The 72089-nt window shown below is 34.6% G+C and overlaps 3 protein-coding genes across 3 annotated transcripts; 2 read left to right on the forward strand and 1 right to left on the reverse strand.

The window, feature by feature from the left end:
• Window positions 1-34310: 34310 nt before the first annotated feature.
• Window positions 34311-35005, reverse strand: LOC131658510 (agamous-like MADS-box protein AGL80). Its single transcript, XM_058927796.1, has 2 exons — window positions 34927-35005; window positions 34311-34846 (listed from the first exon to the last, which is right to left on the reverse strand). Exons 1-2 carry the CDS (start codon window positions 35003-35005, stop codon window positions 34311-34313), a joined length of 615 nt encoding a protein of 204 aa, XP_058783779.1.
• Window positions 35006-51809: 16804 nt separating this feature from the next.
• LOC131656311 (secreted RxLR effector protein 161-like) lies at window positions 51810-52478 on the forward strand. The gene has a single exon (XM_058926051.1). It carries the CDS (start codon window positions 51822-51824, stop codon window positions 52476-52478), a length of 657 nt encoding a protein of 218 aa, XP_058782034.1. The 5' UTR covers window positions 51810-51821.
• A 356-nt stretch (window positions 52479-52834) lies between these two features.
• LOC131658511 (uncharacterized) lies at window positions 52835-54664 on the forward strand. The gene is made up of 2 exons (XM_058927797.1): window positions 52835-53515; window positions 53777-54664. Exons 1-2 carry the CDS (start codon window positions 52835-52837, stop codon window positions 54662-54664), a joined length of 1569 nt encoding a protein of 522 aa, XP_058783780.1.
• Window positions 54665-72089: the final 17425 nt, after the last annotated feature.

Genomic DNA, 72089 nt, shown 5'->3' on the forward strand with positions numbered 1-72089 from the left:
GATCAATGAGAAAAGGAAGAACTTAAGCTGCAAAATGCCTTTTGTTATGAACATAATTTGGGGGCTAAGAGAAATATAAAGAAACTACACTAAAAGAAGTTAACAAACCTAAAAATAACTTTTCCATTCATTTCATTGATGATCTATTATATTTACAAGGCACCTATTTATAACATTGCAATCCATTAATTAATCACTATCTAGATCCTTTTAAATAGTGACTCATCACTATTAATCTTAATGTGCTTATGGAACTTGAGCCTAAATCATTCATTACATTCCACCGATCTTGAAAAACCACCTTATCCTCAAGGTGTAATAAAAAAAAATAGTAAAAATGATATGTTCGAATGATAGTTGTATCAAAGCTTTAAACTACTAGATACCTGTTTTTCCCCAATGATGTAGATTATTAGTCCGAAAAGACGAAAAAGTTTAAAGCCCAATAGCACAATTTTGTACCTCTCAAACCCTAAAATAACTATTCTTTTCCTCTGTCCCATGGCAGAAACACTATCACTTTCACATTTGTGTTGCTTGTAAGACTTATGGAATCTTTCGGGTCAAAGAAGTCTTCAATGTATGTATCTCTTTCCAAGTTCAATGCAGGCCCATTATCTTTGAGTAAAACATTTGTAAGACTATAATTATCAAGTTCACCGTGTCCATTCAACAACTCACCTCCATTGCCTTTAACAAATTTACCACCAAACAAACCAAAAACATCACTACTCACAAGGGGTAACAAGGACTTAAACTCATCATTGGTACTATCCACCACCCAAAGACAAACCAAGTTTTTAAAAGACAAAACCAAATTCAAATTTTCTATCTCATAAATTTCACTACGGAAAATATTCATACACCCAAGAATTAATTCAACTAGTAATTTCACCTCTTTTATTTAGGGGTGGCAAAATAGATGGATTGAGTGGTTAATAGATGAACCAAACCAATCTATTACCAATCCACTAAACTCTCTTAATAAAAATCAAATTCAATTCATCCATTAAAAAAATAAAATCCATCCGATCCATCCATTAACATATTTCTAATGGATAGATATCTATCCATCCAAAAAATAATAAAATTTTTTTTTTTAAATTTCATAAAAAAAAAATTTAAATATTCTAAAATATTTATAAAATTTCATAAAAAATTTAAATATTCTATAATTTTTTTTGTTCTTTCAAAAAAACTTAAATTTTCGTTTTTAAAAAAAAAAACTCGATTTTTCGTTCTCCGAAAAAAACTCGAATTTTTTTGTTTTTCTGGAAAAAAACTCAACTTTTTTCGTTTTTTTGTAAAAAAAAAACCTCGACTTTTTGGTTTTTCCAAAAAAACTCTATATTTCATTTTTCCTAAAAAATATTCGATTTTTCTTGTTTTCGGAAAAAAAACCCGATTTTTTTTGTTCTTAAGAAAAAACTCGATTTTTGTTTTTCGAAAAACTTCGATTTTTTGTTTTTTCAAAAAACCTCTATTTTTTTTGTTTTTTGAAAAAACTTGATTTTTTTTGTTTCTCCAAAAAAACTTGATATTTCATTTTTTCGAAAAAACTCGATTTTCTCGTTTTTTTGAAAAAACTCGATTTTTTCGTTTTTCCAAAAAAACTCGATATTTTATTTTTCTGAAAAAAGCTTGATTTTTCGTTTTTCCGAAAAAAAGACGACTTTTTCATTTTGTTTGGAAAAAACTCGATTTTTGTTTTTTTCAAATAACCTCAAAATTTTTTTTTTCGAAAAACCTCGATTTTTTCGTTTTTCCAAATAAACTCTATATTTAGTTTTTTTTGGAAAAACTCGACTTTTTTGTTTTTGATAATTTTTTTGTAAAAAACTTGATTTTTTGTTATTTCAAAAAAAATCGATTTTTTAGTTTTCCGAAAAAACCCGATTTTTTCGTTTTCTGAAAAAACACAATTTTTTTCGTTTTTTCAAAATAACTCGATTTTGAAAAAATCAATTCAGCAACACACACTCTCGCATCGTGCAATTGAAAAATCAATTCAGTAACACAAACACTCCTGCGCCATGCAATTGAAAAATCAATTCTGTTACACAAACACTCCCCCGTTGGCAATTGAAAAATCAATTCATTAACACTAACTAGGAAGATTTTCCATCAACAAAAGCTTACTGCACCCGCCTTAAAACTCTTTCAGATCAACTTGCAAACATGGATGACTAGAACTCGAGGAAATCACCATATGCAGCGCGCAACCCGCGAAACACACTCATCCTCTATTTCGGCCGCCGTATTAGATAAAGGGCCTTCGACCGAACCTACAATCAAATCAAACAACAATATTCTAATATGAAATAGTCTCCCTTTTGTCCCTTCTCAGTGACAAACATGAGAACAATAAAAAACATTGCATATATTTGGAAGGCGTAAAGAATGAAAGGCAAAGAAAATCTTTTGTTTTATTATATGAAAGGTAACATAGACCAGCCTAAACATAACCTATCTATTTCAAGAGAAAGTAGTCTAAAATACTACCCTATTTTTAACATAGAACATAGACTCTGAACCCTAATCTTCATCTTCACTTTCACCTTTCTCTTCCCCTTTCTCTTACCTTTCACCTTCCCCTTTCTCTGCCTCTTACCATGCCTCTTTCTCTGTCACTGTCACTTTTTCCAAAGCATTTTCTATGCCACCAATCTTTATTAATAAGCTTCCATAGGAAGCGTCCACCGTCTCCTTCAGCTTTTCAAAGTGATTTTCAGAGTTTGCATGCAGACTCTCATTCAGAGTTAAAGAGACTTTCCGACAAACTCGCATGAAAAGTGGCATGCAGAGTTTGAGCTAAAGCGACAATATCTAAGGCTGGAGCAGCGTGAACAGGAGCGTTGGCGCGGCCAAAACTTTTTTCGTTTTTCCACAAAAACTCGATTTTTTTGTTTTTCAGAAAAAACTCGACTTTTTGGTTTTTTCGAAAAATCTCAATTTTTTCCGTTTTTTCGGAAAAAACTCGATTTTTGTTTTTTCGAAAAACCTTGATTTTTTTCAAAAATAACTCAATTTTTTCGAAAATCCTAATTTTTTTGTTTTTTTGAAAAACTCGATTTTTCCAAAAAAATTCAATATTTCATTTTTCCAAAAAAAAACTCGATTTTTTTTCGTTTTTTTGAAAAAAAATTTCAGAAAAAACTCGATTTTTCGTTGTTTCGAAAAAGCTCAATTTTTTCGTTTTTAAAAAACCCTCGCTTTTTTTGCTTTTTCAAAAAAACTTGATTTTTTCTGTTTTTTCAAAAATAACTCAAATTTTGTTATTACAAAAAACCCAATTTTTTCGAAAAAAACTCGATATTCCTTTTTTTTTGAAGAAACTCGATTTTTCCCCAAAAAAAACTCAATTTTTTGTATTTTCAAATTTTATTATTTTTTTAAAAATTAATTTAATGGATTTAATGTATAAAATAAAAATAATCTATTGGATTATCAAAATGTGTTGGATGGATTGGATCTATCCATATATATAAATGAATGGATTTAATCCTTCCATTAAATTATTTTTTATGTGGTGGATGAATTTTTTGGTGGATGGATTGAATGAATTTTAGCTTAATGGATTCAATTGCCACCCCTAGCCAAGACCAAAAACAACATTGGGATTGTCCAAATTAATATCCACGAAAAGCTCATTAGCTTCTTGAGTCAGCAATGCCATAACATCTTCCTTTGGTCCCACGATCAAAACACTTAGGTTAGGGTTAGCACGCAACAACCCATTAAACTTTCTCTGAAACAAGAAAAATTAAATAAGCATTAAACGCCTCCATCGTTAAGCACATCAGATTTAAATTAAAATAAAAAAGGATTAAAAAGAAAGAAAAGTAAGTTAACTTACACGAATTTGATCTTCATCGGTGTTGAGAGGAAGCTTGACCAGATCATCCGCTAGAATCAATATCCACCTTCTCCCGTACCAGTAAACGCCTTTGTTGATGTTATGACACATGGCGGGTGTAAGAACCATGATGGGTTTCTTGCTTGAAGTTTTCTTTCTGCGATGATGATGATGATGATGAGTGCCCTATTTCTAGAGAGGTTTCTCTTAAATGAGCTTCCGTTTGAAAGTAACATTTTGGGCTGCATATAAGACTGTTTCTCTTTACACCATCTTTTTAAAATTAGACGTTTTGAAATTTTGTGAGGTTATCAGAAATTTTTCTTAAATTTCCATTATTTATGGTGACATACGAGATATTATCGGAAATTTCAATTTTCTAATAAAAAGATTGAAATTACCGAAATTTTGAGTATTAACCAAAAAAATTTCCACCCTTACGTGTTCTTCCCCACCACCATGAAATGTCTCAAATCCCCCTAGTATCTCAAATACTCCTGATGTTTAAAATGCTCTTCTCCCGGACACATCTTTTTACACACACATCTCAGTGAAATAGTTTAGAAACCCTTGTTCTGATTAGATTTTGTCTGGTCTCTGTATGCATTAAAAGTTAATCCGAAGATGCATTTCTGAAACCCCTTTTAGTTCATAATTCGGTGAGCAATTTTTTTAATTATAAGATTGTGTAAGGATAAGCTTTTATTTGGAAAACAAATTTTTAAAGTGAAAAATAATTGTATTAATAAAAATGGTAAAAGTAGTTGAAGGAATATCTCTTGTTTCATAAGCGGATTTTATTTTAATACAAGAAGAGCTTCTAGATGAAAAATACTTGGTTGTAAAAACTAAATATATTTTACTATAATCAGAAGATTTAAATCAAAGGTTCAAATTATAATTTTTTTTTTTGTAAATCATATTTGATTCTCTACTTTAGTTTAAGATTTGTAGTCAATTGAGTGTCGCTTATAGCAATCATGGATGTTGTTGTATTTATCACCTATCAGATGGAGGCTATATTTGTTATCCTTATTGACATATTTGCATAAATTTTTTTCTCCTCCGGGTTTACCTGTAGATTTTAGTTAAAATTCTGTAGAAAATTTGGTTTTTTCGGCTGTTTTGTGTTTCCAGCTAAAATCTTTGTGATAATATTTTCGGCAGGAAGATATGCAGGTAAGTCCATAGGGAAATTATCCGGAGAAAAATTATTTTTAATTAAATAAATAAATAAATTAGTTTCTAAATTGAGACAATATTTTTCCTATGCAATAATTATATTTACATATAATGGCTCACTTCAACTAGATATGGATTGCTTCTACTAATACTAAACAAGATAAATAAATATAAGCACCAGTTATGTATGAATGATTTTCTTCAACAAACTAATGATGTGCCAGAAATTAACATGTAATGGATGAGCATTAGTATAAATAGGCACCAATTCTAATTATGATAAGTAAGCTATGGTTAAATTATATATAAACAATAATCAGGTGATCTTAAGTGCAATTTTTTTCAATAAGCAATTGAAATAAGAAATCGCACTAGGGGTGCAACCCTTACAACAAAAAAACTCTACATAAAGTTAAAACAACCCAAAGGAAATTTGTACCAATCATAAAAATTAGAAAGGAACTTAGGATAACTACTATCTAACCATCTCCAAGACAAGAATATTACATTGGAGCACACCACGTCGAAACTATAAGAGACATTCTAAAAAATGATAGCGTTTCTCATAAGCCATAAACTCCAAGTAGCTATCCAAATAGTGTTAATCTTTAATGAAGGAATAATACAACTTAAAGTTTTCTTCTTGGTAAGATTGAGTATTATACCCAATAATTCATTGTGAGGACAAGCATAAACACCACTTCCAAATGGCATAGAAGTAATGGGTTTTGTAGCAGCCTGGAAAAATGATTTACAAAATCTATCAATGTATTGTATCTTTGTAATTTTATATCAACACATGAATAAGAATAAAACAAAACTATGGTAAATAGTTTTTGATCGTACCTGATCAGATGGATCCTCGTGATGTGCAACAATTTGGATGCTTGAAGACTGGGGGGTGTACCTGCAAGGTACTCTGATACCAAAGTAAGAAGAGAGAGCAACAAAGTGCAAGTACAAGGTAAAGAGAGTGAAAGTGCATACCTGACCCTCTAGTGAAAGAGGGTATTTATATCCCTCAGCGCTGGGCTAAGGTCTCGCTATTGGACTGGATATCCAGGCCCAATTTGGAAACTGCCTGGATTCCAAGCGAGAATATCGGAGACCAATACGTGGTCTCCATCTTGGGTCAACCACTCCGAAGTTTAAGAGAGACACGGTATTTCAGGGAGTACGTGACTCCGCATTATTCGGAGGGTCGGATGTTAAGAAACCCTACGAGGAGCAGGGTCCTCGGCATAAGGGGTGCTTGTAGAGAGCATGCCCTACAGAGATAATTTAGTTGAGATGGGTAGGCGTACCTGGTCAGTATTGGCCCAGCGTCGCCGTTCCTTCGAGCATCTGGAGCACGTACGCGGGCCATCATCTTCCGGCACATGTTGTGGAAGAGGATCGTCCTCTTTCAAGGGCTGAAAGGGTTCTGGGCCTTTCACCTTTATAGGGCCAAAAGCATGTTGGGTTAGATGTTGGCCCAACCCAGAACAGGAGCCCCCCAAGTCATAGTTTCCGGGCAGGGGGCTGTGACTTTTTATATGCTCGACGTAGCCCTCATCGGCTCCCGTTCGCCCGTCGTGCTCAGCTATAAGTAGAAGTCTCCGCGTTAGAAGAGGAATGGTCGCGCGTGCCATGATCTTGCTGACATGGCAGTCAATAAATAGAGCAATGATGGCATAGGGAGTAGGATAATAATGACGGAGGGGCCTAGGGGGAGCGTGTCAGCCGACGCGACATTTCGTATTCCGGGGAGTCTCCCTATAAAAAGGATTCAAAACCCTCATTTGGGGTTTTACGCTCTCATTTTTGAATTCATATTCTTTCATCTTTTCTGCGTTGTTGCTTCTCTAAGCCCTTGAAGGTGTTGTCCATATTATTTCGCGAAGAATAATGCTACCTACTCGTTAAAGATGACTTCATCAGGTATGTCACTGCGAATTTCTCTTCTGGTAGGACTTTAAGGTTTTGTGAGTCCGGGGAAAGGTGTCCCCAGCTCCTTCATCCTTTGTTTGTTTGTTTGTACGACTGTTTCTTTTAGAGAGACTGTGAGGTATTCTCCTTTCCTCGAGCCACTTATGTGTGGCTCGGGAAATTCATCATTTTCTTGGTTTTTTCCCAAGATCTTGCCCAGGAATTTCATGTTTTGGCCCGGTGGATTTACGAGTTTCCTTGGGCCCTTCATGCTTTGCTCGGGAGACTCATATCTTTCCCGTAAGATCTCGGGAAAGCATATTCGTCGCTTGGCGTAATTGTTTTTGTTAAGGGTTCGGTTGGGGGTACCCGTCGCCTTCCGCTCTACCCTTTCACTTGTCTTGCGGTGGAAGGGTGAATTTGATACAACGTCAAATTCACTTATTTCCTTCTGCATGCAGGTGAATCGGGTTCTGAGGATGAGGTCATGCACTCGTCTGGCTCCGAGGAGGGAGGTACCCCGCGTTCGTCTGCCTTCGGGGAGGAAGGTATCCCGGTGTTCAACTCTGTATGCGATTCTGATATGGACTGGGTTGGTGAAGAGCCGAGGGAGGTAGTTTCGCGATATATGTACTCCTTGACCGGGGCTTTCCGAATGATCGAGGATAGGGGTCCTAGTGATCCGCGAAACTTTAGCGTTAGCTGCCCATCCTCCGATGACTGGATATGCTCGAGGTTCAGTGGGGACTGCTTCGCCATGTACGACTACGTTTTCAAGGAGGTCGGCTTCTGATTGCCTTTATCCAGCTTTCAAATTGCCTTGCTCGCTAATCTCAACTTGGCACATTCCCAACTTCATCCAAATGCCTTCGCTTTTATGCGGGCATTTCAGATCGTCTATGACTATTTGAGGGTCGGTGCTACGGTGGCTTTGTTTTGCCGTTGCTTTCGGGTCCAGCGGCATGCGGTCGAAGAACGTTATGGCTGGGTCTCCTTTAAGAATGATGATCGTAGACTCTTCAAGATGTTTGTTGATTCTGTCAAAGATTTCAAAGATAGGTATTTCGTAATTCTCCCGGAGAGCGAGAGGGCATATTGTTCGTTGATCAGAATGGTGACTGTGCGTGACGAAGAGGGTCGCCCAGTTTATGACGAGGTCGGGAAGGTTAAAACAAAATTGTGCGGTTTGTTTCCATTCCGTTGGTGGAGGGTGCATTTCATCGTCCCCCCGAATCACTATGCTTGGGAAGATGAGGATTTGGATGAGCAAGACACGACAACTTACTCGGCCTTGTGCAAATATCTGGATGGTTTCTAGTTGTCCCAATGGGTGACGAGGGATGGAGAACCGATTCTTGACGAGCGGGGTGAGACGGTTTGGGAGGCTCGTGCAATAAATACTAAAGCCCTCCTTTTGTACAAGACGCCCGAGGAGGCGAGGGCTTTGCTAGGTGTTGCACCCCAATTTTTGACCTCTGAGATCCCATCATTTTTCTAAGTATCATGATCATTATCATTATCATTTATCATCATGCATATTTTTATTTACTAACAAAAAAATAAAAAGAAAAAAAAGGGAGAAACAAGAGGAGAGCACAACAACAAACACCAAAGCCATAGCATAAGTTTTATATTTTCCAAAAGTTTCAATAAACTTGTAAAAATCAAGGCTCATTCAAATAGCCACTTTCAATCAATTTCAATCACTCTTTTCCACTCTTGGAACATCATAGAGTAAGTACAATGTAATTTTTAATATGTAGTAGTGTTAGGAGTTCATGAATTAAAAACTCCATATTTATGCATATTTTCAATTTCTCAAAAAAATAATGTTTTAATTTTAGTTTTAAGTTGATAAAATTTTTATTTAATTTTTAACATAAAAATATTTTATTTCTTTTCATAATTAATTTATATTGCTTAATTAATTAGTAATTATGTAAATATTACTTTTTTAATTATTTTTAACCAATCAAAAAACTCCAAAAATATTTTCCTTTTAGATTTAGGTTTATATTTTTTATAATCTAATTTTTGACATATAAAATAATATTTTTCTTGTTAAGTTTAATTATTTGTATAATTATTTGTTTAATTAGCTTGTTAATTAACTTAAAATCAAATTCCAAAAAAAAATCACAAAAAGAATGAATTAAGTTTAATTTGTTTTATATTTATTTTTGTATATTATTTGATATTGTTTCTTATCTTTTTCCTTTGTCCCGAATCAGAATAAAAGATCAAATATGGCAGAGATTGTATGCAGTTGTTTTAAGACTTTTGGAAATTTATCGTGTAGTCGCTATGATTCTATCAAGCTTCTGATAAATTTTCATTAATTTTAAATCCGAGATCATCATTCACTCACCATCGATCTTCACTAACATCGTGAATATACTTGACTAGCTTCAAGATGATTCACGTGCTAACATACTAACAATTGACTTTAAATTCCGCATTTTATTATATTGTTCTTTATATTTCTTGCTTTATGCTTTATTTTATTATTTATTATTTATATTTCTGTTATTTTTTCTTTGTCCACTTGGACATATTATTTATATTTTTGTTATTTTTTCTTTTTCTATTTGGCCATATTATTAATGTTTCTGCCATTTTTTTTCTTTGTCCATTTGGACATATTATTTATGTTTCTGTCATTTTTTCTTTGTCCATTTGGACATATTATTTATGTTTCCGCTATTTTTTCTTTGTCCATTTGGACATATTATTTATGTTTCTGTTATTTTTTCTTTGTCCATTTGGACATATTATTTATGTTTATGCTATTTTTTCTTTGTCCATTTGGACATATTATTTATGCTTCTGTTATTTTCTCTTTGTCCATTTGGACGTATTATTTATGTTTATGCTATTTTTTCTTTGTCCAATTGGACGTATTATTTATGTTTCTGTTATTTTCTCTTTGTCCATTTGGACATATTATTTATGTTTCTGCTATTTTCTATTTGTCTATTTTGCTAACGTACAGGAAAGATCTTATAAATTAAGAGTAAGTAACTCCTAATTGCTTGCTCAAACACTTCCACTTTCAAGCAACGTATTTTCAAAACTTCTCATCTATTTTCAAAACTTTCATCTGGTATTTGAAGGGCATTATTCCCGGTGAAACTCTTCAGAGACCTATGTGACCTATTGTCCATCTTCACTTCTTCTATTTTCAAATCAACAAAGCATTTAAAAAAGTGAGCTAAGCAATTAAGAGCCCATGGATAACCATGGATACAAAGGGTGCTTAAAACCTTCCCTTTGTATAACCAACCCCCCGAACCCAAAATCTGTCAAAAGGTCTTTCCTGTTCTTTTATGCCTTTCCTTTTTTGGATAAAATAAAAGTCGGTGGCGACTCTTGCAAAAAAAATAAAATAATAATAAAAGAAAGAGAGCAAGGAGTCAGTTCGTTGCCAAAAAAACCGAGTGACAGAACTGGCGACTCTGCCGGGGAATTGAAAAATCTTTTTTAAAGAGGGGTTACCTTAGAGTTTTTGTTCACTTTAATATTTGCTTATACTTGTTTATTTTGTTATTTTTTGCTATTCTGGATATATGTGTGGTTCTGTTACAAGAGATACATTATGGACAAATCCTAACCCGGATTAAGTACACATAAGAATTAGGTGGAGGGTATAGTCATGTATGGCATACAAGGAGTCAGTCCTTAAAAAGCTGGCATGAGAATCCTTCCGCTCAGTGGAGGTTCCTTGTTGGTAGTATATGTTTAGCAAGTTCAGTTGCGAAGACATTATTGCTTTCATTGAACTGTAGAAGCTGAGTTGGCCGTAGAACCCCAACCCATCCTGGCCTTATTAGGTTGTGGCGCAGAAACTATTCAGGTGAAGACTTGGATTAGTTGTCATGCGGAGAGCCACACTCAGACGAGTTTTTCTTGAGAATATTATTGGCTCACAAGTTCAGTTGTGCAAGCCGGTAATATCCGAAAGAAAAATGTGGACTCTGACGTATCAGTAGAACATGTTGTGCAGGTGATTAACCCCTACTACTATCCCATGTTTGGTTCTTTGACCTCATGCTCGTGACGTTGAACTTTGGAACCTACCTTATGTGCACCATGTTTGTGTTACAATTTCTGTATATGTGGCATTCATGCATTCATACATTCATAAAAATCTTTTCCTTTGATTTCCAATGAACTTAGAGGTATTTCTTTGTAAACATCGTAAGTTTCATCAAACTCAATGGATCTTGGGTGTTGATGGGGTGAAAACTCTAATCCACCAAAATGGATGATTGATTTTGATGATAACTTGATCAATGCTTTAATCCAATGCTTGAATGTTTGCAAATTAATATCTTAAGTTCTTTGAAACTCAAAAAAAAAAAAAAAAAAAAATAAAAACAAAAATTACATCATTTGCATACATACATTCAGGTTATCTATGAAACTTATCCTTGTCTGTCTCCATCTTCAAAGTTATCTGTCTACCATCGAGTTGATTCTTCCTCCTCGAAATCCTCTTCCAGAAGGTTTTAGGTCTGATTTTCATTGTCCTTTCCATCAAGGGGCAGCGGGCCATGATTTAGAAAGATGTTTCCCTACTGTTTGCATTTCCTCAGTTGTATTGTTTGCTCTTAAACTTTTTTCATTCCTGAATGTTAATTTTAATGAAATGAGCATCGTATGTTTGAATTCATTTTCATCTACTATATCTATGTTTATGCTTCTTTTACAAAAAAAAAAAAAAATTCTATTTTGCTTTCTCTATCAAACTTGTGTTTTATGCAAAGATTGGAGGGAGGATGATGACAACGAAATACCCAAGTTGTTGAACTGTATGCTTTCAAATAAAACTTTGCTAACGATGTACAGGCATTGTTTCACTTCCCAAACACTGGAGAAATAAGGAAGTTAATCCCTCGTCAACCCCTTTGAGCCTAGAAGTTGGTGTTTCTTTCTATACGAAATAACCCACATTTTAACCCGGGGCAGGGTAGTTCCCAGTTAATTTGGTTGTGCATTCTATTTTAAGAGAATCATTCAATACACCTTTCAACAAGTGTTTTAATCACAAGCTTTCCTCCGCATACATCAAAGAAATGTTGGAAACGCCAAGCAAAATTCGATGATGGTTCGTTATAATCATTAAGCAAGGTAGTCACTATCTTTCAAAAAAAAGGTATCAAAAAAAGAAAATAAAAGAAAAGCCTGCTAAGTCAAAATCAAAAAATAACTTAGGCAAAAATTAAGGCATCCTGCTGACTGTAAGTTCAAAATAAACAGTTCAGGCAAAAGTTAAGGATATCAAAAGAAAGAAAATAGAGAGAAGTCAATAAATTCTTGAACCACAAAATGTTGTGACTATCAAAAGGAAGAAGTGACTGCCATCACTAAGTTTTCTTGGCTTGTGAACTATCATCATACAATAGGTAAAATTCCAAAAGTCTCTTGGTACCTGAATGCATATTTTGAATTAACTGGGTTTAGGAATGAAGATCATCACGGAGATGGGGTGGGTTACAAAAATTTTGAGCCTTATAACTTTTATTTTTTTAAACCGTGAACCTGACCACATTACAACCTTCAAAAGCCCTAATTGAAGCAAGGTTTATTTTAAAGCATACTACTACAAGGTTGCGTAAGCTGACTCCCAAGAGATTTTCCAATCATTTGTTTTGATATCATACTTTTACTTTGAATTTCTCAAATCATTGTGTTTTGACCAATAATTCCATTTTCTTTACATATATAACATCTTTCCAATAATGATTTTGACTTCAAAATATATGTTTTGAGCATTGCATTAAAATTACCATTCTTGAATGAACACTTTATTTGAAAGTAAGTACTTATCTTTCGGGAAGTTCAAACAGTCGAGAAACTTGATCAGTGATCCTATCAGGGGCACGTTCCTTCAAGATCCTGTTGTTCAGATGTTTAATCAAGATTTGTTGATCAGAATATCCTCTTCAAGATGTATACTATGGCAAGTCTTCCCAACATTCATTTCAAGAGTTGAATCCGTGATCAGTTCATCCCCAACATAGTTCAACTGAAGCCATGATCAGTTAACTTGCAACAATTACTCAATCAGGGGCAATCTTCTTCAGCAATACTCAAGCCTAGTTTATCAGTTATTCTCAAAGGATCATTTGTTTGATACAGTTATCAGTGTGACAAGAAGTTTGTTCATGCATCTTCTTTCCAAGCGGATTTTTTTTAGAGTTCCTGTGTTGAGGAATCAAAGCTCCAATCTTGCCTCACAAAAGAGTCAATCCCAGTCGTCATGAATAACTACATTGCATTGAGCATTCATCATGCATAGAAAACTTTAACATCATGCATAAAAACAAAATCATGCTCATTTACATTCTTCTAAGGTCCTGTTGTTGTCAACATCTTACCTTGAGATCAAAGTCCAACTTACTTGGCACCTACCCAAACAAATTTATCCTTTTGATTCGTTTTGTCTGTATCTATCTGATATTCTTCATGATATGTCTTGTTTGTTCTGACAATTTTTCAGAACTTTGTCACCTTTTATTCAAAGCTTCTATGGATGTCCCAATTCCCAATAAAGTGTTATTACCTCATTCAATGTCACTCTTGAATGTCTCTGAGTTCAATCATGTTTTATCTTGATTGTCGTTTGATGCTGCTGCATTCATGGTTTATCTTAAAACGCTTTTGATATTTTCTTCTTAAAGTTCAAATCATGTTTTATCATGATTGACCTTGGTGTTCTCTAATCATGTTTTACCTTGATTGTCACTTGGTATTCTCTAATCATGTTTTACCTTGATTGTCATTTGGTATTTTTCAATCATGTTTTACCTTGATTGTCATTTGATGTTATCCAATCATATTTTACCTTGATTATCCTTAATGACATCCAATCATGTTTTACCTTGATGGACCTGTGATCATGTTTTACCTTGATTGTCCGTTGATGATTACCCAATCATGTTTTACCTTGATTGTCATTCGATGTTGCCCAATCATGTTTTACCTTGATTGTCATTTGATGTTGTCCAATCATGTTTTACCTTGATATTCATTTTATGTAGCCACATTCATGTATGCCTCAGATATTCTCTTCTCAAAGTTCAATCATGTTTTATCTTGAAAGCTTTTGTCAACTGTTTCTTTCTTGTGTGAAGTCTGATTCTATTCCTAGATGACGTATACCTTTTCCCTAGCGGAGTCTGTTTACTTCTCCCCTGTGGTGTCCTATTTCCATCTCGTGGAAATCATATGCATTCATAATCATAAGCACTACATTGCATCTCAGGTTCAAAAATTGTGTTTTTATATATATTTAAGTCTCTTCAATCACGTCGAAACGAAGATTTACAATCTTCACATCTCCGGATAGAAGAAACTTAAATAGGGGCATCTGTTGCACCCCAATTTTTGACCTCTGAGATCCCATCATTTTTCTAAGTATCATGATCATTATCATTATCATTTATCATCATGCATATTTTTATTTACTAACAAAAAAATAAAAAGAAAAAAAAGGGAGAAACAAGAGGAGAGCACAACAACAAACACCAAAGCCATAGCATAAGTTTTATATTTTCCAAAAGTTTCAATAAACTTGTAAAAATCAAGGCTCATTCAAATAGCCACTTTCAATCAATTTCAATCACTCTTTTCCACTCTTGGAACATCATAGAGTAAGTACAATGTAATTTTTAATATGTAGTAGTGTTAGGAGTTCATGAATTAAAAACTCCATATTTATGCATATTTTCAATTTCTCAAAAAAAAAATGTTTTAATTTTAGTTTTAAGTTGATAAAATGTTTATTTAATTTTTAACATAAAAGTATTTTATTTCTTTTCATAATTAATTTATATTGCTTAATTAATTAGTAATTATGTAAATATTGCTTTTTTAATTATTTTTAACCAATCAAAAAACTCCAAAAATATTTTCCTTTTAGATTTAGGTTTATATTTTTTATAATCTAATTTTTGACATATAAAATAATATTTTTCTTGTTAAGTTTAATTATTTGTATAATTATTTGTTTAATTAGCTTGTTAATTAACTTAAAATCAAATTCCAAAAAAAAATCACAAAAAGAATGAATTAAGTTTAATTTGTTTTATATTTATTTTTGTATATTATTTGATATTGTTTCTTATCTTTTTCCTTTGTCCCGAATCAGAATAAAAGATCAAATATGGCAGAGATTGTATGCAGTTGTTTTAAGACTTTTGGAAATTTATCGTGTAGTCGCTATGATTCTATCAAGCTTCTGATAAATTTTCATTAATTTTAAATCCGAGATCATCATTCACTCACCATCGATCTTCACTAACATCGTGAATATAATTGACTAGCTTCAAGATGATTCACGTGCTAACATACTAACAATTGACTTTAAATTCCGCATTTTATTATATTGTTCTTTATATTTCTTGCTTTATGCTTTATTTTATTATTTATTATTTATATTTCTGTTATTTTTTCTTTGTCCACTTGGACATATTATTTATATTTTTGTTATTTTTTCTTTGTCTATTTGGCCATATTATTTATGTTTCTGCCATTTTTTTTCTTTGTCCATTTGGACATATTATTTATGTTTCTGTCATTTTTTTCTTTGTCCATTTGGACATATTATTTATGTTTCCGCTATTTTTTCTTTGTCCATTTGGACATATTATTTATGTTTCTGTTATTTTTTCTTTGTCCATTTGGACATATTATTTATGTTTATGCTATTTTTTCTTTGTCCATTTGGACATATTATTTATGCTTCTGTTATTTTCTCTTTGTCCATTTGGACGTATTATTTATGTTTATGCTATTTTTTCTTTGTCCAATTGGACGTATTATTTATGTTTCTGTTATTTTCTCTTTGTCCATTTGGACATATTATTTATGTTTCTGCTATTTTCTATTTGTCTATTTTGCTAACGTACAGGAAAGATCTTATAAATTAAGAGTAAGTAACTCCTAATTGCTTGCTCAAACACTTCCATTTTCAAGCAACGTATTTTCAAAACTTCTCATCTATTTTCAAAACTTTCATCTGGTATTTGAAGGGCATTATTCCCGGTGAAACTCTTCAGAGACCTATGTGACCTATTGTCCATCTTCACTTCTTCTATTTTCAAATCAACAAAGCATTTAAAAAAGTGAGCTAAGCAATTAAGAGCCCATGGATAACCATGGATACAAAGGGTGCTTAAAACCTTCCCTTTGTATAACCAACCCCCCGAACCCAAAATCTGTCAAAAGGTCTTTCCTGTTCTTTTATGCCTTTCCTTTTTTGGATAAAATAAAAGTCGGTGGCGACTCTTGCAAAAAAAATAAAATAATAATAAAAGAAAGAGAGCAAGGAGTCAGTTCGTTGCCAAAAAAACCGAGTTTACACTAGGTTGTTCTTGAAGGATAGAAAAACACTTAGAAAGGGGGGGTTTGAATAAGTGTAGCTTTAAAACTTGTAAGATAAAAACTATTTGCACAATGATTTTTATCCTGGTTCGTTGTTAACTAAACTACTCCAATCCACCCCTTGGAGTGATTTACCTCACCTGAGGATTTAATCCACTAATCACACAAGATTACAATGGTTTTCCACTTAGACAACTTCTAAGTCTTCTAGAGTATACTGATCACAACCTGATCACTCTAGGAACAAACTGCTTAGATACCCTCTAAGACTTTCTAGAGTATTCTGATCAATAACCTGATCAGTCTAGTTCTTACAAATTAATGTAAACAAATTCTTTTAAGAGTTACAATGCTTCTTAAAAAGCTATTATCACAACTGTGATTTTCTCTTAAGTTTACGCTTAATCTCACTAATATATTACAACAACAATGTAGTGAGGTTGAAGATGAAGTTTGAGAGCTTTTTGAATTTGACAGCGTTTCTGTATGTTTGCGCAAGTGTTGTGTGCAGCTTCTCATCAGAACTTCAATTTATAGGCGTTTGAGAAGATGACCGTTGGGAGCATTTAATGCTTTGCGTAATCCGTACAGCATTGCATTTAATGTTTCACTCTTTTGTCAACTACCTCGAGCCTTGCTTTCGCTGTGTCTACTGACGTTGCCTTTAATAGCTTCTAACGTTCCTTTTGTCAGTCAGCGTAGCCTGCCATCTTGTACTTGCTTCTGATCTGATGTTTGTATAAACAACGTTTGAATATCATCAGAGTCAAACAGCTTGGTGCAGAGCATCTTCTTGTTTTCTGACCTTGAAGTGCTTCTTAGCGTGATACCATGAGAACTTCAGTGCTTCTGCTTCTGATCTCAAGTCCTTCTGATGCTTCCATAGACCATGTTCTGATTCTGCTTGACCATCTTCTGATGTCTTGGGGAATTTTTCTTTGAAGTTATCTACAACCTCCTTACCAAGCGGCGCGGCACCGAACCCCAACAGCCGGATCGAACTAACTTCATATTTCTTCTCCAAATTCGACTTAGCAAATGTTGTAACTAACGGCGGCGACACCGACATATACACAACTCTATACTTCTCTACAATCTACAACATCCCTTCAAAATCAAACCTCTCCATCAACGCCAGAGTCTCCCCCATAGCCATAGCTCTTACCATCATGAAAACTCCAAACACATGAAAAAGAGGCAGCAGAAAGAGGGAGACCGAATGCGGTTCATTTTCAAGGCCTTCGTCGTAAACATGCTTCAGCAAACAAAATACTTCGATCAACACAATGAAGTTACGGTGAGTTAACAACACGCCTTTGACACGTCCGGTGGTTCCCGAAGAGAAGAGAATCGCAGATGTGTCAAATTGACCCGTTTCGACTCGGCGAGGCTCGGAGTGGGAGTTAAGCATGGAAAGGAAAGAAGGAGAATCGGTTGGTGTTTCCTCCGAGCTTGTGGAAATGGAAAAGGGAAAGCGGCTTAGGGTTATCCTTTACCAAAAATTTGTGCGGCAAAATGAAAACCTTCCGCCAAAAACATGTATTTTGGTTATTTATTTATTTTATTAATTATATATGAGTATGAAAATAATAGCATTTTTTATGAACGCTAGCAAATGGTATCTCAGTGAATAATATTAATAGGTTTTTGACAAAAGTGTTATCTTAATGAATACTAATAATACCGTTTTGACGAAAGTGTTATCTTAGTGTATAATATTAATAGCGTTTTGTAGAAAGTGTTGTCTTACTGAAGTTTAATAATAGCGTTTTTTTACAAAGTGCTATCAAAATCACATAGTCTGTATTTTATAATAGCGCCTGACCATAAAGTGCTATTATAGATGTGTTTTTTCCTTTTTAATAGCACTTTATTTAAAAGTGCTATTAAATTAGGCGATACAAAAAATCAATTTTGGCATAGTGTATTGGTTATCGCCCAAAAGTTTCAAAAGTTGTTGCATTTTCGACCTCATTCCCATTTTCAAGACTTTAAGATTGTTTCGTTCATTGTATACTTGTTTGATATGTGAAACACTATCCAGTTTTTTTCGCTTTAAATCGGCAAGTATGTTTCTCGGCGCCACTTTGATTGTCGATAAGTCCGAAATAATATTCTTCTCTTCGCGGGACAACCAACACGCCATTGGATGCCCGTGTAGCTTGCTTTCCAAGGCATGATTATGAACTCCACAAATGACGCTAAAACACCACAAATCATCAATCCTTCGAGTCACGCGCAATGTCGCCCTCGGTTTCTTATCTCTCGAGATATGAACTGACTCTTCTTTTATTTTTTGAGTTTTGAAAATCAGAGAGTCGCCACCGATTTTTATTTTATCCAATTAAGGAAAGGTTTATAAAAGAAACAGAAAAAGACCTTTAAGAGATTTTGGGTTCGGGGGTAGGTTATACAAAGGGAAGGTATTAGCACCCCTCTGTATCCATGGTTATCCATGGGCTCTTAATTGCTTAACTCACTTGTTTGAATTATTTGTCTTGCCTTGAAATGCTTGTATGTGGTTTTAAAATACCTTTGTAAATTGGCTTTGTAATGATCCTTGTGCGGATGTATACAAAGTGTTTTATCTTTCGAAAAGATGTTTTTGAAAAAAGATCTTTAACTTCGTAATGATCCTTGTTTGGATATATACAAAATGTTGTCTTTTTTGAAAGTTTTGTTTTGAAAAGCAGTGAATATGTGAGACATTTGTTGTTTTGATTTTGAGCAAGCAATTAGGAGATCTACCCTAGATTTATAAGGTCCTTTCCTATTTCTTTTAGAAAATTCTCCTTTGACCGGATGTAAACAAAAGTTTAGATTTGCATTTGAAACAATAGAATTTGATTTTTGAAAAGAGCAACAGAGGGATTACCCTAAGAGGTGCAAGTGTGATCGTGTTCTGGTTCAGATATTTTTATCTTTGAAGTTAGTGACCTAACGCTTCAGTTATTATCTTTGACATACACGCAGTTTTATATGTACAGAATTTAAAGTGCGGGAATGTAAAATGTGGAAAATAAATCTACGCTATTACATCGATTGTGCGGGAAATGTAAACTACGCTATTTACATGAATTTGACAACCTATACACTTCATCTAGGAATTTAAATTGCAATAAGATAAAAGGAAGTATTTTTGGATTTTTTAGATGGTTGATTTTAATTAGAATTAATGCATAATTAATTTAATTAAATGAGAAAAAGGTAGAAATAAAATTTAAACCTAAAAATTAAGTCTAAAATATGTTCATATTGCTTGTTAATTAATTTTAAAATAAAAACTAATTTTTTGGATTTTTTTGAAGTTGTTTTGGAAATTTATTAAGCTAATTAACATATAATTATATAAACCATTATACACATAAGTTAAACTTAATGAGAAAAATATTCTAATTATGTACAAAATTAGTCTATAATATATAAACAAATTTACTAAAAAAGAACATATTTTTTTCTGATTTTTTGATAGGTTGAAATAATTAAAAAGAAAATATATAAATATATACTAATTAATTAAACAAAATATTTTAATTATTAAGAAAAATAAAATATTTTTGTGTCAAAAAATAATAGATTATTTTATAAACCTAAAAATATTTTTATTATATTTTTTTGATTTTTTAAAACTATTTTAAATTAATTTTGCAAGTTATATTAAAATAAAATAGAAAATATAAATATTTATAATCTGGTGTGGTGATTTATGATGGACTATGGTGTGGTTGCGTATGCTAGGGCGTTGGATCAGATTACTAAGTGATCTTGTGGCTCAGATTTGAAGTCACATGGTACACATGGATAGAGAGAATCATTGGATCATTCAGCATTTAAAAGTCCAACGTGGGACCCACGCTTGCTGACCAGCGAATGAGAAGCGTGAGATATGCCACGCGTGCTGGTCAAGGTTTCAACCCTACTATTCATCATCTTCTTCCTTGGTACCTGCGGATTTTGCTATGCATTTTCCTGCAGTTTTACCTGCGGATTTTTCCTTCCTTTTCCATGCTTCTTGGAAACCTACAAAAACAGTCATGAACAAAAACAAAGGGCACCCAGGTCGACTTAAAATGACCTCCTGAACACGATGGTGGTGTTAGTTTTGACTGAAACTTCCTCCATCTAGGAAAACGAAAGCTTCACATGTTTGAAGCTCAAAAATGGTGGAGCTTCAAAACCACGTTAGGGTTTGCATGTAACCACCCAGATCTATTCTATATCATGCTATGAGTCCATTCAAAAGGTTAGTTTGCATTATAATTAAGTGTGCATAAGAAAATGAAAGTTACATGGTTATGAACATGAAGATGATCGTGCACATGTTTGAGGCTATTTCAATCACATGCTATGGTTCAATCCTTACCTATGATGTTATACAAGAGTGATAGGATGATTATTTTGTATTGATAGTGGCTGGAAATATGCTTACGAAAATTACAAGTATTTGATATTTTTTGACAATTTTATGAGTTTCTTAGCTATTCTCTTGGTAGATTTTCAAGTGTGTGTTGTTGATGAAGCATCCTACTTCATTTATAAGCAATGAAGTGCTGCAAATTGAAGCTAAGAAGCATTGATTGCTTTTTTGAACTTTTGATTTTTTAATATTAAAAATCTTTGAATTTTTGACCATGGCTTGATTTTCTTCATTCCTCTTGCTCTAGGCCTGCTTTGTACCTTCATGCTGCAGCGTATTGATCAAATTTGATGGCTTTAGCTTAAGAACAAAGCATGGTATCATTATCCTTCACCATTTCTTTTTCAATTTAACTTTAAATGTAATAAAATTAAACCAAAAAAGAAATAAAAATGTTATGGGCCTTAGGTTGGTCGTGGGAGGCCCTTAACATTATTAGAATCATGTTTGGATCATGAAAACTTGGCCCCTTTTGGAAAAAAAACATTTTTGATCAATGTTGGTTTCATGCATTTTCCCAAAAAATAGCCAACTTCAACAAGGCATAAATCCCTCAATTTTGATCATATGAAGGAGTTCTTGTACTTTTTAGAAACCTCAAGATGTCCTCTACAAGCTACTTTGCAAACTTTTTTTCATTTGGAGAAGTTATCTTGATGTTATGGCCTTTGACAAAAAACCACTTTTTGTTGACTTTGAAAATGACCTGTAATGTTTGAGCTCATATTTTTCAAATGGTGAATCCTATGACCATGGGATCAATTGCACTTGAAAGATAATTGAATTTCCTTCAAAACAAGTTTTGGTTGGAATTTTTTGAATGAACGAGGAGAGAGTTATGGCCGGTCAAAGTTCAGTTGACTTTTTAGGAGAAAACCCTAATTTTGAAACTTAGGGTTTTGCTGATTTTTGATCTTTTCTTGATGAATTATGATCAACCAATGATCAAATGATGAATCTTTTGACAAAATATGGATGTTTACAAAAAATTTCATTTTTGACTGTCTGTTGACTTTTCGGTCAAACTGGTCGTCTGTTGACTGTTTGAGCTGCTGACTGTGCGTCTGAGTGAATTGAAGTTTGAAAATTTGTATGGTGGTACTTTGAGACATATGGAGGTCCATGAAATCCACTTGAGGTCTCAAAAACTCGTTCTCCTGAAAAAAAACAAAAACCCTAGTTAGGGACTGTTTGTGTAGGAGACAGTTAAGCGTACCTGATTTTTGTGCAGTGCTGAGTCTCTGCTGATCATGTGATTATCAGAAGACTTCTAGAACAAAAATTTTGGAATTTTGAAATGCAAAAGATTGATTTGATTGATGATACAAAACACGGAGAATTGCACTGTCAGCGGGTTTGACTGTCAACTGGCTGTTCGGGCATTAACGTAACAGTTAAAGTGAAAATTCAACAGTTAAAGTTAATTTTTTATTTTTGTTTTTTATTGTGTTAATGGTGAAAATTTATTTACATGAGTTGTTAGAAAAACACAAACATAATAAATAAACAAAAAATACTGTACGCGAACGAAATTACCAATAATAACCTTGAAAAATATTTAATGCACAGAAAAATAAATATTTAACTGGCAGAAAACACACAAAATATTATCTTAATAATTAAACGATAGTATGACAGATAGTACGACATTTAATACTGACAGTACAAATATTACATAATATAATGAACAGTACGACAAATAAACGGTACATTATTTGAAAACAAAAGATACGACAAACTTTAAAAATGACGATTAAAAACCCATGCTATAAATAACAACATATAGATGATCGGGAGTGTAAGCAACCCAGGTCCACATTTTTCAGGAATATGCAGACAGAAGAAGGACATGATCACCACCAAGACGGTGATGACCATAAGAAAACACGTATCCATCCACTTCGCCATTTTTGCCGGGGAAGAAGAGAAAATAAATATGAGGTAGAAATTTGAGAGATGAGTTGAAATTTGATGTGAGAATTTATGGAAAAAATGAGAGGTATTTATAGAGTGAAAAGAAAGATAGAGACGTTGGGGAATGAAGTGATTCCGTACAAAAAAGGAAAATTTGAGTGGTAGTAGAATTTGAAAGAAAGTGTATGGTAGGGTTTGAAAAGAGAGATGTCTAGAATAAAGTTAGGATTTGATTTTGAAAGAAAGAGATTTGAAAAGAAAGGAAAAGATTCTGAAAATAATAGAATATAGTACAAAAATTAGTGGGAAACAAAAACTAATAATAATTTACTCGTAACCAGTACAGTCTGAATCCCCGGACTCTGCGCCTGCAAAAAATTTAATTCTGTACCAATTGCGTCAGTACTATTTATCTGCAAATAAATCTCAAATAAACAGCGTGTGCGAAGTAATAAACAGTAATTGGCGTTTGTGTAAGAATAAATTCAACAGCGAACCAAAATACCGTATAAGAAAAATTCTAAAAACTGAGTATTCATAAAATCAGGATATTTATGAAATAAAATCCCAGATTATTTGAAACTCCCAATTTTTAGACAGAAGTCTGTTGCCTTCTTTCTGAAAAAGATGCGGGCAAATTTTGGGGTATAACACGCAACTTAAACGGACACCCACACTTTCTCGATCCCGTGTCTTCGTATTTTAACACCCGGTTTGTTTGTACATACTTCCCACCTCTCTCGCAACTCAAAATGAAAAAAGCTTTCCGTCTACTACTTCCATTGTTGGACCTTAATATGACAATTCCAAATCCAAGTTTAGTAGCTTCACTTCAAACCCAATCAAGCAAATGTTCACAATAAGCGAAGCTCATATCATTTGTAAATTGTTGTCGAGCATCCACCGCAACGATCATGTTTTTAACATCGTTAACCGGCTCTTTATCAACGTTGACCCCTTCAGGAACTTCTAAGTCATCGGCGACAATGTTGTCCGGATGCACCATACCTAACATATGCAAAAATTTACTAAAGCTGTTAAAACTGTTTTTTTTTATTTCTGCCAGGGCTTATTTCAGAAGTACATTTCCGAAATTTGTTAGGTGATTTATTTCGGAAATGTACTTCCGAACCAACGCAGTTTTTAGTCTACTAAATCATCAACAATGTAGTGTAATAGGAGATAAAATGAATGATGTTTATGAAGGATAGAAAAACACTTAGAAAGGGGGGGATTGAATAAGTGTGACTTTAAATCTTGGACGATAAAAATAAATTGCACAATTATTTTTATCCTGGTTCGCTGTTAACAAAGCTACTCCAGTCCACCCCCGCAGAGATGATTTACCTCAACTGAGGATTTAATCCACTAATCGCACGGATTACAATGGTTTTCCACTTAGTCCGCAACTAAGTCTTCCAGAGTCTTCTGATCACACACTGATCACTCCAGGAACAACTGCTTAGATACCCTCTAAGACTTTTCTAGAGTCTACTGATCAACACGATCACTCTAGGCTTAGTTCACTCCTAAGACTTCCTCTAGAGTATTCTGATCAACCTGATCACTCTAGTTACAAACTGCTCAGCCAACTGCCAAGACTTCCTAGAGTATACTGATCACACTGATCACTCTAGTTTCTTACAACTTAATGTAATTCTAAGAGTATTACAAATGCTTCTTAAAAGCGATAATCACAACTGTGATATTTCTCTTACAGTTTAAGCTTAATCTCACTAAGATATTACAAAAGCAATGTAGTGAGTTGATGAAGATTCTGAGCTTTGATTTGAACAGCGTTTCAGCAAGTTTATTTGAATTGTCTTTGTTCAGGATCGTTAACCTTGCTTCTCATCAGAACTTCATATTTATAGGCGTTGAGAAGATGACCGTTGAGTGCATTTAATGCTTTGCGTGTTCCGTACAGCATTGCATTTAATGTTATACGCTTTTGTCAACTACCTCGAGCCTTGTTCACGCTGTGTCTACTGACGTTGCCTTTAGTAGCTTTAACGTTCCTTTTGTCAGTCAGCGTAGTCTGCCACGTGTACTTCCTTCTGATCTGATGTTTGTGAATACGACGTTTGAATATCATCAGAGTCAAACAGCTTGGTGCATAGCATCTTCTGATCTTCTGACCTTGAAGTGCTTCTGAGCGTGATACCATCTTCTGATCTTCAGTGCTTCTGATCTCATGTTCTTCTGATGCTTTCATAGACCCATGTTCTGATTCTGCTTCGACCATCTTCTGATGTCTTGCCAGACCATGTTCTGATGTTGCATGCTGAACCATTTGAGACACATCTTCTGAGCGCTGAATTATGCGTACTCTTTATATATATTTCCTGAAAGGGAAATTGCATTGGATTAGAGTACCATATTATCTTAAGCAAAATTCATATTATTGTTATCATCAAAACTAAGATAATTGATAAGAACAAATCTTGTTCTAACAATCTCCCCCTTTTTGATGATGACAAAAACATATATAAATGATATGAATTTGCGATCAGAAAGAGTAGACGGCAAAAGACAAATTACACAGCTATAGCATAAGCATATGAATATGTCTCCCCCTGAGATTAACAATCTCCCCCTGAGATAAATAATCTCCCCCTGAAATAAATACTCGAAGAACTTTTAATAAAAGACTTCCCTGATTATTTCGGTAGAGACGATCATATAAGCTTCTGCCTTCAGAGAATTCATAGCTTCTGACTTCTGCTTCCATTGGACAGCTTCAGAACTTGAATTTCTTTAGATCCTTAGAACACTCACAGCTTCTGATTCCTGCTTCCATCGTGGACAGCTTCAGAACTTGAATTTCTTTGATCTTCAGAACATTCACAGCTTCTGACTTCTGCTTCCATTCAGGACAGCTTCAGAACTTGAATTTCTTTGATCTTCAGAACATTCACAGCTTCTGATTTCTGCTTCCATTCAGGACAGCTTCAGAACTTGAGTTTTCTGGATCTTTTAGAACATTCACATCTTCTGATTTCTGCTTCCCTCGGATAGCTTCAGAACTTTGAATGTCTACCAATCATCACTTCATGCTAGATTTGTATCAGAACATTGTTGAATGTACCAGAGCATCATCAGAGCATCTCTACATCCTGAAATGTTACAGAACAAAAACTAAACGACAAAAGTCAGCATGAACGAGTTAGAACATAAAATGTATGTTTGAACACATTATATGTATCAGAGCCATATAGGCTGAAATAATGTGTCAGAGCACATAATGTATCAGAGCCATAACATTATATGTATCAGAGCAAATAGAATTTTGTCAGAACAGGATAGACAATGATATTCAAATTCTGTTATCAGTGCTTCTGATTCATTCTTCTTTCTTGCTTCTGATCTCTGAAGCTTGACAGCACTCAGCTTGCTTCAGTTTCCATGGAGCTTATTCCTTTTACAGAATAACGCTTCTTATGGTTTTGCTTCTAGTGTTTGCTTCTGAAGATTCACTTTACTTCTCTGTACCTGCAAAACACTTAAACCATATAGAACTTGCAGTTCTTGTTAGATAATGCAACTGATTAAATCAAATCATTTATCACAGTATTTCTCCCCCTTTTTTGTCATATCATCAAAAAATAGAAAAGATTCAGATGAATAAAACAGAACACATGGAGGAAGAAGATGATTTCATTAAGGTTCAACCATTGGGTACAGAAGTACAAAATGAAAAGATTAGATGCACAGAAACAAAACAGATGCAAAGAAAAGAAAGAAACAGCATAGACTCAATCTAAGATGGCCCTAGTCTTGACAAGATCTTGGCCAGCATCACTTTCATCTCGTTGTTGTGTCCTTCTTGCCTCTCAATGAAAGCATCATACTTCTCATTGCGTGAGCTTTGCTCATCCTGTCTCCTCTGAATTTCTTCTAGGGTCCTTGCAAGACGAGAGGGTTCATCAGAAGAAGCTTCACCGCTTTCAACCACAGGAATGGCATGTTGATCTGCAGCTTCCATAGAAGTATCATCTGCTGGGATATCCTCAACAGGGTCTGATTTAGCAACATGATCTTCAGCATCTGCTTCTTGCATAGAAGCATCTCCATACTCTGCAGCAGGAATTTCAGAGTCTCCATTCTCTAGTGCCTGAAGAATGGCAGCAAGATTCCTGGGAGCAGAGGGACCTTCAACTTCTGGTGGGTAAACAACTTCTGGGATGACCAAGTTTGGATCTTTCTCAGACGGGTTTTCCCTCAGATAGTCAAAGAGAGTCTTGAAGTCTCCTAGCAGAACAGGATACTCAGGAATCCAGATAACCATGTCCCTGCATGGGTTTGCTTCCATTGCAGCAGCTAGTCTCAACTGTTCCATCTCATCCACAAAGGGCTTCTCCTCAGCAGCAACACAATTTCTGAGAGGATGGTAGTATATACCATTATCTTCCTCCAGAAGGTAACCAGGGTAACCAGGGGCAGCAGCCACTAGTCTTTTCTGAACTCCCATTGCTTCTACTTGAAAATCCTTGCGAAATCTTCTCCAGAGATTTCTTGTAGAAACATCATCCAGACCATTTAGGAATGCATCCTTCAGAAGGTCTAGACTGCTAATCACCTCATGTCTGAAGAGTTCCAGGTGTGTAGAAGGTTCAGGTTCAGGCGGATTGAAGGTGAATTTGTAGTCAGGATAGAGAAGACAGTAGGGTTGGGATTTTCTGGTAGGTAATGGATGGGATATAGAAGGTGGAGGTGCGGTGGTTGAGGAGGAGGGGATATCTGAGAGAATGATTGATGAGGTTGGAGTGTCAGATGGGATGGATTGAGGAGAGGGTGGAGTAATTGTAAAGGGAATTGGTGAGGGGAAATTATCAGAAGGAGTTGGTGGAAGAATGCTCAACGGTGTGGGGTTTAGAATAGGAGAGGAGAAAGATGATGGAGAAGGATTTTGTAAAGTGAAGTTTACTTTTGGTCCAGAAGGAGGTGATTGGGGAGAAGGTTTAGGGACAGAAGGAGGTGGAGTATAAACCTGCCTTGAAGATCTGGTTCTGTGTAGGGAGTCTCTGATCCTCTTATTTCTGTATTCAGAAGATCCCACCTTGTCAGGATCATAGGTGACCCTTAACTTCTTGGCTCTTTCAGCCTCATCTTCTTCAGCCTTTCTTTTTAACCTCGCCTGTCGTTCCTTCTTATCCTTCTTCAGAATATCCTCTTTAGACGGAAGTACTCTGCCACGGATCCAAGCAGGATCAACATCTGATTGCTTCCTCACGCAATCTTCCAAGTAAAACTTGACAACTTGATCAAGCTCTTTATGAAACAGAGAGATGAACCCTTTAACAGCAATTCTTCTAGACAGAATGTCAGGAAAGCTTGTGCACATAACAGGTACATTCTTAATGACTTCCAGTCCGAACAGATCAACACCATTGAAGATGGGACCTTGAGTTACTCCAAGAAAATGCGAGGCATTACGATTTCTGATGGAGTCCACCACTTTGCTTTCAATCAGAATGTCTGAAATCATCCTTCCGAAAGGAATGGTTGTTCTTGGAATATGAGGGTACTTCGCCCTTTCATCTTCTCTTGACTCAAAGATAGAGGTTTTTAGATTCTCAAAAAGAATATGGGAGATGTTGATCTCTATCTTTTTGCCAATGCAGAAAAGAGTATACTTGTGAGTCTGACTGATGTAGGAGGAGCAGCGCATCTTTTTTCTATGGTGAAGAGAACCCAGAATAATCTCAGCCCATACTTTATAAAAAGGCTTTAAGTTGCCCGTGAAATGAGAATCAACTCCAACAGCTGTAGAGATTAGTTTTTCAACTAGAGCCCAGTCAATTGTATGTGGTTGAAACTCAGACCATCCTTCTTCATCATCAAGATTGTACAGCTTTCTGATGAGTTTCTCAGTGATAGTCACTTCATGCCCTAGCACGAATGAAATGATGGCAGTTGGGGTAACTGTTGCATGTACCCAAAACTCCTTTACAAGTTCAGGGTAAATTGGACCAACCAATCTATCAAGATATTTGGACCATCCTTGCTCAAAGATTCTTGCATCACACTGAAAGCCGTTTGCTTTAAGGTTGTTGACGTCCACAGCCGATTCACATAGAACTTCCAGTTCTTTCGTGGGTATTAAGCATGTTTTCAACGGAGCATCATTTTTGCTTAAACGGTTCTGTGTGGAAGTGATACTATCTTTAGAGATTGATGAACGAGAAGATGGATTCATTATGATAATGCTTTGTGATCAAATCAAGAACTAGGGTTTGAAGAGAGATGCAACGAGATGAATGCACAAAAGAGAGAGAAGGAGAGAAAAAAAAAATGGGAATGAAGATGAAGCGGGTTATTTAAAAGATTTAAAAAGAAATCATTATGCATTTAATGAGAAATGACATTAGGAGAGAGAACACAGTAGATGAAATGATTTAATACAGTTACCTAGGTCGGCGTCTTTTCAACTGCAAGCTTTGTACAAACCGTACAGATACGTGTTCATCATTAGATAATAGATGACAGCTGTAAATATCAGAGAGATTTTACGCCTTCAAATTCTGATTACTGCTTCTGAATTGATCTAATTTCTCTTCTGGAAATACTCCTTCTGAAGTGTGCTGATATAAGTCTGAATGATCTTCTGATCCATTACTTCTGATATACACAGCTTCTGGAGGTTCACTTCTTTGTTCTGCAGCTTCTGATAAGACAAAACTGTATCTGCAGAAATTCTTAAGCTCTTTGTTTCATCAGAAACAAGTTTATCATCAAAACAGATGTTTATTGATTTGTCCACAATCAATGTTTCAATGTTGTATATTCTGTAGCATTTAGAGCATTCAGAATACTCAAGAAAGAAACATTCAAGCCTTAGAGGCAAACATCATAGATGGTTCCAAGACTAATAAGCTCTTTTCTGAATTCCCACAAACATAGTTTCTTCAACAGATTTAAGAACCCGAACTTGGAAGACAATCTTTCTTCCCTTCAAGTGTTGAGAGCAACTTGAGTCCAGGTGTCATGTCATGTTGAATGTTGTCTTCTTTGTTATCAAGAGAATCTGCAAAAGAAATAATCTTTTTCTTTGGTACCCACATCTTCTTGGGTCCTTTCTTGTTAGATTTTCTCAAGTTCTGTTTGAACTTGGGTTTGACATTATAAGCAATAGGAGGAACAGCATGATAATTTTTAATATGAGTTTCATGATATTTCCTAGGTTGTGCCACATGCTTCTTAGTGTGTGTGATGTGAAAACTTTGAGCATGTGAAGTGTGCCTAATATCATGTGAGTGGCCATACTTGAACTGATCATACAATGGCTTGTATGTGAGTTTCATTTCATCAACAGGTTCAAGTTTGTATGGGGTTTCACCCTCATAACCAATGCCAACTCTTTTGTTTCCAGATACGGCATATATCATAGAAGCTAGCTGACTTCTGCCAATACTTCTAGATAAGAACTTCCTGAAACTTAAATCATATTCTTTCAGAATATGGTTTAGACTGGGAGTGGATTTTTCTGAATCAGAAGGAGATCCAACATTATTGGATAGTTTTAAAAGTTTTTCTTTTAATTCAGAATTCTCCAACTCAAGCTTCTTTGTTTCAAATTCAAATTGCTTTTTCAGCTTTTTGTATTTGAGACTAATCTGAGACTTGAGTTCCAGAAGTTCAGTTAGACCGGAAACTAACTCATCTCTAGTAAGTTCAGAAAATACCTCTTCAGAATCTGATTCTGATGTAGATTCTGATCCGTCATCTTCTGTCGCCATCAGCGCACAGTTGGCCTGCTCATCTTCTGAATCATCTTCTGACTCATCCCAGGTTGCCATAAGACTTTTCTTCTTATGAAACTTTTTCTTGGGACTTTCTTTCTGAAGATTTGGACATTCATTCTTGTAGTGTCCAGGCTCATTGCATTCATAGCACATGACCTTCTTCTTGTCAAATCTTCTTTCATCAGAAGATTCTCCACGTTCAAATTTCCTTGAACTTCTGAAGCCTCTGAACTTCCTTTGCTTGGTCTTCCAGAGTTGATTTAGCCTTCTGGAAATCATGGACAGTTCATCTTCTTCTTCAGATTCTGATTCTTCAGGATCTTCTTCTTCGGCCTGAAAAGCGTTAGTGCATTTCTTGATATTTGATTTTAATGCAATAGACTTACCTTTCTTTTGAGGCTCATTTGCGTCCAGCTCTATTTCATGACTTCTCAAGGCGCTGATAAGCTCTTCCAGAGAAACTTCATTCAGATTCTTTGCAATCTTGAATGCAGTCACCATAGGACCCCATCTTCTGGGTAAGCTTCTGATGATCTTCTTTACATGATCAGCCTTGGTGTATCCTTTGTCAAGAACTCTCAATCCAGCAGTCAGAGTTTGAAATCTCGAAAACATCTTTTCAATGTCTTCATCATCCTCCATCTTGAAGGCTTCATACTTCTGGATTAAGGCAAGAGCTTTTGTCTCCTTGACTTGAGCATTTCCTTCATGAGTCATTTTCAAGGACTCATATATATCATAGGCCGTTTCTCTGTTAGATATCTTCTCATACTCAGCATGAGAGATAGCATTCAGCAAAACAGTTCTGCATTTATGATGATTCCTGAAAAGCTTCTTCTGATCATCATTCATTTCTTGCCTAGACAGCTTTACGCCACTAGCATTTACTGGATGTTTGTAACCATCCATCAGAAGATCCCATAGATCACCATCTAGACCCAAAAAGTAACTTTCCAGTTTATCTTTCCAGTATTCAAAGTTTTCACCATCAAATACCGGCGGTCTAGTATAACCATTGTTACCGTTGTATTGCTCAGCAGAGCCAGATGTAGATGCAGGTGTAGGTGTAGACTTTTCACTTTCATCAACCATCTTTTACTGAAGCGTTTTTCTCTTCCTGAATCTTTTCTAAACACGGTTAAGTGCTTGCACCTTAGAACCGGCGCTCTGATGCCAATTGAAGGATAGAAAAACACTTAGAAATGGGGGATTGAATAAGTGTGACTTTAAATCTTGGACGATAAAAATAAATTGCACAATTATTTTTATCCTGGTTCGCTGTTAACGAAGCTACTCCAGTCCACCCCCGCAGAGATGATTTACCTCAACTGAGGATTTAATCCACTAATCGCACGGATTACAATGGTTTTCCACTTAGTCCGCAACTAAGTCTTCCAGAGTCTTCTGATCACACACTGATCACTCCAGGAACAACTGCTTAGATACCCTCTAAGACTTTTCTAGAGTCTACTGATCAACACGATCACTCTAGGCTTAGTTCACTCCTAAGACTTCCTCTAGAGTATTCTGATCAACCTGATCACTCTAGTTACAAACTGCTCAGCCAACTGCCAAGACTTCCTAGAGTATACTGATCACACTGATCACTCTAGTTTCTTACAACTTAATGTAATTCTAAGAGTATTACAAATGCTTCTTAAAAGCGATAATCACAACTGTGATATTTCTCTTACAGTTTAAGCTTAATCTCACTAAGATATTACAAAAGCAATGTAGTGAGTTGATGAAGATTCTGAGCTTTGATTTGAACAGCGTTTCAGCAAGTTTATTTGAATTGTCTTTGTTCAGGATCGTTAACCTTGCTTCTCATCAGAACTTCATATTTATAGGCGTTGAGAAGATGACCGTTGAGTGCATTTAATGCTTTGCGTGTTCCGTACAGTATTGCATTTAATGTTATACGCTTTTGTCAACTACCTCGAGCCTTGTTCACGCTGTGTCTACTGACGTTGCCTTTAGTAGCTTTAACGTTCCTTTTGTCAGTCAGCGTAGTCTGCCACGTGTACTTCCTTCTGATCTGATGTTTGTGAATACGACGTTTGAATATCATCAGAGTCAAACAGCTTGGTGCATAGCATCTTCTGATCTTCTGACCTTGAAGTGCTTCTGAGCGTGATACCATCTTCTGATCTTCAGTGCTTCTGATCTCATGTTCTTCTGATGCTTTCATAGACCCATGTTCTGATTCTGCTTCGACCATCTTCTGATGTCTTGCCAGACCATGTTCTGATGTTGCATGCTGAACCATTTGAGACACATCTTCTGAGCGCTGAATTATGCGTACTCTTTATATATATTTCCTGAAAGGGAAATTGCATTGGATTAGAGTACCATATTATCTTAAGCAAAATTCATATTATTGTTATCATCAAAACTAAGATAATTGATAAGAACAAATCTTGTTCTAACAGTTTACCTCAAATTGTAGCTTTCTATGCTCCCTTTAGTATGATTAACCGTTTGAAACATGATTTTGAGACAAAAAATTGATTGAGAATGATGGAGGTTTTGGAGAGGGTTTGTGATGAAAATGATGAAATAGCGAAGGAGGGAAAACTGTATAAGAACAGATTATTTCGGAGATACATCTCTGAAACAATACCCGATACTTAAATCCAACGTTTTTTTTTTGAATTTCGAAGATACTTAAATCCAATGTTGTCCGGATGCACCATACCTAACATATGCAAAAATTTACTAAAGGTGTTAAAACTGTTTTTTTTATTTCTGCCAGGGCTTATTTCAGAAATACATCTCCGAAATTTGTTAGGTGATTTATTTCGGAAATGTACTTCCGAACCAACGCAGTTTTTAGTCTACTAAATCATCAACAATGTAGTGTAATAGGAGATAAAATGAATGATGTTTACCTCAAATTGTAGCTTTCTATGCTCCCTTTAGTATGATTAACTGTTTGAAACATGATTTTGAGACAAAAAATTGATTGAGAATGATGGAGGTTTTGAAGAGGGTTTGTGATGAAAATGATGAAATAGCGAAGGAAGGAAAATTGTATAAGAACAGATTATTTCGGAGATACATCTCCGAAACAATACCCGATACTTAAATCCAACGTTTTTTTTTTGAATTTTCAGAACTTTCGGAGATGCATCTCTGAAAACACCCCCATTTGATGTTTTCGGAGATGCATTTCTCAATTTTGGAAAAATCTGAAAAAAAATTATTTCGAAAATGCATTTCCGAAGTAGGGGTATTTTTGGGTTTTCGCTAGAGGTTCTTCCCATAGGGGGGTCTACAAAGAAATTTTCTAATATAAACAATTGGACATAACAAACAGGCTCAATTTGAAATACTAACAACCCTAACATTTCAACACCCACATACTGGAACACACTTCGACTACAGTAGAATTTGATCCAATTCTCACATGTGGTAAATAAAGCTCTAAGAGGAGACTCATTACCTCCTATTTTTGTTCTACAAAAGTAAATTGCATGAAATCAATCTTGCAGACTGTACTATGGATGCATTGATTATTTTTATTTTTATTTTTAGGACTACTTTGTTAAGACAAATCTATGGTGTTTATCTTGCATGTAAACAAGTTATGGAAGCTATAAATAAGAAGTCGTCTTCTTGAATGAGAAAAATCTATCTATAGAAGTTAGAATTTATGGGAAATGGAATAACATTTCAACATAGTCAACATTAATAATAAATTATAGAGTCATCAATACTTCTTATAAGTACTCCTTCCCATCCAACCAAAGATATATGAAAACTACGATAGATAGATTATTAATGTGCCAATTCAAATTAAGCCTAGACACACTTAAGTAGTGAAATGAAATTAAACATTAATTATCTCAATAACTGAAACTCAAGAGACTCTTAAAACACTATAAAACGGCATATGTTTTCAAAAGCCTTGTGGTAGATAATTATCATTTTGAAATTGTAATATATCACCCTGATTGTTGTTGAAGTCAACATCAACATTGTTCACCATTCCTTGCTCCATTCCATTAAAATTTTCAATTCGATTTTCGACAACCTCATTGACTGGAGTCTCATTGATTCTCCTTTCGAGATGTTTCAAGTTTTGATCAATCAACCATGAGAGATCATTGAGATCATTCATGTTAACACTTTCAAATATCTGACCAGCATCAAGGCATTGAAACATCAGATGTGTCATTTCCTTCCTTTTGTTGTCAATCTTTTGTTTGTTTAGATTTTCTTGTGCCTTTTCAATCCTTTGCTTCAAGAAACTTTCATGATTAAACATTTTTTTGGTTTGTTCCAAGTCTGGTAATCTCTTAAACCTTGATAATACATTTTGGACACCCTGTGGAGAAGGCCAAACCTCTGGCTGCGGATCGTTTTCACCAAAGATTACAGCACATGCTTCAATCCCACATAGGGTGCTTATTTCATCAACCTTTTTTATTAAACCTGAAAGAAAAAAATATAACAAGATTGTAATAGATGAGCAATTTTTCTATTTAATATGAAAGAAAAAAAAAAACTCTGACCATTTTTTCTTTTCTTGAATGTTGCCCTCCTCTTTGAGTCTTTGGTAATGTAAGCAAGCTTCACCTTCTTCCTCGCCATGAAAAGAGAAAATAGCTTGGTGTATTATTCACTATAGTTTTGAAATATTTATATTGATAAATTTGAGATTAATAGAATTAAGAAAAATAATAACCAGGGACATTTATTAACTAAATATTCACTGCCAAATTGGATACCATATGTTCATTGTCTTAGGGCTAAAATTCATATCGAAATCTGTGTGCAATCAATACTTAAAAAAGAAAAAATCTGTGTGCTAAGTACCTGTCATAATGGTTCATTGGATTGGTATATATAATTGATCTCTTATAGTAATTTTATTATGGATTACTAAACCAAGAATTTCACGAGTAATTTACATTAGGCAACTAATAATCTCATTGATTCCAAAATGTTAAGTTAATAAACTCTAATTATAACATTGTGTAAAGATAAAATTTTATTTGGAAAACAAATTTTTATAGTGAAAAATAAATGTATTAATAAAAATTTTTAAGGAATGTTGTAAAAAATAAATATATTTTACTATAATCACAAGATTTAGATCAAAGGTTCAAATTATGTCTTCGTTTTTTTGTAAATCTCATTTGATTTTCTCCTTTAATTAGTTTAAGATTTGTAGTCAATTGAGTGTCGCTTATAACAATCATGGACGTTGGATTTATCACCTATCAGATGGAGGCTATATTTGTTATCCTTATAGACAACATTAGTATTATAGAGAACTTTAATACAACTTAAAGTTTTCTTCTTAGTAAGATTGAGTGTTATACCCAATAGTTCATTGTGAGGACAACCATGGACGCCACATCCAAATGACATAAATGATTCACAAAATCTATCAATGTATTGGATCTTTCTAATTTTGTATCAACACATGAATAAGAATAAAACAAAACTATGGTAAATAGTAATAATACATAATAGTTTTTTCTCATTAATTACCTCAAGTCTTGATTTATCAAAACTTTTCTGGATCTTTAAAGTTGTTTTTGGTTTGGACTATGGTTTATATTCCTAAACAAAGGCAATACTTTCCACCCGTATATGATACCCTAAAGAAAAAAAAACATAAAAACATAATTCATTAGTGTAAAGGTAAAAATTAAAAGAAAATATAAGGTACCATATAAGATTTGTCAAAATATTTACCCTGATGTTCAACATCTTCAACTGCCTTTCTAAAAGTAAAAGAAAAAATTGAACTCCTTAATATCCCATATACTCCTGGATCCACCTATAATTGAGTTAGGCTATAAAGAAATAGAGAACCCAATAAATGCTAAGAATTAAGCAATTGTTTTACAAGGTGATTGTAATAGAACACCTCCAAATAAGTCACTTAAAGTGTATTTGACCAAGTTGATGATACATCTACTTCATTTGATAAACTTAACTTTTCACCTTGGTGCATTAGTCACTGGAAAGTAATAAAGTTAGTTTCAATTCAAATCTAAACAGAAGTCAAATAGAACATTATAAATTTTAATATCAACTTTTAATTCATACAATACATGTAAATATAGGTGTAGGATACACTATGTGAAATAAGATCCCAGGCAGTGCTTTTCTTATCTTAGGAATCGCTTTTAAGTGTTTTCGATTCTAACACTGCTATAGGTATAGACAATGTATTTGTTTTCGATTCTAACACTGCTATAGGTATAGACAATGTATTTTTTTTAATGTAAAAGCGCTGGCTTAAGTGCACTATAGAAATTTTTTCCAGTTAAAAGTGCTGGCTTAATTTCTATTTAGGCAGCGCTTCCTGATAAAAGCAATGGCTTAAGTGCACTTCAGGCATCACTTTTTGTTAAAAGTGTTGGCTTAAGTGCACTTTAGACAGCGCTTTATGTTAGAAGTGCAGGCTTAAGTGTACTTTAAGCATCGCTTTATGTTAGAAACGCAGACTTAGGTGCACTTTAGGCAACATTTTTTACTAAAAGTGATGGCTTAAATATACTATAGACTACGCTTTCTATTTTAAAACGATGGCGTAAGTTCTTCTTTAGGCAGCATTATTCACTTGAATTGTACAAATAATTATACAGACTATGACTATTTATATACAACCGTAATTGGGTTTGGGCTTACAGAACTTGGATTACATTTGATATTATTATATTAAATTATATCTGATATTATATTTAATATCTAAATAATATATCAATCCCCATAATATCTTAACATACTTCCTATAATCTAAGTTGTCGAACATTCCTAAAAATATTCAATCTGAACTATACCTAATTTCTTTCTGAAATTTAGGAATCTGTTGATCTTCGATCCTTTAATCTGGTGAAAATGTCGGCCAACTGTACTTCACTTGAGCAATCCCTAACTTCAAGTTCACCTTGATTTACCCTTTTCCTCTAGAAGTGAAATCTAGCTTCGATATGCTTACTCCTTCCATGCAGAACTGGATTCTTTGCCAGATTTATGCCTGACTTATTGTCTATTTGCAACACAACATGTTTCTTTAATTTGACCTCCATTTCTCCAAGTACCGATCTGATCCAAATTACTTGACATGCAACATATGATCCAGCTATATATTCAGCTTCATACGATGATAATGCCATCATTGGTTGTTTCTTCAAACACCGTGCTACTGGGGCCCCAAATACTTGAAAGAAATATTCAGTTGTGCTTCTTCAATCTTCATTAATCTACACTAATCAGCATCTGAAAAATAAGTAATTGTTGCTTCTTTACCATCATAGTTTCGTCGAAATAAAATTACATATTTTATTGATCCTTTTAAGTGTCTTAGAATTCTTCTTGCACCCTTCATGTGTGACACTCTTGGTTCACTCATGTATCTGCTCACTAATCCGACTGCGAAATCTATATCAGGTCGACTGTTGCACATGTAACTCACAAATCCCACAATTTTCTTGAACAAAGTTACATTGAATTTATCTTCCTCTCCATTCTTCTCCAACTTCACATTTGGTTCGACAAGTGAGGATGCAGGATTCGAATCATCCATTTAGAATCTCTTTGACATATTTTCGTTGATGTCACACCATACCTTGCTTGACACATGAAATTCCTTGCCTAGGAAATAAGACGATTTTCCCTAATCTAACATTTCAAATTCCTTCATCATCTAATCTTTGATCTTCGACAAGTTCTCCAATCTACTTCAAGTTACCAGCAAGTCATCAACATATAAGCAGATGATTGTTACATCTTGTGCTACAACTTGAACTTATAATCCATACTCATATTTTCATTTTACAAATCCCAATTCGACTAAGTATGAGTCGATCTTCTTTTTCCATGCCCTAGATGCCTTCTTGAGGCCATAGAGTTCTTTATGCAAATTATATACTTTACTCGCTTCCTTATGAATCACAAACTCAGGAGGTTGTATGCCATAGACCTCTTCCTCTAAAGGATAATTCATAAATGCTAATTTCACATCTAAATGAAATGTCGAAACCAGCCTCGACTGCATGCCAATGCTACCACTAGTCGAACAGTCTTCAGTCTTGCTACTGGATAAAATATTTCATAGTAGTCGAGTCCCGACCTTTGAAGAAAACCTCGAGCTACTAATCTTACTTTATGTCTTACTATCGACCTTGGTTATGTTTCACCTTGAAAACCCACTTTACTTTGATAGCTTTTATATATGCTGGCAATTTGGTTAACTCCCGAGTGTTATTCCTTTTGATCTCCTATAACTATTCGACCATTGCTAACTTCCACTGTTGAACCATTAAAGCCATGCTATAGTTGATTGGTTAAGTACCTGCAAATAAAGCAAAATGAAATAGTTCTCCATCTGGTGTGACTTCATCATCACCAGCTACTTCAAAATCTTGAAGTCTAGTGAGACGAACTCTAGTTTGTTGAGGTCTTTGACTTGTTTCATCCTCAACCTCTTCGCTTTGACTGTCTCAGGAATGTCAATAATTCCTACAACTTTGACTTCAACTGGATTCTCAGTAATTCCTTTTTTTTTGACTTCATCAGTTTCTTCATCAAAATCAGAGCCCATTAATGGATTGTTAAATGAATTACTAGAATTCCAATCCTAGGTAGAATTTTCAACAACCACAAGATCTCGACTCAACATAATCTTCTCATTAATCGGATTGAATAGCCTGTATGCACCAGTCTGATGATATCCTACCAGAATCATATGTTCACTTTTGTCATCAAGCTTCCTTTTTCTTACATCGGGAACATGCTTGTAACACATAAAACTAAACACCTTCAAATGACCTACTGATAGTCGTTCTCCACTCCTCACTTCTTCATGAACCTTGTTCTTTAATATCTTGGTAAGGAACCTGTTCAGAATATAAACTGCAGTTGGATCAGCTTCACCCCTAAGGATTTTAGCAGATTCCTTCTGCTTTAGCATGCATCTCTCCATATTCAACATCGTTATATTTATTTGTTTTGCAATTCCATTATGTTAAGGAGTATAAGAAGCAGTTACCTCATGATCAACACCATGTTCCGCACAAATTTCTTTGAACATCTTGGAAGTGTATTCGCCACCTCCATCTGTTTACAGAACTTTTATCTTCTTCTCACTCTGGCTTTTGAAAAGTATATTGAATATCTTAAAGATTTCAAATACTTTGTCCTTTATCTTGATCACATAGATCCAAAGTTTTCTTTTAAACTCATCGACAAGCGAAACAAACTATATGTTTCCACCCATGGTATGTTCTTCGAATGGACCACATACATGTGAGTGTACCACTTCGAGTATGCATGATGATCTCATTGGCCTAGTCAAAGAGAAAGACGTTTTGAATTGCTTTCCGACTAAACAACCTTCACAGAATTTGTCAGGCATCTCAAGACTTGATATACCGATAACCATATCTTGACTAATTAGTTGATTGAGTGATAAAAAGTTCAAATGTAAAAACCTCAAATGACACAACGAAATATCCTTGTGCTCGACAACAATTTTTAGACATTGTACTTCAATCAAACTAATGAAGGTCTTAAATGTCCTATTCTTCGACATAGGAGATTTCAAGACCAAATTTTTTGGGTGTCAAAAAATTTTAAAACTCCATCTTTCATGTCCACTGATAAACCTCTTTCAACTAGTTGTCCAACACTTAACAAGTTGCACTTCATTCTAGTTACATAGAGCACATCTTTAATCATATCTTTACCTTCATTACTCATTTGAAAAACTATGTTTCCAGTACCTTCTGCTTGCAATGAACTATTATCAGCAAGTTTTATCTTCCTCTTCTTTGATTCATCGAAATCTTCCAGCAACACCTTTTGACCACTCATGTGATTCTAGTAGCCTTAGTCGAGGGACCACTCTTTGGATTCGATATGGTTATCTGCAACTGCAACCATCACCATTATACCTTTATAAAATCTGAATCTTGGCGTGCAAGGTTCAATTCTTCATCCTTTCCTTTTGTTGATCCATTGCCTTTCCTGTACCACCTATGTTTAGACAAGTGACCCCACTTCTCACAGTTATAGCATTGTACACCTTTCTTGTCTTCTTTTTCCTTTCGATAGTTTCCTCATTCTCTTTTCGAGGATTCAGAAGTTCTATCATCGACTTGATGCTTGTAAGGGTTCGACAAAGAATTCCTGCCCTAAGTCTTGTCGATTTTTCCTTTGAATTTGTTGGAACACCCATTCTTTTTCCATGACTGAGCCTGCAAAGCTTATATCGAATCTTGAACTCCTTTTCTTTCTACAATCTTATACTCATGTGCTTCTAACAATCTAATCAAATCTTCCAATTTTAGGGTTTCAAGTAGATTGGATTCTTGAATAGCTATGATAACGTGATCAAAGTGAAAGGTCAACATACGCATTACCTTCTCAACTATCATCTTATCAGTTAGGGTTTCACCACAACCTTTCATGAGACGGATGAATTTCTGCACCTTCAACACATACTCTGTAACCTTTTTGTCTTCTCTCATCAATAATAATTCATACTGTCGACGCAAGGTCTGCAACTTGACAACCTTGACTTCTCACCTCCTTCATTGTACTTGACAAGAATATCCATGCCTCCTTCGCTGATTCAGCATGAGAGATTCTGTCAAAGTTAGCCGTATCGACTGTCGTCAGAATACAATATGCAACCTTGCAATTCCTCTTCTTAGCTTTGGTATGGGTAGTTTTTTGTGTGTCAGATGCATTTGCAGCCAGCGCAGAAACTCCATTAGTAACCAATTATAAGGGTTCATGAAAGCCAAACAGATATTGCATCTATTTTCTCCATCGAATCCAATTCTTTCCATCAAGCATTAAAAGAGAATTTGGAATGCCATTAGTACCATTCATGTTTGCAGCGATTGATTTACGATCCATAAAAACACGACCACTGAAGTGAAATTCTTGAAAACACAATCAAGAACTGTAAATGAAAGCTCTGGATACTAATTTGTTAGTGTGTGGGGAACTTGTAGTAAGGAGAGAAAGACAGAGTAATAAGAAAATAAGGATTATATTATTCTCTTGAATTGTACAAATAATGATACAGACTATGACTATTTATATACAACCCTAATTGGGCTTGGGCTTACACAACTTGGATTATATTTTATATTATTATATTAGATTATATTTGATATTGTATTCAATATCTAAATAATATATCAATCCCCATAATATCTCAACAATATATATACAAATTAAAAATGTTGGTTCACCAAAATGCATTTTTTCAATAGTTGCACTTAAAATTGTGGGATAAGCCATTTCAGAGTAAGCCAAAATGATACTCAAATATTATATCAGTATCATTTTTTTAAAAAAATATTATTAATTAATCTTTAACTTCTAGGATCACAATAGGTAAGTTACAAACTTCTCTAAGTAACTGTAGCAGTAAAAATGTGACTCGACGCGTTTTCACGCATTCGAAGTACAACAGAGTCGCCACCGAACTTTATTTATTCCAAAAAGGAATGGGAAAATATCGATAAAACCCACGAATTAAAAAGAAATGGATAAGATGGTCATCGCAACCAAATTTAAGGTTCGGGAGTCGGTTAAGCAAGGGGAAGGTATTAGCACCCCTCACCTCATTCGTACTCGATGGGACCCATTTAGTTAATCTTTGATTGATTGTTAGCTTATATCTACTTGCGTTATTTATTAGGCTGGAAAGAAGAAAGGAACAAAAAAAGATTTTTATTATTGTGCTCGCCAAGACATTTGTATCTTGTGCCTACGTATTCCCTAGTGCACTGGGAAAGTCAGAGCAATCGTAGTTCGGGAAAAAACTACGAATTTTTTGGTTGGTTTTAGCGAGAGGTACTCGATCGCATTCAAACAATACTATGCGCACATGGATAGGAAATTGTTTGCATCACTACAAGAATGGATAACTAAATCAAGAGTTAGACGAGATTTTGGCCATCATCGCATTTGAGTGGAAAAGATTCAATCTTCGCATGTGGAAGTATAATTGCATTTGAATTTGACTAAATGTCTCGTTTATAAAAAGGTTTTAAAGTTTGAAAGGTGTGAATAAATTTGAAGTTATTTGTTAAGAGAAATCAAAGATTTAAACAAAGGCTAACAGCCATCGCCTAAATTCTTGAAAGAGAAAATTGTACAAGTACGTACAACCCCCTCTTAGGTGGTGAAAAGGATTCACACTTGGGCGAGAAGACTAGTTGAAAGATCTTTAATTGGATCCAAGTATTTAAACAAAAGCTTAACGGCCATCGCTTAAAATACTTGAAAGAAAACTCGTTAAATCAGTTTTTATGAAGTCTTTTAATGGAGTCTACGCGCTTAAACAATGGCTTAACGACCATCGCCTAAACGCTTGAAGAACAACTTGTACAATTACGTACAAACCCTTCTTCATTATCCATTATAGACTTAAAATGATTTGATTAAAAGAAAGTGTTTTTTTGTAAAAAAGGTGAGTTAGATCGAGTTTTAAGACGTCTTTAATGGAATCCTAAGCATTCAAACAAAGGCTTAACGGCCATCGCCTAAAGGCTTTAGAACAACTTGTACAAGTACGTACAAAACCCTCTTAATTCATCCATTATCGACTAAATTTGATTTGATTATTAAAAGAAAGCGTTTTGTAAAAAAGGAAAGGTGAACTAAATCAAGTTTTAATGGAGTCTAAACATCCAAACAATGGCTTAACGGCCATCGCCTAAACGCTTAAGAACAATTTGTACAAGTACGTACAAACCCTTCTTCATCCATTAAAACTTAAAATTTGATGTGATTAGAAAGCTATTTTATATCATTTTTGAAATATTTTTGATAAATCCTAAACATACATCTAAATAAGATATTTTTGGTCTTTTAATAAATCTAGAACATAAAATAATAAATATTTTTGTGATTTTTATATGAAAAGAACTCTAGCTTTTAACTAAAAAAAACTACTTATCATTTTTAAAAAAAAAAACTAACATATATACAATAAAACACTTAGTAAATAAAAGAAGCAAATGCAAAAGGCTATGGGCCAGGGTTATGCATTCTGGAGAATGGTGTTTGGCCCAAAGAACATTAACACAAAAAAGGGTAAATAGTAAAAATAAATGAAATAAACAAATGGGCTGAAATAAGAAGTTAAGGCCCCAATAGAATGTGGAAGCGCAGAACAGAGTTCGTAAGTGATTTTTTTTGGATTGGTTTCTCTCGTTTCTGTGGCCTTTGTGTGGGGGTGAAGGTTTGTGGTGGAACCGAATGCAGGTTGAAGGGTTTATTTGAGCATAGGTTTTTGAGGGTGATAGTTGGTTTTTTCGTGGCTGCCGAGTTGTTGTGAGGTTGTGAAGTTTGTATGAGGAAAATTGCAGAGTGCATGGGAGTTCTGCGAGGTTATTTATGAGGTTGTAGTAAGTCAAGGATTAGCGGTGAGGTTGAGTGTTTTGATAAGTTCTCTGTGAACTTCTTTTGCAGGTTCAGTGTGAAAGGAGGTTTGAGAGTGGCTTATTTCTATTGTGTTTTTTCCTCCCCGTGTATCGTTGCCGAGTCTTCCTTTTATAGAGGGATTGGAGGGAGTTTTGGGGGGAAATGGGAGAGGTTTTGAACATTTGAAGTAATTGTTTTTGTTGCTTTTTGTTGTGCAGGTTGTGTTAGGCTATTTTGATGAACATTTTGGCATGTTTCTGCAGGCATGGGATAGCAGGCTTAAGCAGAGTTTTTGGACTGATTTGGACAAAGCCGTGGAGCAGCAAGAAGGTGCAGCAAGCATGGCATGAGGCGTGGGATAGAAGTGAAGATGATGTTTTTGTTTTGTCTTTTGTGTGCCTTTTTGTTTGACTTAATGTAAAAGGCAAAAATGAATAAAAATGGGCTTTACAAAAAAATATCAAGTTTGGGCCTAACACCATAAAGCTTATTTTATTTGCAAATCTTATTATTATTATTTTTTTGTTATATACAACCATTTGAATAAATAAAAAAAGCAATAATAATAATAATAATAATAATAATAATAATAATAATAATAATAATAATAATAATAATAATAATACAATAATAATAAAATACTAATACATTTTTTGATATTTTTGAATTAAATTGTAAGTCAATAAAAATAAAAATAAAAGATATGGACTAAGTATTTTTTAGAATTTTCATAAAAAATAAGAAAAGAAAGATGAATGTACATGAAATACAAATGTGACACACTGAAATGAATAAAATGTGTAACAGCCCGATTTTATTAGTATTTATTTTATTATTACTATTATTCATTTAATTATTTGGTGTGTTAATTATTCATTTAATTATTTGGTGTGTTGATTATTCATTTAATTATTTGGTGTGTTAATTAATTATTTAATCGTTATGAGATATAATAATTAATTGAATTAATTAACTTAGTGTGTATTGGTGTTTATTTAATTTATTGAATTAAATAGAGATATTAAAAAGTTATATTTAATTGGGCCTATTTAGAGTAAGAAGTAAATAGGGGGTGTTATTTTTAAGCCCAATATGACATAAGATAGTAAATGTGGGAGAGAGTAGTCATAACATTTCATTTCCATTTGCTGAATTTTTGAGAAGAGAATAGAAGGAGAGGAGAAGAACAAGAACACAAGCTAGGGTTTGAAGAATCAAAGAGGTAAGGGGGAGAATCCTTATTATTATGGGTTTGTATGATTGGGTCAATGGGTAGATTAACATAATTAGGTTTGCTGTGTTTGAAATCCATAAAAATTGATGGTAGATATATATTTTGATATTAGTAATTGATACATTGTTAAAATGAGGGGATGTTTAAGAACTTCTAATTGGTATATATACCGATACTGTAGCACATGTAGAACATACAATGAAAAAAAAAGAGTGTTATATATTGTTCCATACTGTAGCGAAATTGTTTGATACGTGTGTTCTGTTTCGGTTTGCAAGCCTTTTCCACATATATCCCTCTTTCTTTTTTTTTCTTCTGTAGTGCATACAAGTGATAAGATGAGTGGTGTGTGTTACTTCCATTTACTGTAGCGATATAAGTGGTTTGTTATTAGATTCACTTACTGTAACACATTTTTTTTAATTGAAAACAATTGTTCCATTTGATTAAAGAGGCATATATATATATATATATATATATATATATATATATATATATATATATATATATATATATATATATATATATATATATATATATATATAAAATATAAGAATAGAACATTAAAATGGAACTTAAAATATATAATAGGAATGAAATATAAGATAGGAAATAAATTGTGTAACAATAGCGGTTAGAAAACAAAATGTAATTCAAAACAGTCTCATTTGACCGAATAGTAAAATTAAGCGGCATAATTAGTTGTCCGGAATTTGATGAAAATTTACGTGGTAGCTAAGTTTAATTAGTAGATTAACGTGGTGGTGTTATTTTGTTAAAATTGTGATTTTTACGAATCGACCAAAATTGTGTTTTATTTAAGTTTCTTTATAAATAAATTATAACAAGTTGATAGAATTGTCAATAGAGTTGTTAGAGTTGTCAATAGAGTTGTTAGAGTTGAAAATAAGTTGTCAGAGTTGTTTTGACTTATTAAGAGTCATACTTTTAATTATTTTGTGTAACTCTGACATGTTTAGAGTTGTCAGTTTATGATGTCGGTGTTTACATTCTCGCTAAAACTTTAACAATTCATATCTTTTGAACCGTAACTCCGTTTGAGTCTCCGTTCGAAGCGCTAGAAAGCTAGCAAGATATTCTTTTCAAATAAAATTGTTTTGAGCAATAGAATACTAGAAAGTGGAAATGGAATAGAAATAGAAGTGAATTAAATTAATATAGTTTGATATTAATTGGTTAAACTAATAATTGAATTAATTGCGATGATTCTATTTAATCAGATTATGTTTGGACTTGGATAACTTATTTGGTTTATCGGTAAATTACGGTATTTTGAGGATTTGTCCGTAATTGTGTTTTGTCTTGAATATGTATGTCGAGAAATATATATTTCCATGCCAATGATGTTGTGCTAATATTGATTCTCTGTGAGTAGTTGGTTAATATTAATTCTAATGATTAATTGCTTGATGTTGAAAGTGCGTGTTCATGTATAATGGGCAAAATGAGGATTAAAATGAGATAGTGTGGTTACTAGTGTTAATTGGATTGTGTGAATCGTAATTGATTAATTGGCCTCTTGTATGTGAATGATGTGTGTGTGTTGTGAATGTGGTGTACAATTGGTGGATAATTCATAGAGTTGAATTATTGTGATATGCGGAAAGTTAAGATGGTAGAGATGATCTTAATTGCATATATTTGTGATATTGTACATACATTCATATCATAGTGTGCCTTGAAACACAGGTGGATTTGCTTTGAAACTGTAGATGTTGTTGATTGGCTGTAATTTTTGGTAAAACTAGTTGTGGTTCTATCTTGTCAAAACTGGTGTCATGACATGCATTTTGCTGTTGTGAAGTCTTTCCTTATGCAGGCCTTTACCTGATGTCAAGGCCGATGTCATGACATTCGCAGCTGTTCGTTCTTTTCTATTACTATTTATGGTTATGTGATCTGATAAGATCCTATGCGCTTTATTTGGTAATGATGGATTCTGATATGTTTCAAGGACGTCTTGGATGATTATTATTAGTAGTTCCTTGATTTATGGAGATTAGTTTTATTAGGGTTAAAACTATTTTGTGGATCCAAGGCCCAGCTGCTGTATTGTATGAAGGCTATTTATTCCACGCAGGTGCTGCTGTTGACGTTAGGGTTTTTGTTTGAGAAACTTTTAGAGTTCTTTGTTTTTAAGTCTTTCGTTGTAGCTTTCTTGTAAGCCAAACAATCATCATGATGATTGTCTTGGTCTAGGCGTTTTGTTTTGAGTTGTAAGAAGTACTCAAAGCTTTTAAGCAAGAGTATTATTGTACTTGATCAAAGCTTTTAAGCAAGATCAAGTTGTGTCCTTGAAGAGTGTCTTCTTTTGTTATTCGTTGGTTAGTTTTCATCACTGCTGTGATTGAGGGGGAGTGAGTAGGATCTCTGGTCTAAGTTGTTTAGATTAAAGTTGCATTGGGTAGATATTAAGTGAAAGGCGTAATCTTGATTTGTATTACCTTTAATTGATATTACTTATAGTGGACTTCCTCCCTGGCTTGGTAGCCCCCAGATGTAGGTGTGTTTGCACCGAACTGGGTTAACAACTTTCCTGTGTTGTTTTTCTGTTTACTCTTTGTTCTTTTGTTTAAAAACGTTCAGATAGTAATGTCGTGACATCCTGTTAGACATCACGTGTCTGAGTCCAGAATTTCAATTGGCATCAGAGCAGGCACCCTGCCTGTTTTTACTGGGTGAGATCTAGGGACAGTATTTTCTGGTACTATGGACAAAGAAGGTGGTGGATTTGTGATTAGACCACCCATTCTGGATGGTTCTAATTATGATTATTGGAAACCTCGCATGGTGGCTTTTCTGAAATCCGTGGATAGTAAAGCATGGAGAGCTGTGAACAAAGGATGGGAACATCCTGTTATTACTGATAAAGATGGCAAGAAAACTCTTAAACCAGAGGAAGAATGGGACAAAGATGAAGAGGCATTGGCGCTTGGCAACTCTAAAGCCTTAAATGCTTTATTCAATGGAATTGACAGGAATATTTTCAGACTGGTGCACCAGTGTGAACTAGCCAAAGATGTCTGGGATACCCTCAAGACTACTCATGAGGGCACCTCCAAAGTGAAGATGTCAAGACTTCAACTGCTAACTACAAAGTTTGAAAATCTAAGGATGAGGGATGATGAAAGTATTAAGGATTTTCATATGAATATACTGGATATTGCTAATACCTCAGGAGCTTTGGGAGAGAAAATGTCTGATGAAAAGCTGGTGAGAAAAATTCTTAGATCCCTACCTAAGAGATTTGATATGAAAGTTACAGCTATAGAAGAGGCACAGGACATCAGCAAAATGAAGGTAGAAGAGTTAATTGGATCTCTTCAAACCTTTGAGATGGGAATCAGTGAAAATTCTGAAAAGAAGAACAAAAGCATAGCTTTTGTGTCCAACTCTCAAGAAGAAGTAGAGGAAAGTAGAGAAGAGAATCTATCTGAATCTATAGCTATGCTTGGCAAACAATTCAACAAAATTATGAGAAGAATGGATCAGAAGCCAAGACCTAATGCCAAGAACATCTCATCTGACATCAATAGATCTTATGACTCTGGCAGAAGAGCTAAACCAGAAGAAAAGTACAATCACAGCAAAGGGATTCAATGTCATGGATGTGAAGGGTATGGACATATTAGAGCTTAATGCCCTACTTATCTCAAGAAACAAAAGAAAGGATTGTCAGTCTCCTGGTCTGATGAAGATTCTGAGAGTGATTTTGAAGAAGAATCAGCCAAACATGTCACAGCCCTTACTGGAGTTTGCAATTCTGATGAAGATTCTAGTGAAGATGAGCTATCCTTTGAAGAGCTGGCAACCTCCTACAGAAAGCTGTGTATCAGAAGTGCTGAAGTGTGTCAACAAGGTGAAAAGCAGAAGAAATACATAGCTCAAATGGAGGCTGATAATAAAGGGCTTAGTGAAACTATATCTGAACTGAATAGTGAAATTATCATGTTACAATCCAAACTTGATCAGATGTCAAAATCTGTAAAAATGTTGAACAGTGGCACGGATATGTTGGAGGAGATTTTGCAGGTTGGAAAAATTTCAGGAGATATGTCTGGTATAGGATTTGTTGGTGCAAAGAAACATTCCCAAGATAGTAGCAGAACTAAACCTGAAGCTGAGATGTTGAAACCGATGTCAAAACATGTGACTCAACATCACGAGAAAAGTGAAATGAAGAGAAAGTTTCAAAGATGGAGATGTCATTACTGTGGGAGATTTGGACACATTAAGCCTTTTTGCTTCAGATTATATGGATACCCAGATCAAGCTCCTTACTACAAACCTAAGCAGATCATGCCCATCCAGAAGCAACAATGGAAACCTAAAAATATGGCTTTAATAGCCCATACATCTCTTAGAGTTTCAGCCAAAGAAGACTGGTATTTTGACAGTGGATGTTCCAGACACATGACTGGACTCAAGAATCTGCTTGTTGATATCAAGAGTCATTCTACTAGTTATGTAACCTTTGGTGATGGAGCTAAAGGAGAAATCAAAGGAGTTGGAAAATTAGACTGTTCAGGAGTGCCAAATTTAGAAGGTGTTTTGTTGGTCAAAGGCCTGACTGCTAATCTTATAAGCATCAGTCAACTCTGTGACCAAGGATACCAAGTCAACTTCACTAAAGCTGAGTGTGTGGTTACTAATGAAGAAAAGGAAGTAGTAATGAGGGGTGTCAGATCCAAAGATAACTGCTACTTGTGGGTGTCTCATGAATCCAGCTATTCTACTGTATGCTCTAAGGAAGAAGAAGCAAAGCTGTGGCACCAAAAACTTGGTCACCTTCATCTAAGAGGTATGAAAAGGATTATTTCTTTGGAAGCTGTGAGAGGAATTCCTAAGCTACAAATTGATGAAGGAAGAATATGTGGTGAATGTCAGGTAGGAAAACAAACCAGGATGTCACATCCAAAGGTTACACATCTGACTACTTCCAGAGTTCTTGAACTGCTACATATGGACTTGATGGGACCAATGCAAATAGAAAGTCTTGGAGGAAAGAAATATGCTTATGTGGTGGTAGATGACTACTCCAGATACACTTGGGTAAATTTCATCAGAGAAAAATCAGATGTGTTTGATGTTTTCAAGGACCTATGTCAAAGAGTTCAAAGAGAAAAAGAAAATGGTGTTGTGAGAATTAGGAGTGATCATGGAAAGGAATTTGAGAATCAAAAGTTTGCTGATTTCTGCTCCTCTGAAGGAATACATCATGAATTTTCTTCCCCTATTACTCCACAGCAAAATGGGGTTGTTGAAAGAAAAAATAGAACTATTCAAGAATCAGCTAGAGCCATGATCCATGCTAAGAATCTTCCTATCTACTTCTGGGCTGAAGCCATGAATACTGCTTGTTATGTCCATAATAGAGTTACCTTAAGAAAAGGAACCTCTACCACCCTATATGAGATCTGGAAGGGAAGAAAACCTACTGTCAAATACTTCCATGTGTTTGGTAGTAAGTGTTACATTCTTGCTGATAGAGATCACAGAAGGAAGATGGATCCCAAGAGTGATGAAGAAATCTTTCTGGGCTACTCTACAAACAGTAGAGCCTATCGAGTGTTCAACTCAAGAACCAGAATAATAATGGAGTCCATAAATGTTGTGGTTGATGATGACCACAATCAAGCAGATGTCACAGAAGATGTCGGAACATTCTGGGATATTACAGCTGAAGGATCTACCAGAGAAGATGATTGCAGTCCTACTATCACAGAATCTGAGACTGAACTTCCTAACAAGAGTCCATCAATAAGAGTTCAAAAAAATCATCCTAGTGAACTTATTATAGGTGATCTCAACAGTGGAATTACTACAAGGTCAAGGGAAGTAGTTTCAAACTCTTGTTTTGTGTCAAAAATTGAACCTAAAAATGTCAAGGAAGCCTTAACAGATGAGTTCTGGATTAATGCCATGCAGGAAGAACTAGGCCAGTTTGAAAGGAATGAAGTATGGGAGCTGGTACCAAGACCTAAAGGTACTAATGTCATTGGAACAAAATGGGTTTACAAGAACAAGTCAGATGAACTGGGAACTGTTGTCAGAAACAAAGCAAGGCTAGTTGCTCAAGGATACACTCAAGTTGAAGGAATTGACTTTGATGAAACCTTTGCTCCAGTTGCTAGACTTGAGTCAATTAGATTACTGCTAGGAGTTGCTTGTATTCTAAAATTCAAACTATATCAGATGGATGTGAAGAGTGCTTTCTTGAATGGATACCTGAGTGAGGAAGTTTATGTGGAGCAACCTAAAGGTTTTGCTGATCCAAATCATCCTGACTATGTGTACAAACTAAGAAAAGCTCTTTATGGCCTAAAACAAGCCCCTAGAGCTTGGTATGAGAGACTAACTGAGTTTCTTACTGGTAATGGGTACAGGAAAGGAGGAATAGATAAAACTCTCTTTGTTAAAGATGAAGGAGGAAAGATCCTGATTGCTCAAATCTATGTGGATGATATTGTGTTTGGGGGGATGTCAGACAAGATGACTAGACATTTTGTTGATCAGATGCAATCAGAATTTGAAATGAGTCTAGTTGGAGAATTAACTTATTTTCTTGGGCTGCAAGTTAAACAGATGGAAGACTCAATCTTTCTCTCTCAGAGTAAGTATGCTAAAAACATTGTTAAAAAGTTTGGAATGGAAAATGCTTCTCACAAAAGAACACCAGCTCCTACTCACTTAAAGTTGTCCAAAGATGAAAAGGGAACCAGTGTTGATCAAAGTTTATATAGAAGCATGATAGGAAGTCTGCTGTATCTCACAGCCAGTAGACCTGATATTGCTTTTGTTGTTGGGGTGTGTGCTAGGTATCAAGCAGATCCTAAGATCAGCCATATCAACCAAGTCAAGAGGATCCTGAAATATGTGAATGGTACTTGTGAATATGGAATGCTCTACTCTCATGGGTGTGAACCTATTCTCACTGGATATTGTGATGCAGATTGGGCTGGAAGTGCTGATGACAGAAAAAGTACTTCAGGAGGATGTTTCTTCTTGGGTAATAATCTTATTTCATGGTTCAGCAAGAAACAAAATTGTGTGTCCTTGTCCACTGCAGAGGCAGAATACATTGCAGCAGGAAGTAGTTGCTCTCAGCTTGTTTGGATGAAACAAATGTTAACAGAATACAATGTCACACAAGATGTCATGACATTATATTGTGACAACTTAAGTGCCATTAACATTTCAAAGAATCCCATTCAGCATAGCAGGACCAAGCACATTGATATTAGACATCATTACATTAGAGATCTTGTTGAAGATAAAATAATTGCCTTGGAACATGTTGCTACAAACCTTCAATTGGCTGACATTTTCACAAAAGCCTTGGATGCAAATCAATTTGAAAATCTAAGAAGCAAACTAGGCATTTGTCTTTGTGAAGGATTATAGCAATTAATTGGGTGTGGGGCCAGCAATATTTCTCTCTCCAAATCTTTGATATCATTACACATTAAAGTGTATTTTCCCCCCTTTTACAAGTTACCCAAACGGTTTCCATTCCTCCAAAACCTCTCCTCCACACTCACGCTATCTCTCTGTGTTGCTGCATTCACAATCCCTTACCCAGCTTTCCACTTTCTCTCACCATGTCTCAGAGTTCTCCCTCAAAGAAATCTTCTCCTACCTCTGAAACAGCATCAGGTTCTAGGGCACCAAATGTTGTGAGTGATCAAGATGTTGTGCTGGATGTTGTGCCATTGAACTCTATTCCTGCTACCGACACTATTCGTAATCCACCAAGAAAGATGCATGCAAGAAAATCAACTGGGGGATCTGTTCCTGAAACCTTTTCTGTTCAAGGTAGAGAGGGTTCTGCTTATGTTCACAATGCGATCGCAGGTATTGTCACAAGAATCTTGAATGAAGGGCAGAAGGTTGATGGGATATCTGTTCCTCTAGCCCAGATGTCTGCCTCTGAGAACAGCAAAGATGATCAAGATGGTCAAGATGATGCTAGCAAAGATCAGGGTGATGTTGAGACATCGGTTGATAACACTGATGAGAAGAACCCAGGTGCCAAAGAAGTTGAGACATCTGAAGCTATTAATGTTGAAACATCTGGTACTAAAGATGCTGAAGTTCTTGAGCCTAAGAAAGCTGAAGAGGTTCCTGTTGCTGCTTCTAAAGAAACCCCTAATGAAGGTCCTACTGTGCATGATGTTGTGAATCTGGATGATCTGGATGATTCTATTGACATTGCTGATGATGAACTCATCTCTAGCATCTCTCATAGAGTCAAGACTCGTAAGGGCAAACAGGCTTGTGATCAAGATTTCTCCAAACCTCAGGTTACTCCTCAAAAGAAGGTCACTATAAAGAAGGTCAAGAAGGTCCTTGCTGAACCTTCAACCACAGGGAGCAAGGCTACTGTGAAGAAGAGGAAGGAAAGAAATGTTTCTGTCCCAGAAGATGATGTCTTAAGTGATGTCCCTGACATCCCATCCAAGAAGAAGATTGCTGTCACAAAGTCCTCCACAAAGGTTCGTGATGTTCCTTTGGATAACATTTACTTGCACTATGCTTCAAATGCTATCCAGTGGAAGTTTGTCTATCAAAGAAGGCTGGCTCTGGAAAGAGAATTAGCAAATGATGCTCTGGAATGTCAAGAGGTCATGAAGCTCATCAAGGCTGCAGGTTTGATTAAAACTGTTACTCATTTTTCAAAGTGTTATGAAATGCTGGTGAAGGAATTTATTGTGAATTTGTCTCAAGATTGTGGTGATGGAACAACTGATGATTTTCATAAGGTGTATGTTAGAAGAAAGTGTACAGATTTTTCCCCTGCTGTTATCAACCTATATCTAGGTAGAGATGCTGAGGCTCAACCTGAGCTTGAAGTGACTGATAATGAGGTTTGCAAGGTAATCATTGGTGGTAAGGTTAAGAAGTGGCCCATAAAGAGCAAACTGTCTGCTAGTTCTCTTAATGTCAGGTATGCATTGCTGCACAAAATTGGTGCTGCTAACTGGGTGCCTACCAATCACACTTCCACCATTGCTGTTGGCCTAGGAAGATTCATATATGCTGTGGGAACCAAGACAAAATTTGACTATGGGACCTACATATTTGATCAAACTATGAGGCATGTTGGTACCTCTGCTACCAAGCTTCCCATTGCTTTCCCATCTCTGATATGTGGAATAATCCTCAAGCAACACCCTGGAATTCTGAAAAGTAAAGATTCTGTATGTAAGAGGGAGAGTGCTTTGTCTTTTCACTACAAGCTGCTGCAGAGGTCTGATGACAAGACATCTGCTGGGACATCACAACCCAGCAAATCTGTGAACAAAGCTCTTCTTATTGCTGAGCTAAAAGAGACTTGTCAAGAGTTGGACAACAGGAAGCTGAAACTTGAAAATATCATCCACAGTCTTGAGCAGTCTACAGATGATGATCTTGCTGGTGAAAAGGGTGGTGACAATATGGTTGAAGACAAAGAGGCTGAGGAAGAAGCTGAAAAAGAGGCTGAGGGTGCTGAGAGTGGGAGTAGTGATGCTGCTGAATGGACTAGTAGCTCAAGTGATGACAATCTTGGTGGCTCTAGTGATGAAGACAGTGATGGGTCTGATGATTAGCTCTGCTGAGCTGAATATGTTTTGGCTCCTTTTGTGGCTAAAAAGGGGGAGTAATTTGGTAGTGGTAGTGTAGTGGTAGTGGTTGTTTTGTTGTAATGGTTGTTCTGTTATTTTGGTGATCTTTTGTTTTTTTTTGGACATGGTTGTTTTGTGGTTTTCTTTATTTTGGGTTTTCTCTGGTTCTCCTTGACAATGACAAGTGGTTTCTATAACAGTTGATTAAGTAGATGTTTTCTGGTTTTCTGGTGATTAATCAAGTTGCTGTCAGAATTTATTTTTCTGTTACAGAATTTATTTTTCTGTTGTTGGCTGCTGTGTATGCTCTGATATCTGTTTACATCTATTAGTGTTTTAGCCAAAAATTTGCCAAAGGGGGAGTTTGTAAATGTTGTTGATTGGCTGTAATTTTTGGTAAAACTAGTTGTGGTTCTATCTTGTCAAAACTGGTGTCATGACATGCATTCTGCTGTTGTGAAGTCTTTCCTTATGCAGGCCTTTACCTGATGTCAAGGCTGATGTCATGACATTCGCAGCTGTTCGTTCTTTTCTATTACTATTTATGGTTATGTGATCTGATAAGATCCTATGCGCTTTATTTGGTAATGATGGATTCTGATCTGTTTCAAGGATGTCTTGGATGATTATTATTATTAGTTCCTTGATTTATGGAGATTAGTTTTATTAGGGTTAAAACTATTTTGTGGATCCAAGGCCCAGCTGCTGTATTGTATGAAGGCTATTTATTCCACGCAGGTGCTGCTGTTGACGTTAGGGTTTTTGTTTGAGAAACTTTTAGAGTTCTTTGTTTTTAAGTCTTTCGTTGTAGCTTTCTTGTAAGCCAAACAATCATCATGATGATTGTCTTGGTCTAGGCGTTTTGTTTTGAGTTGTAAGAAGTACTCAAAGCTTTTAAGCAAGAGTATTATTGTACTTGATCAAAGCTTTTAAGCAAGATCAAGTTGTGTCCTTGAAGAGTGTCTTCTTTTGTTATTCGTTGGTTAGTTTTCATCACTGCTGTGATTGAGGGGGAGTGAGTAGGATCTCTGGTCTAAGTTGTTTAGATTGAAGTTGCATTGGGTAGATATTAAGTGAAAGGCGTAATCTTGATTTGTATTACCTTTAATTGATATTACTTATAGTGGACTTCCTCCCTGGCTTGGTAGCCCCCAGATGTAGGTGTGTTTGCACCGAACTGGGTTAACAACTTTCCTGTGTTGTTTTTCTGTTTACTCTTTGTTCTTTTGTTTAAAAACGTTCAGATAGTAATGTCGTGACATCCTGTTAGACATCACGTGTCTGAGTCCAGAATTTCAGAAACACAAGCGGGCTTGGATTCTAGAGTGAATCGGAAGCCGTAAACTATATGTTTACAATTGGTGGACTTTGGTCTTGTCCGGATCGGAAGTGTGGCTTAGATTCTAGAGATATGAATCGGAGGCCGGTGAAACTTAGAATTTCACATTGGTACCACATGCATAGTGTCACATGTTTCATTGAGTCACATTAGAGTTATGTGATAGTTGATTATGTGCATTATGTTGTCATGATATGTGCATGATTGTGATAATTGATTATGTGCATTATGTTGTTGTGATAAGTGTACGAGTGAACAATTGATTATGTGCATTGATGTCGTAATGCTATGTGTATGAGTTTGGTAATTGATTATGTACACTTGGTGTTGTGGTGATATTTGTATTAGTTGATAATTGAGAATGAGTGATGTTTGAATACGTAATTGGTTAAATGCGGGAATATGTGATAATTAATGACTATGTGTATAATTGAGAATATAGTATTGAGATATTATACTCTTATACTTGTTGTACGTTTAATGTATGTGATTATATTGATTAGTAATAATTTACATGATTAGGCAAGGTGTAATGTATTCCTATAATTGTTGATTTAACCATTGTACCTCATTATACTTTCTTCATAATGATTTGAATTCTCACCCTTCTGTTTTAATGTTGCCCTCGTTTGGCGACATGCAGGTTCTGGAGTTAGTAGCTCGCGTGTGATCTTAGTCGGAGTTTCTTTTGAGTTATTTGGATATTAGGTAGTGAGTCAATTGGTAGCAGGAATTGCTATGAATATGTACTTAACCCCTAGGTACATGGTTCGATTCCTGCGGGAGGCAAAAACAATATTTCCTGGGCAGCCGATAAGCGGACCTAGGGGGATTATTGATTAAGCCGGTAACATGCTCGGTTGGCCGACACGATTGATGCGTGCAGCGGATATCGGGGTGTTACAAAATGCGTAGGGAAGAAATTGGGGTGCGAGAGTAACTATTATTTGACATATTTGTATTCACTCAAATCCTCCATAATTTCACTTAATTTATCTTTCGAGTAAGTAAAACACTTGAAGTCATCAAAGTACTTCATAATATAACATAATATAATTGAGTAAAATTAATTAGATAAAAATTACCGTTAAGTATAAAAATAATAACTAAATTATAAATCTATACCATTTTTAAAATATGATACTCCCTATGTACTATGATCTGTGCAATGTTGTTTGATTTAGTCTTTGATACTCGGGCTCCCATTTGATAGTATTTCATTATTTTGTTTATGCTAAAACATTTCTATTGACAAACAAACAAGAATCAAATTAAATTTTCTTATTACTAAAGATATATTACAATTGGGAGAATCACTATAACCTCTCTCTTGTCTCAAAATGAAGAAAATGCCACAATGCTTCCAACATCCATTCTTTTGAATTGGATAAAATGAAATTTAGTTATTGAAGTTTATCCAAAACCACCAATTTAATGGTAAGTCTTACAATATTACATATTGCTCTCGTTGTCTTGTATGTTTCGATTCTTCCATACAATTCTTACTTCACTTTATATAAATATAATTAAATATAATTAAAAAATTGTATATTTTATTAACTTAATTCAATCTTAACACCTATTAGAAGTTGATTTCTAGACTCATTATGGTTATTTCTAACCAAACTTAAACTTCAATAAAACACACAAAATAAAAATTAAACCCTAAAGAATCTAATTAAAAATATTTCATTGCAAGAACAAAAAAAAAACAAAATTTTTTATTGCAGCCACAAAGAAAAAGATTTAAAAATTTTCACAAAGCTTAAATAATAAAAAAAGAAAAATAAAATCTGTAAAATGAAAGAGAAAAAGTGACAAACTCTGAAAATAATGAAAAAAAAGGGAATAAAAAATAAGAAATACTTGAGTTGAAAGAAAAATAATGTTGTATTTTCTAAAGTTTTTTTAAAATATTTTTTAACTATTAAATAAAAGAATAATAGCATAAAATATAGTTAGGTGATTGAGAAGTCTAAGAATATCCCTAAAACCAGGGATTCGATCCCCTATTATAGCATTTTTTTTTTCAAAAAATTTAATTAGTTAAAATTTTAAAGATTCTAATTGTACATTAGACAACGTTTTAATTTATTTACAACACTGCCTCATGTACTTAAGGTAGCGCTTATATTTATGGGTTAATGAACTTTTTAGTCCCTCTAAATATTGCAGATTTCGTTTTTAGTCCCTCAAAAATTTTCCTTTAAGAAACCGTCCCTTCAAAATTTTTCGTCTAAACTATTGGTCCCTAACGTCAAATTTGCTAGAGATTAGCTACGACTTTAGCCACTGATTAGCTACGAAATTTGACGTTAGGGACCAATAGTTCGGAAGAAAAATTTTGAAGGGACGATTTCTTGAAGGAAAATTTTGGAGGGACTAAAAACGAAATTTGAAATATTTAAAGGGACGAAAAAGTTCATTAACCCTATATTTATTAATAAGTGCTGCCTAATGTACTACGTAAGGCATCACTTATAATTATTTCTAACCGCTGCCTAATATACTACTCAAGGAAGCGCTTTTATTTATTAATAAGTGTTGCCTAATATACTACTTAAGACAACATTTTTATTTATTAGTAAGAATTGTCTAATGTACTACTTAAGGCAACGCTTTTATTTATTAATTAGTGATGTCTAATGTTGATTTTTTCAAAAATTTTAATGATTTTTTGTGTATATTAGACATCGCTTTTTTATATTTAGGGGCTCTGCCTAATGAACTACTTAAGGCAGCACTTTTATTTATTAATAAGTGCTGCCTATTTTTGATTATTATTAAGCGCTACCTAATGTACTACTTTAAGGCGGCGCTTTTAATTGTTTATAAGCGTTGTCTAATATAATTTTTTAAAATTATTTTTTATTTAACATACAACAACGCTTATATTACAAAACGCTGTCTATGTAGATACATTATGCCAACACATATTATCAAAAAGCACGGTCTAATGTCCTATTTTTAGTAGGTTTTTTATAAAAAAGCGTTAGTAAAGAGGGTGTTGTCTAAACTCTTTTTTGACATAGTGATATCTACTACATAGCCAGTAATTTTCAAACAAATTGAAGAAAATACACATCACATTGCACTCGTTGATAACACACAGTGCATCTCTAGCACCAAATTAGAGAGAAAATGCCAATTTGATTAGATAGAGATACTTTATTCATTATCTTTCCTATAAAACAATAAAATACCACTTTTATTAATGAAAATTGATGCATGTTTGCATACAAAAAGTGTACCGGAGCACATAAGTATTAATACCATGAAGAATTTTTCTATCCAACAAATGTATGCGCAAACTTAATAAAGAATCACAAAATCTTCAACAAATTATTAATCAAACTAATTGTAAAAAAATGTATTTTTGTTTTCATCTTATATTATATTTTATTAATCAACGTGGCTTACGGAGGGAGATTCAAATTCCAAGTTCTTTCATAAAGCAATCAAGAAAAGGGTTAAAAAGAATGCGATTTTGGGTCAAAATACATCTAACGGTTGGATTGACAAAGTGGACCCAATAAAAGAGGAAGTTAAATGTCATTTTGGGAGGAGATTCGAGGAAACATTGCCCTTGAGACCTCTCTTGGATGGTATTAACTTCTTTTCTATTTCTCATTTGGAAGCCATGTCCCTTGAGTTACCTTTTTCGGAGGAGGAAATAAAGAAGGTCGTTTGGAATTACGATGGTGACAAAAGTCCGGGTCCAGATGTCTTTACTATGGAGTTTTATAAATGTTGTTGGCCTTTCTTGAAAGATGATGTTTTGGGTTTTGTTAATGAGTTTCATGATTTTTCCGTACTTCCTAAAGCGGTAACTACTTCTTTTTTGGCCTTGATTCCGAAAGTTGATAATCCCGTTTCGTTGGACGAGTATCGTCCCATTAGTCTTATTGGAAGTATGTACAAGATTTTGGCTAATTTACTTGCTACTAGATTGAAAATGGTGATGGATAACCTTATCTCTCATTGTCAATCCGCTTTTATCCCTAATAGGAATATGCTTGATGGTGTGCTTGTGGTAAATGAGTTACTTGATTTTGCAACAAGGAATAAGAAGAGGTGTATGATGGTGAAGGTGGACTTTGAGAAAGCTTATGATTGTGTGTCGTGGGAGTTTCTTAGATATATTTTGCGTAGGATGGGGTTTGGATTAAAGTGGAGAAAATGGATAGAAGCTCTAGTGTTCAATAGTTCCATGTCCGTCCTTGTTAACGGAAGCCCGACGCGTGATTTTTCGGTTTCTAGAGGTTTAAGGCAAGGAGATCCTTTGTCCCCTTTCCTTTTCTTGTTGGTTGCGGAAGGATTAATGAGAATGGTGAAGATGGCTACTCATGTAGGTGAATTCAAATGTTTTCGGTTGGATGATCATAATCACTTTGAGATTCTTCAATTTGCCGATGACACGATCTTGATTAGAGAGGACTCTTGGAACAATCTTTGGACTTTTAAGGCCATTCTTAGAAGTTTCGAGCTTGTTTCCGGTTTAAGGGTGAATTTGAATAAGAGTAGGCTTTTTGGTGTCAATCTCCTTCCGGAATTTGGTCAAGCCGGAGCATCTTTTCTAAATTGTCAGATTGGTTTGGCGGCCTTTATGTTTCTCGGTATCCGGGTTGGTTCTAATTCTAGAAGATGTGACATATAGAGACCGCTTGTTTCAAGAATTCGTAGGAGAATTGGAAATTGGTATAATAGACAACTTTCAATTGGTGGGAGGGTTGTTCTCTTAAACTCTATCTTATCGAGCATTCCAATTTTCTTATTTTATTTCTATAAGGCTCCGAAGTCCATCAACTACCTAACTAAGATTATAATATGCCTATTAACTCCCTTAATTGCCCTTTTGCTTTTAAAACTTTGCACTAACATATGCCCATTTTGGTAATTTGCTAAATCAAACTACCAATAGACCAATCAAATGTACCCATTATTACAAGAGGCACCATTTTCTCAATGTTTATATTTGCTTTTTTCCTATCAACCATTAAACCATTGAGTAATACTGAATTTCAACATTTCCCTCTCATTTCCTCCTTTTACACGGTAGACAAAGGCTTTACATTGAAACGGGTCATTTCCCTTTCATTAAGGACTTTACATTCATTCTTCATCCTCTATGCTCTCTCCTTTGTCTACACCGAAACACTTTCCTCATCGCAACATCTCATCACAGTTCTTCGGTTTCCACAGGTAATGAAATCTCTGTGTGTAACCTTCTCTCTGCCCCTTCAGCTACATGTTATAACTTTCGAAGCTGGTTTTTGTGAGTTTCTTTTCCAAAACATTTGTGACTTTCTTCTCCAAAATGGTGTATAAAATGTAGAAAACACATAAAGTCAGTATTTGTATAGTTCTTTTTCTACTGATTTTGTTTATTGATGTTAAAGTTCTGATTTTTATGGTGTTCAAAACACATAAAGTTTAAATTTTTATACTGTTATTTGTAGTTAAGTGTTGTTAAAGGATTGATTTTACTTACAATGTTGTTTGTAGTTAATTTTGTTGAAAGATTGTTTTTTTTTCTTCTGATTTTTACGAAGTTCTGTTTTTTTTTCCTGTAGTTTGTTATCTCTGATTAGCTAACAAAACTGGTTTTTGTTTCATATTTTTGAACAACAATGTCTCGACCACCTATTATGATTTCTGAATTGAAACCCGATCAAAATGTTTGGAAGATAGCAATTCGTGTTGTCTATGTATGGGACGTCAATTAACGTAATGGTCAGCAACACGTTGAAGCCATCCTTCAAGATGCAAAGGTTTCGTTTTTAATAAATATCATATGCTTATACATTCTTTTATTGCTTTATTTATAGATAGTTAAACATTTTGAATCTACATGGTGATCAGATCCACGTTGTAACCCGTTCCCGTGATTTTGAGCTTTGGAAGAAGACTTTACAGGAAATGCAAACCTATATGGTCTATAATGGTGAAACAACTGTCACTGCCGTTGACAAGGTGTTTTTTAACCGTGCAACAACTGTCACTGCTGTTGACGTACCAGACATTCTAGGACATCAATTTAACTTCAAGTCGTTCACTGACTTCTTGAGTGGAGAGTTCATCCCTGATCGCCTATACGGTATTCCTTCTCATTTTCATGTTTTCAGTTCATTTTCATATACGATATATATTGATAGCAACTATACTGTATTCCTTCTCATTTTCATGTTCTTAGTTCATTCATCATAATTTCCATGAAGTTTCTAAGTTGTGCACACTGTTTTTTCAGATGTAATAGGCGTTGTCCAACATGTTGTCAGGACACAACATGCAAGTGCTGGAAAGAAAGCATGTGTGAACCTCACTTTAGCAGACGAATGGTCTTTTTCTTATTGTTCTCATTAGTTGTCTATTTCACCATTTCGCAACATATTTGTTGGTAGTCATGTAAATGATTTCAAGTTGTGCATGACACTTATTTCAACTTGTATTTGTAGTGGGACTGAGATAGATGTTACTCTATGGGAAGGTTATGCTAACAAATTTATGAATTACACGGCTGAAAGTGGACATGTGTTTCTCATCCTCACTCATGCTTGGTGTCGACTAGGCACATGTAATGTAGTTTTGGGTTCAGTATATGAAATCCTCTTATCGAAAACATTTTATCGTTGGTTTACTTATTGCAGCAAATGGAAAGCTCAACATTTCGAATGCATGGAGTGGATCTAAACTGCTACTAAATCATGATCATCAACAAGTTGAGGAATTTAAGACAAAGTATAGTTCTCTCTGAAATTTGTCATTTACTAATGTGCTCATATTCTCCTTACCTTAACAGTTTAATGAAATGTTTCCTTTGGAGCATATTTTTGGATGTTAATCAAGAACAAACAGCTACCCAATCATTTTCTTAAAATTCGTGTTCACAAAGAGCAATTGACGACAGGGCTTTTTCATTCACCAAGGATGTTCTAAGCATTGCTAAGATGACCCATCTTACTTAAGTACTATTTTAAAACCATTCATCTAAACATGTAAATATCTACTTATCCTAATTCAATTTATTTTGATACCTGTTATTTACTATGTAGGAAACCTTCTGCAGTACTATTGGTAAGACAATGAGGTTCAGGGCCAATCCTTTCGGGTGGTTTTATGAGTTGCGTCCAACTTGTAACAAAACCAATCAATCTCCCGGTAACCCATTTTGGTGCAACTGTTCTGATAATAACTCTACTCCTATCACTAAGTAAGCATTGTTATTGGTTGAAATATATTCTTAGATTTGTTTTTGGTTTATATATTCTGAAATTATATTCTGATTTTTGTTTTTGGTTAAAAAATCTAAAGGGGTGATATTGTTGAGGTTAACTGTTGGTGGTTCTGTATCATGCTCTTCTTTTGGTTAGTTTAAATTTAATCAATGTTTCTTACCTCTAATTGTTTGATTAATGAATGCATGATGTATACTATTTTGTTAGAGTAATGATTGTTTGATTAATGGAGTTCAGCTATCTGATTTATTTTATCAGAATAGAATAACAATTTCAGCGGCTGGAATTTGGGGATTGTTGTTCATATTAATGATGATTTTTTTCCTCCTAAATGCTTTTATAATATATTCTGGAATAATATGAAATTTTTTCCCTCCTATATCATCTTCCCTTTGATCTGTTAGAATTGTTGAAAACTTCCTCAGGAAAAGATCATCTGTTTTAGATGTAGTGTATTTTCCTTATGTATCACTCATAATTAGATATATGGAAATAGTAGATTTGTAGATTATTCTGCTGATTTTTATTCAAATTGATGCTCAATATCGTGTTAATTTTAGGTACAAAATTGAGATTGAGGTGGAACACGATTCCCAGACTGTTAATTTTATCTTTTGGGACAAGGAATGCATCCCTTATGTTGGCATGTCGGCTCATGCCCTTCGACAGTTAATGAAAAAGGTTTGTCATCTCAGCATACTTGCACAAACTATAGAAGAATTCAATCTAACATGAGATACAACCATTTCAAATGGCAAACTACTTATGAAATCTGCTGTACAATCTAACTACTTCATTTTAGTGCAACCACCGTGTTCACTCTATAATTCAAACAAATTTAAGGATACTTCTAATATAAAATTCCAGTACATGTTATACTAATATAATCTTTCTATATTACTCTCTATGTTAACTTCATATGTTTACTTCTATATGTCATATACTTATACATCATAAACCAAATCCCAGTACATCACTTATATAGTCTTTCTTTAGATTAAATTCAAAGTTTACTTCTAATACAAATTCATGATACACTTATATAGTCGCTCTATATACTTTCTATATACTTTCCATAAACTAATTACTTCCTACATCATAGACAAATGAGGATCATCCTCATGTCTCCGGCAGATTTTAGTGTCAAAGAGTTTCCCATATGTCTCCGACGGATTTTCCGTCCACTTCACCCTCACCGTCGGCCTCTCTGGCGCCAAAATCACCTTTTCCATAGTCCTCACAGCTGGCATAGCTGAAGTTGCAGCAGGCGCCATTTCCATGACTCTGGTTTTGTCGGTTTCATGAGGCTTTTCTGTTCAGTGTTTGGGTTGACGTCTTTTGTTAATTTCTGTGCAGGTTATAAAGTCAACTTAAGTGTGAAATGCTGTGTTGCTACAGTCTTGGGTACGCAATCGTATCATTTACCGTTTCTTAGTCAGCATCAACAACACCCCGTAGTTGGACAACTTCATCACGACATAGATTTCGGTAACATTATAAGAGTTTTTTTGTGATGATGTTTAAATTAACTGTAACCATTGTTTGAATTGAGTCTCTATTTGGTAACCATGTTTTGTTTCCTCTTCCATCAAGTAAGTAAGCTATATGGTCTTTTTTGCTGTGAAATTTGCCAAAGCTTTTGGTGCTAATGTTACTGTCATTAGTACATCAGTTTGTGATTGGCATTGGAACCACTTTGAAACCAAGTTCTTAAATTTTGCAGTTTCAATTGTCAATTGATTTTTGTTCTTGTATGCATTAAGTGTATTATTACATATGAACTGATTGTTCTTGTATGCATTAAGTGTCACTGTGTCAGTATTACATATTTCCAACTCCATGATGTAGGTTATGCTGCTCTATTAAATTTTGGTCCTTCAGGTGCGGTTGAATCCGAACGCTTCTTCACCAAGCTCATCGAGAAACAGGTTCATTTAACGCATTTGTTCAATTTTGTCTAAACTTTGTTTTCCTCCTTTGTTCAATTTTTCCTGCAATGTTCTTTATGGTGTGGCTTCAAATTTTATCACACGGTTGCGGCGGTATGAAATTTTCTATCGTACAAAGGAAATTTCATGGTGTGACTATGGGGACTGGAAGCAACCGATATAAGGTTACTGGTCCTGCCCAAAATTTAACATCTCCCGCAACAAGTCAGGGTAGGTCTGCAATTATATGATATATTGTTTTTTTATTTATAGCCATTTCGTACAATAGAAAACTAAGTTAAACTATTAAGGCTTTGATTGTTGTTTTTGTGTAGTTTGTTAGGTTTTCATTGATAAATTGTATACTTGTATTGGTTCATACTTCTAAAGTCTCGACACTATGGATCTACCTAGAAGCAAAGTTTTGGGCCTTTTGCTTTTCACTGTGATAGAAATTTATTTACCTTGGATCTTACTTATACCTCTTTTTCTTACATTATGGTAATAAACAAAAGAGATACCGACAAGGGTCTGTTTGGTTTGAAAACATGTTTTCTGTTATCATTTTATGTTTTCTTGCTTATTGCATAGGACTTGGAAGTGCAACTGATATAAATTTTCTTCATTGATTCAACCACAAATCTCTGATTCAATTACATATATCATAGTTTTGTTGTTTTTTGTAACACACTTTATATAGGGACTGTTTTTGAAACATACTTTTTTAATATTGATGTCAACAACATTTATATCTTTTGATACAATTTAGGGACTATTTTTTATGTCAACATCTTTATCCAGCAGTTGGATTTCTCAGCATCTGCTACACTGTACAATGTTCGATAATTCCAACAGTTTCAGAGCTTTTGGTTTGAAGCACTTTGGATTATTTTTCAATTCATGTCATTGGGTAATCCAATTGGTGCATTACTTTTCTCAGCACTTCGAACCGAACGTATATATGACAGTGAGCATGCAAAGCAACAAGCTTTTGTTCTCATTGCTTCAAGTGTTTCATGTGCTGGTCTAGATTGTTTTAAGATTACCTTTCTCGTACTTTCTGTTGAGTGTGTTGCTGGTACAATATCCAGCATTATCTTGACCTCAAAAATTCAAATTTGGTGGGATATTTTGTGAAGATGAAAAGTCTCCCTTTAAGAAAAGTCAATGATTTTTAGACAAGTTTAGATATGTTAGCCAAATTATGATACAAACATGTATATTCAAATTTGTGTTGTCAACTTCATTCCGCATAACCACATCCCTTTAATATGTAAACACATTGTTACATTTTTCTACTTCTCATGAAAACTTTGGTATCTTAAAATTGGCACCGGGAGGTTACATATTTGGCTTTTAAAGAGAGACTTTTGCATAGTAAAGTAGGAGTATTTGAAAGTTTGGTTGTATATTTGGAGAAGAAATATTAAAAATAGAAGAGAAAGTTAACATGGTTGTCACTTATTAAAGAAGACATTAATATTTCTATGCTCCATTCCCTTTAGCTGTATATATAAACATTTTTCTTATTTTTGTTTTGTTTCATGTTACATATCTCCCTTAGATATGTGAATTAAGAGGAAGACTTAACAAAAATAATAAGATATATATATTCTTTTAGTAGCATTCATATGTAACACACATTCAACTACAAGTGCACTATTTATTAACACTATTCTTAAAGTAAACATAATATTTTTTAAGAACACTCACATAGCAAAGTCAATGCTCATGAATCATTTTAAATGATAATATTTTAATTCAAAAGTTTTTGAATTCAAATTCTATTCTAAATATTTTTTGATCCCTGAGATATTTCCTATGTTAGATTTAATACTATATCTCCGTCCTAATGGATTGGACTAAGTTAAAAAAAAAAAATTAATCAAATACTTCAAAATGAAGAGTTCAGTTACATTTTTTCTTTATAAGCTGGATACACATTTCTTGAGAAATTTTTAAGCATTGTATTAAATAATAACAAATATAACATTATTGCACAGTTACCATTAACTTAGAATCAATGCATTTATTTATCTTTTATTCATTTCAACTTATTTTGTCTCTACCATCATTCTCATCTATACATAGTTGTTGTATAACTTTTCCTTAAATTTTAATGTTTAGTTTCTTCATTTGCACTGCATGATTACTCTTATATTACGTGATTTAATTGAAGCATAATGTTGCATTTAACAGCTAATTACATCCTTAAAATATATCATATTTCATAAATACGTATAATTTCATAAATATGTTTAATTATCGTAAACATGATTCCTTAAAAAATATTATTATTATTTTATTATTACTCATTACTTAGTATCATACATTCTCATACTTTAGTTGTCATTTACTTTACTTTCATTTAGGTAAATTTCTTTGGCATTAATTCATTTTGATTTAGACATTCACTATTTTTACGGGTCACTATAACCATAATATCTTTTTCATGTGAATTTTATCACCGAAACTCATTACTTTCACATGTCGCTATTACCATAATACATTTTTTCTAACTTTTTCGTTTTTTTTAAATAGCTACTATATATAGCTTCATTACATCTATATTATATTTTATGAATTTTAATTTAACATTCTTCATTCGAGTTTTTAAACTTTTTTTTATGCGTTTGTAATATATTATTCATCTTAAGATTTGAATTACCCGTGCGGACGCACGGGTCTTCTACTAGTTATTAATGAAATCATTGTGATCCAACGTTCGTTTCTTTGGGGGTGGTGACGAAGACAAAAAAAGGATAAATTGGATTAGTTGGGATACTGCTTGCCTTCCAAAAAAACAAGGAGGGCTTGGTGTGAAGCATTGTGGAAAATTCAATTGCGCACTTCTTAGTAAATGGAAATGGCGCATTTTGAATGCGGATACTTCTTTATGGACTAACGTTCTTTTTTGTAGGTACGGAGATATTAGAAGAGCAATGTTAAAGGAGCCTTCTTTCCGGGTGCGTGACAAAGTGTCACTCTGGTGGAAGGATCTTTGTGCGGTTGAACGTGTGGACTCGGAACTTTCATCAAATTGATTTAAAGCGTCCATTTTCTTCAAACTTGGAAAGGGATCTTTTTTGAAATTTTGGTTTGACACTTGATTCGGTACAACACCGCTTGGAACTCTTTTTTCGGATTTAGTTACTTTGACGGATAATCCGCACGCAAAGGTGGCTGATATGGGTAGTAGGAATGGATAAACTTGGAATTGGTCTTTTGATATCAATTATGATGTGGAAAACAGGGCAGCCGCGACTCAATTTTTTAATTTGGTGATTCTTCTTGCTCCGGTTCAACCTTGTCAATTGAGTGAGGATTCGTTTGTTTGGTGGCGTAATACTTCCGGATTCAAGGTGAGTAATTCTTATGATTCCATAGTGTCTTTTGACTCTTTGACACCTCTGTTGAACAATTCGGTTAACTTAGCTTTTTCTCGTTTATGAAAGTCAAAGGTTCCTAGTCGTATTCATATTTTCCGTTGGAGATTGATTTGGAATAGACTTGCTTCGAAAGTTGAATTAGCTAAACGTGGAATTCTTTTAGATCCTAGTTTGTTGGTGTGTTCTTTGTGCGGTCGGGCTCAAGTGGATCTAGATCATCTTTTTCTTCATTGTGACATTGCTAGAGAATGGTGACAAAAATTGTTTCTTTAGCTCCATTTGGATGATATCGTTCCGACCGGAACAATTTTGGAGCTGTTTTTTGGCTTGGAAGATTATTGTAAGTCGCATTTTAATTTAGATGTGGGCTGGTTCTTTGGCTTAATTTTTTGTTGGACTATATGGAAATGTAGGAATGAGGTGATTTTTAATGGGTTGGTTTTGTCTAAGTTCGATGGATTGGGTTTTATTAAATTCATTTCTTGGGAATGGTTTATGACTTTTTTTAAGGACCAATAACAAAGCCACTGATTTCTAATGGGACATTTGGAAGGGTATAATTGAGCTTATATTTATAAAATAAACACTTGTGTATTTGGAAAAACTTATAAAGATAGCTTATAGTGTCTATAAACCGGAACTGTTGCATTCATACCACAAAATAGCTTATAGAAACAACTTATACATAATTTTGTATTAACAGTTTTTCCAGAGTCTTTCTTTAATTATAGAAATAACTTAATCGGATTGATATCACGAAAAATTGTACACAATTGGAAACGTAAGAATACCTTCATGACACGCTTGGATTCAATAAATTGTACCATCACCATCAACACACACAAATTTGAGTTGAATATTATAAAATAAAGTAAGACTTTGAAGACTAAAGAAATGAAATATTATTATTATTGTTATTATTTCTAAAATCTACTAGAGTTCATATGGATCTAGTAAGACCATAGTGGAAAATATGATTGGAAAGTGAAGAAAATGGGTAGGCACTTCAAGAGGCCTTGACTCTCCTAGAAATTCAGCACCAAATCAAACCTACTGACACGCTGAATTTAGTCTTCCATTTATTTCCCAGATTTAGATTCTCTCTCCACTCTGTTATGGCCACATGGGACTATCATGTGATGTCTCTAACAGTTTTTTTTACTTGTCTAATAGCTCTCTCTCCCTCTCTTTCCTCTTACGTGTCCTTTTATATACTTTATCAAATCTACCAATTCTCCCATCTTCCAACCTCTCCTTGACCTTAAGGGGAAGTCCTGGAAATTCTGCCTTAACATTATCTTCCAAATACCATGGATTTTCAAACTCTGGTAAATTCCTCCGTTTGATCAAAACCTCTATATCCCCTGCTCATTTCTTCTAGAATCTACGACTTTCTCAGATGTGGTTCCAAGTGACATTCTTCATTCATACAAGTTGGAAATGGTTAGGGTTCTATAGCAGGTGAAATAGCCTTCTTCAACAGGGATGCATGGAACACAAGATGCACCCTAGTATCTTCAAGCAACTTGAGCTTATAGGCCACTGCTCCAATTTTCTGAACCACCTCATAAGGTCCATAGAACATGGGATTGAGCTTTTGGTTAATCCTCTTCGCTAGCTTCCTCATTTTTAGGTCTTAATTTTCAAGTATACCATCTCTCCCACTTCATATTCCACTGTTCTCCTATGCTTGTTATCTTGGCTCCTCCTCAAATCTTAAGCCCTAAGCAACTGCTCCTGTAATTCCTTAAGCATCACATTTATTTCATTTGTCAACTTATTAACCTCATCTATTGCTGATTACGAAGTGTCTCCTTTGCCAAAACTGTAAGTTTCATTCCATAGAGAGCCTCCAATGGAAACCACTTAGGCCACTGCTTCGGTTTCAGCCCAGTAACAAATATGAGATAAGTCTTCAAACACCTATTAACCACCTCAATTTTCCTATCGGACTGGGGGTGATGGGCACTGCTAAAATATTTTAGACCAACACTAGCATAAGAAAATATTGTATATGTCCGACCACTTCTTGTATAAATAACTTAGTAATATCTTTGGCTGTGTAAGGGTGACTGACAGATAAAATATGGGCATATTTTGTCTGTCTATCCACCCCTACCATGATTGTGTCCAGCCCATGTGCTCTAGGCTATCCACTAATAAAATCCATGGAGATATCACTCCATGTTTTAGTAGAAACAGGTAGGGGTTAGAGTAAACCCCCAGGAGTCAAATCTTGGTACTTATTCCTTTGGTACACTTCACATGCTTGCACATATGCTTGTATTTTCTTCCTCGCGTCCTTCCAATACACCATATTTGCCACCCTTTTATAAGTCCTCAAATATTCAGAATGCCCACCTATAGTTGAGTCATGATATTAGTTTAAGATCCAATTAACCCTTTTTGACTAGCAGGGTCTGCTACTAAGGCCTGCATTATAGCTTTTAGCCTAGCATCTTTGTGTAGTTCCTTTTCCAACCCTTCCCAAACCTTACATTGAATAGTGCTGATATGAGTATATTATTGTTGCCTATTTCATACCCCAAAATTTGTCCATCATATTCAGTCCATCTGACTTTCAAATGCGTAAAGATCTCCAATTTCTCAAAGCTACCTATCTTCTAAACAAGTGCCTCTGAACTAGGGTTTTGTCTCTTCCCAAGTAAAATCAACTTCTGATATTTCAAGTGGACTTCATGGCCGCTCTTATATGGCTCATAGTACCCCCATGCCAAGTTTCAAGCTTTAATTCATAAGATTGCTCAGTCAACAGTTCAAATGGTCAATAGTCGACCAATATGACCTAAAAGTCAAATGAACTTTGACTGACCATATCTCTCTCATACTCTATCAAAAATTCCTCAACCAAAGCCTATTGTCAAGGAAATTTCATTACCTACAACTTTGATGTTGGGCCCAAAGCCAATAAATGCACCATTTGAGAGATATGAGCCAAAACATTACACGTCCTTCTAGAAGCTCGCAAAAAGCTGTTTTTTGTCAAGAGCTATATGATCAAGATAAAATCTCCAAATGAAAAATATGTTCTAAAGTGGCTTATAGAGGACATATTGGGATTTCCAAGAAGTCCTAGAACACCTTCATAGGAAACATATTGAATGAGTTATGATCGTCAAAAGCTGGGAAAATTTGTGAAATTGCATGAAACCCTAAATAAGAAAGTTCAAACTTTTGAGCATTGGGCCTCAAGATTTGGATGGTCCACGTGAATTTATGCCCATAGGGAGTCTATTGGTAAAAAAATTATTATTTTCATGATAATATTTTCATGATAAAGTCATAAAATAATTATAAGATCAATACTCCATATTTGTTTCTTGATATAGTCTGATCAAATCTCATCCAATGGCCATGGTTAAGAGTAAAATATACAAGAAATAAACTTGGAGCAAAAATAGAAAGATCAAGTTTTGAATCCAATATTTTTCCAATTAAGTAATGGTTTCTCTCCAAATATTGTGACCTAATTCCACCTACTATATATTCTCTAACATT

Source organism: Vicia villosa, linkage group LG3 (genome assembly GCF_029867415.1).
Source record: "Vicia villosa cultivar HV-30 ecotype Madison, WI linkage group LG3, Vvil1.0, whole genome shotgun sequence".
Lineage (NCBI taxonomy): Eukaryota > Viridiplantae > Streptophyta > Magnoliopsida > Fabales > Fabaceae > Vicia > Vicia villosa.

Excerpts from the sequence above, each read along its gene's own strand:
- LOC131658511 (XM_058927797.1), top strand. The coding sequence starts at position 52,835 with ATGCATGCAAGAAAATCAACTGGGGGATCTGTTCCTGAAACCTTTTCT. Across the intron at positions 53,516-53,776 it reads AAGATGATGTCTTAAGTGAT|GAATTTATTGTGAATTTGTC; the intron begins GTCCCTGACATC and ends ATGCTGGTGAAG.
- LOC131656311 (XM_058926051.1), top strand. The coding sequence starts at position 51,822 with ATGATAGGAAGTCTGCTGTATCTCACAGCCAGTAGACCTGATATTGCT.
- LOC131658510 (XM_058927796.1), bottom strand. The coding sequence starts at position 35,005 with ATGGCGAGGAAGAAGGTGAAGCTTGCTTACATTACCAAAGACTCAAAG. Across the intron at positions 34,847-34,926 it reads ATTCAAGAAAAGAAAAAATG|GTTTAATAAAAAAGGTTGAT; the intron begins GTCAGAGTTTTT and ends TTTTTCTTTCAG.